This window comes from Dipteris shenzhenensis, chromosome 20 (genome assembly GCF_047967505.1).
Source record: "Dipteris shenzhenensis isolate YYH24624 ecotype China chromosome 20, Dip_SZ_1.0, whole genome shotgun sequence".
Taxonomy (NCBI): domain Eukaryota; kingdom Viridiplantae; phylum Streptophyta; class Polypodiopsida; order Gleicheniales; family Dipteridaceae; genus Dipteris; species Dipteris shenzhenensis.
Window position 1 is genome coordinate 11,370,675 of NC_141615.1, and position 72,089 is coordinate 11,442,763.

The window sequence follows — 72,089 nt, forward strand, 5'->3', positions numbered from 1 at the left end:
CTCTCCTCCCTCCCATCCCTTGCCCTCCCCTCCCCCTCCCTTCCCCTCTCCTCCCCCTTCTTCTCTTGCTTCCTCTTTCCCCCTCCCTTCCCCTCTCCTCCCGCTTCTCCCCTCCCTCCTCCGGCTTCCTCTCCTCCCCTCCCCCTCTCCCTCCCCGCCGGCCCTTCCCCCTCCCTTCCTCTCCCTCTGCCTCCCCCTCCCCGCAGGCCCCTCCCTCCCCACCATCCCTCCCTTCCCCTCCCCCTCCCCGCGGCCCCTCGCTCCCCTTCCCCACCGTCCCTCCCTTCCCCCCCCTCCCCCACCCCTGCCCCGCCCCCTCCCCCTCCCCCATGCCCCCCCTCCCCCTCCCCGGCCTCGCCCCCTTCCCCTCCCCCGCACCTCTCTCCCCTCCCTTCCCCTCTCCTCCCTCCCCTCCCTTGCCCTCCCCTCCCCCTCCCTTCCCCTCTCCTCCCCCTTCTCCTGCTTCCTCTCTCCCCCTCCCTTCCCCTCTCCTCCCGCTTCTCCCCTCCCTCCTCTGGCTTCCTCTCCTCCCCTCCCTCCCCCTCTCCCTCCCCACCAGCCCTTCCCCCTCCCTTCCTCTCCCTCCGCCTCCCCCTCCCTGCAGGCCCCTCCCTCCCCGCCGTCCCTCCCTTCCCCTCCCCCTCCCCGTGGCCCCTCGCTCCCCTTCCCCACCGTCCCTCCCTCCCCCCCTCCCCCGCCCCCGCCCCCGCCCCGCCCCCTCCCCCTCCCCGCACCCCCTCCCCCTCCCCCACCCCGCCCCCTCCCCCTCCCCCGCCCCCCCCCCCTCCCCTCCTCTGCGCCCCCCCTCCCCTGCGCCCCTCCCCTCCCCCCCTCCCCATCGGCTCCCCCGTGCCCCTCCCCTCCCCCCCCCTCCCCGTCGAGCCGACGGGGAGGGGGGGGGAGGGGAGGGGCAGGCTCGACGGGGAGGGGGGGGGAGGGGAGGGGCATGGGGAGGGGCAGGGGCAGGGGAAGGGGAGGGGGCGGGGGCAGGGGCAGGGCGGGGGCGAGGGGCGTGGGGAGGGGGAGGGGGCAGGGCAGGGCGGGGGAGGGGAGGGGGAGGGGGAGGGGGGGGCCCCCCTGTTGCGTATGCAACAGGGGGGAGGGAGGGGAGGACGAGGGGCGCGAGGGAGGGGGAGGGAAAGGGGCGGGGGGAGGGGGAGGGCGCAGGGAGCAGGAGGGGGCGGGGCGGGGAGGGGGAGGGCCCCCCCTGTTGCGTGCGCAACCCGCGCCCCTCCCCTTCCCCCCCTCCCTGTCGGCTCCCCCTCCCCCGCGCCCCTCGCCCTCCCCTCCCTCCCCCCTGTTGCTATCCATAGGCTCAACCCACATGTGAATAGAATGTTCACACATTGAACCATAATAGCACATGCAATCCCTATGAACACATTGAACCATAAACACACATTCCCTACAGAAACTTATGCATGCCCTTGCTTCATAGACTCCATTATACAAATACATATCAACCACATGATTGCTATCCATAGGCTCTACCCACATGTGAATAGAATATTCACACATTGAACCATCATAGCACAAACAATCCCTACGGACACATTGAACCATAAACACGCATTCCCTATAAACACATATCAACGTCCTTTCATAGACTCCATTATAGACTTGAATGCATACCTGTAAGTGATACGGCCTCTTGGAAATCCGATTCGATCCTCCATATCAGGTTTTTGCTTCATCGATGCAAGGACTTGCAGCTACAACATAAGAAAGCATTAACATTTTGAGTTGAATACAATTTACTAATTATGATGGAGGTACTATCAAAGAATCATACTATCATCATTCCTTACACTTGAATACATAGAAGAACAATAAGAAGTGAGTTCACACGGAATGAATATATTAGCCTTTGATTTGGCTATTTCTGTTGCATATAATTGATGGCATCACTAGACTATTGTTTGCACTTCAAAAACCTTGGGTATCACCACCTTCATTTGGTGCTTACAAATGTTACTGTTTCTCAACCATGCACATGTGCAACATGCCTACCTAAGGCTTGCATTGTAAACAATATATTCTATGTTTGGATTATTTTGACTTTTCACTCTTGCACATTCTTCTTCATCTAATAGTGCCACATAGTCATTAGGTATCTCTTTTGCATGAGTCAAAGAGTGATCTATCAAGCTATCAATGGAAAAGTTTGAAAGAAAGCTATCATCTTTTCGAATCTCCATGTACCAATAGTTTGGAAAGCATGTAGATGTGAGACAATGCACAAGCCAATTGATGTGACCACCAAAGATAGTTTTCTTTCCACATAAGAATCTTGATTTAAGAGTCGCATGATAAGATTCTATTACTCCTGTTGTGTCTTCATTTGCATGAGGAATAGAGAGTACATATGAGTTTTGAGAGCATCAAATATTCATGGGAACACAACAAAGAACATCAAGAAAAGGTCTCCTTTTAAATAGGCCTGGAATACTAACAGAGTCAACCAGCCAATCTCTCCTCAAAGTATTCCATGCCATGCAATCTCCATGGAAAATCTTTTTTGAATTGTCCAATCAAGACTACTGCTTGCTCTATAACCTGTGCATCAGACATTGGATTGTCTATCCACATATGTATAAAGGCTCCAAGCCTTCTAAACATTTTTGCCTGTCTAGGCCAATTTGCAAGAACTTCTTTTATAAGATGCTTCAACCAGCAACGGCGTACATGCCAAATGCAAATATATATTAGCACATTGAAACACGCCTAGACAAGAGAGAATCTGAACTAGTGACACAAAATCAAAGATACAAGATGATTAGGCAATGTCTCAAGTCTGTGCCTTAGAGAAAGATGCAAAAGTACCTAAGAGCATCAATTTTAGCACTTGCATCATCTACCATAAATGCATTCAACTCCCATGACTTGTTGACATTGAGTATACAATTTCTCAATTCAGTCAACCAATAAATGATTGTGGCTATAGTTGAGCTTGAGGTAATCTCGAGGTACTAATCCAAGCTATTAGGACACCATTGTGATGTCTATAAAACGCCAAAATTGTGTACAATTGAAATTATAAAAAGGAGAAAGCACTAGTATTACAAAGTGTGCATAGAAGATACAACATAGAGTATGACTCGTAATTATTGTACCTTATAAATGTTGGTGCCGAATGTTGAATCCATTGAGACTATCTCTCATTACCAAACAAGTTCACCTTATGTAACTACCATGGTGATTGAACTACTAATAGGAACTCTCTCGACACATCCATGGCTTGTTCTTTGTATGCAAATAAATTTTCCTTGCTTTCCATGACCCACATGTGGATGCTTTGGGCATCATTACAATGCAATTGATAGGTGTCAGAAGCAAGGTACTTGGTAGTATTCAATATATCTCTAATTGATATGAAGTCATCCCTTACAAAGGCACAATCTGAATTAGTTTGTTTGCCTTGAATTTACTGATGCAATATGATTATCAAGGACTTGCAATGGTGTGAATCCTTTGCACAATAGGTTGAGAATCTGGTTTTTTTTTCTCTATAGACAACCATGGAGTGGACATTGCATTTTTGAGTCGCGAGGCAAGTCTAAGGAAAATGTCCATATTAAAGATAACAAAGTTGTGCATAAATATGTAGGTTTTTTGCACATGACAGTTAAAGAGTGTTGATTGACATCCAATCATATAATGTGTTGAAGATACCTTACATTAAAAGGCACATCATTTGAATATGAAAAACTGATTTGCAATGAAAGGAGTGGAGAGAAGGAGTTTGACATATGCATTGGCAGGGAGTGATGATAGCCATGTGCTGAAGATGTTGAACTCCACCCCAATCCAACACAAGCCTAGTGATTCTCGCAAACAAGCCCACAATATATTTTTCATACTCTTAATAAATTACCTCGATGTGCAAAAACGGAACCCAAAGAATAAGAAGAGATTTAACACCTTACTTGAGTCTAAAGAATCTTTTAGAATTAGTAAGCTATAAACACGCTATAAAAACTACGAAATGAAATAATTTAAAACCTCAATTTTATAGATGTACATCCAGCATAACCATATTGACAATGTTCACAGTATAGGCCAATGGTCATATGCCATATTGGCAAAGCAAAATTGATGTCTATAAATATTAGGAGGGTGGAGGTGAAAAAGGATCTGAGTATGGCTAGCTAAGGCATGAATTACAATTTTTCTCACGTAGAAGTGAGCACTCTTGGATGATATTAGCATGCTAATAGAACCACAAGTCTGAATCTCAAATCTAGTTATAGACGTTATGACCAGGACCTAATCTGGTTCTTTAAGAATGTCAAAGTTTTTAGATGCATTGAATTATTACATAGTGTAGTCTACAAGATTTGTCTCACTATACTAATGACAATCAAACACTTTAGTATGAGGTTTTAAAGCTCTGCATAACTTATGCCTTGCTTGAACCTCCTATTTAAGAGTTGTAAAACCCCCTCTTCAAGAGCTATAAATTTCCCTTTCCTCTTTGATTAATTTAAATTTCCAATGTTAAAAAAATTTCTTGCAAAAATAGGAGACAGTCTTAAAAAGTTTATGAAAACTTTAGTTCTAATGTTCCTTCTAAGGGCACTACTATCGGCAGTGCCTCTTGTTTAATCTCGATGCTCCTAGGAGGTAAAGGCACATGTGTGATCAAAGCAATAAAAATGGAACCCTGAAGGCACTAAACAAAGCAAAAAGACATGCTTTTAAGGTCCATATTAAAAGAGTAAATATAATTAGCTATTTTATAAAATATAAACCTTGGACTAAAAATATTATTTATGTTGACTTGGTATCTTAGTCTATAAGATCCCAAAACTTTGCCCTAATTTCTCAAAGTTTATATAACATCCATCTTATTCCCACCATTGGTAGCTTTCCACAACCCACACCTACGACAAAATGGCCTCAAATCCAAAGGAATAAGTAGAATAAAAAGATTTTATTTTGATACTTTTTAGATTAAATGAGAATTCTCTTTAAAAGATTTCTTGCTTTCTTTAGTATTGAAATCTGTATATAAAAAGGAAAAAGAAATCTCCTTAATTTATCAATGAACATCTCATCAAATCCTTGGATTAGATTTGCATGCAAATCTCAAGAGGCTCATAGAAATTTGATGTGGAGGATCGGATTTGCATGAAGGCTTGTAAGAATCAGATCCCAATGATCGGATTTGCGCGAGTCTATAGGATAAACTGATCTCGAGGATCAAATTTGCCTGAAGGCCCAAATTTGCATGGGCCAGCAAGCTAAGAGGGTCGGATTAGTGTGAATTCAATTCTTAAGATCAAATTAGCATGGAGGCTCTTGCTAAATTAGTATGTAGTCAAACTCGTTTGTCAAATTCTTCATAGGTATCACGCTTAATATCTGATTACCCTTAGGGTTCACGCTAATGCGAATCTAGGATGAAAGAATCAAATGCATCCTCTCCTTAGGCATCATGCTAATCATTGGATTATCGATAAAGTTATGAGAGGCACCATGACATGTCGATCCTAGTCAGAGACTATTGAGACTCTAGTTTGTAGGGCACTTCTTGGCAATTAACTGCAAAAAATAAACAAGATGAATTTCATTCATGTGGCCTACCGAGAGAGAGAGAGAGAGAGAGAGAGAGAGAGAGAGAGAGAAGAAGAAGAAGAAGAAGAAGAGAGAGAGAGAGAAGAAGGCAAAGAGAGAGAGAGAGAGAAAGGGGGAGAAAAAGGTGCATAGTATTCAATGGGCCTGAGAGAGAGAGAGAGAAATGGAAGAGGAGAGAGAGCACGTCCAAAAAAATGGAAGAGGAGAGAGAGGGAATGAATGCAGGTCCAAAAAAGCACACCGAAATTTGAAAGAGATGCTCTAAAGTCAACACACCAAATGAATTTGTAAGAAAAACACATATGGAAAATGCTAGAGCCTAGAAATTATTTTTGGCATCTCAAAGTTAAACCTTCACTAAGGCTACCTAACGGGAGGCCAAAAAGCTTTTGGTTGTTCAATTTTGGCCTTCCTGAAAAGAAGCCTTAGGGTGTTTACACACTTGGCCCACTCTGGGCATGCCCAAGGTTCATGGATGGTTGGGCAAGATTGCCCGCCCATTGCTCGCCCACTGTGGACATGCATTGAATGAAGGTTGGGCTGGCTTAGGTGCCCATAGTGTGTAAATATCCTTAGTGATGAAACTCGTTTCAACGTCAATGAATGATTTATGAGCATTCCCCCTGTTTAGCTTGAACGGCCAGGGGAAGAAAGATACATCATGCCATAATTTAACGAAAGCATTCATTATCCGACTGAGGTTTGTCAAACTCTCGTAGCCCAATATTTTGTTCGATTCAGTCGTGGTGTACAGCACGACGTTTTTAAAAAAAAATCAGAGTGGGGGAACTTTTAGTCTGGACTAATCATATTAGCCTGATCGGCCTCTTCTGTGATGGGTTTTTTATTTGCAGGAATCTGGTGTTGTGAGGCTCGTTTTGAAGGAACTGCAGCAACTGCTCAGTCACTAAGTTATGCTCTTTACAACGGGACAATGGCTGAGCCAGGATTTGAGATTCAATGTCCAATAGCCAGCTTGTAAAAATTTAGCATCCGCATACGTTTTCGGAAGGCCAAAATGCTTGGGTAAGATTTTCATTGACAGTTTGTCTTTGTTATCTTCTGTGGAAATAAATCCTGTGTTCAAGAATTTCATCTTGTCATGCTTGCCCAGAACATTGACCGAGGTCTTGCCAACACTGTCCCGATTGGCACCACATGTTTCAATCACGTCACCAAATGAAGCATTTAGCAGTGTGCAGCAGCGGCTGTACTTGAAGCCTTCGATGCAATCTATTGTTTTCAAAAGCCCATTGCAGAGACCAGGACGTAGCGTTAGGGCATTGGTAGTCAAGGCCCTAAAAGATGAGCAACAGGGAAGGAGATTGGTTGATGTTGTCAGATTGATTCCAACATTTGCTAGGGAGTATTTCAAGAGTCCATTTCGGAGGGCACTTTTTGGTGGCATTTCTCTGTTGGGGGGTTTCTACGTAGCACAAACCATCTCTCTTTCATTTGGTGCTTTAGGTGTAAATGATGTTATTGCGGCAGTCCTGTGTGTGCTTTTTACAGAGTATGTCACCCGTTTCTATTATACAAGACGAAGGCCTACCTTCTCTGTAGCCCTTTTAAACAATTTCAAGATGGGCTTCTCCTATGGGCTATTCATTGATGCATTCAAGCTTGCTAGTTGATTAAGGGTGTGCTGATTTCCTTCGGGAGTTTGTATGATGAAAGGTTGAAAGTAATATGTGGCTACTGCTTGCCTGACGAGATGATATTTCTAGTTTTTTCAAACAATTGAGTATCTTTGTTCAGACTGTATTGCTTGGGAAAAGCAATTACTGTTGCAGAATTCAGGCGTAGGTCTCATAACAGTAAGCCTGAATCACCTCTTGCTGCAGTAAGTCTAAGTTGCGACGAGGGTTGAACAGGTTGATCAGCATGAGAGCAGGTTCCTGTGTAACAAGTTCGTACAGCGGAGGAAGAAGCACAGACTGTCAGGAGAAACATTACATCTCTTTTGCTGTTACCATCAGGAGGGATAATGTTATGTTCCCTTGCATTGTGATCATCATTGTATTAGAACTATAACCTTGATTTTTCGAAAAATAAAGGTTACTTTCTGACCAAAATGTGACCTGTGAGATTATTTGCTTTGCTTTTGGAAAACTTTTGTTTTATTGTTCCCTTGGTCTTTTAGGTTTGCTTTTTTCAGTTTTCGCTCATATTGTATTCCTCTACTGTGAAATGTGTTTCCCCACTCAATCATTTTGTATTTTGGTTGTTTCTACGTTGTTTTGTGGATACACATGTAATGGCAGGTGCCCCTTGTAACCAGATGTACTTCGAACCTATGTATAGTTGTAAATTTGTCTCGTGCTGTTTATCATTACTGTGTATGCCTCTCCATTTATGTGAAGCTGCTACTCTTTTCTTTATTAAGGTTACAACTGTTGTTCCGCCTTGAGTTAAACGGAATTTCGAATCATCCAGTTATATGTGACTACTTTAGGACAAGTGGCCTTCAATTATTGAACATCAGTAGAACAGAGCATAAAAAACTATCCATCTTTAGTGACCCTTGTTGTAGTTTCTTTTGTTGAAGGTTCTTTAAGACATGTCATTGCACATACAATCCTTGCTGTTGGTTCTTTATTGGAATTTTTCTTTAAAGGCTTAAAATTTTTGACTTTCTTGAAGGCAAGATTATGGTTTCCATAATTATAAGACACTGACAAAGGATTGAAATTTGCCCTTGAAATTCGAAGAATCCTTGGGAGAAAATATTTTTTTCATTGGAAATTGAGAGCTATCTAGCTGCTTTAAAACTAAGAGAAGCTCCTTTGTTTGTAGCTTTGCTAGTTGCTCTTCAAAAAGAAAAGCCTCTCTTTATAAAATTCAGCAGAAGTCTGTGATTTGTCATGTCTTTTGCAAATGTCAGAAAGGAGGGGTCACTTGTAAGCCCCCAAAGGAAAAGAGCATGGAGGACGAACACCTGCAGACGGAACCACCTTTGTATCGTAAGACTATGCTGCTTGCAATGTGGCTCTTTGATCCATACACTCTTACCTTAAAAGCATGAGTTCATGTTGTCCAAGCTTCTCAGCTCTCCCTATAGAGTTGTGACAGTTTCATGTATCTTCATCTGTCAGTGTGCTTTCCAAGCACTAGATTTCCTAAAAAAGAGCTGCTTTTCATCACAAAATTCTACACTTGCTCTTCCAATGTCCCTCGTGCTCCCACTAATGCATTTTAAGAACATATCTTGTGTCACTGCAACATCCATCCAAGTGCCTTTGTGCATTTGTCACTGTACAATGAGAAGTCTACTTGAAGTCCTTCACAGAGTGTAGAAACATCATCTTTGCAAAATACAAGGGCACATCCCCATGGGGGGATATTTTGCATATACATCAATCAATATGTCACGTGCTCAATCTTAGATCTGTTGAAAGTAACAATCATATGCTGGTTACCACTGCCATATGTTATTTACCACTATCATATTCTAGTTACCACTCCCATATGCTAGCAAGCATCGGAATACTGGTTACCACTATCATATGTTAGCTAGCACATGCAATACTAGCTACCAATGTCACTCAATTTAGCACCTGCAGTGCTAGCTAGCACTTGTATTGCTGGCTACCACTATCATATGCCAGATTGTATAGGCACTATTGGTCACCATTATTATATGCTAGTCAGCACATGTACTGTTTGTGTGGTGGTTGAACTCCAGGCGACCCAGAGATCAACACAGGCATCAATCAAAAGATCTATCAGGAAGGTTTCTTTGTTCCTGACATGTGTGCTTGAAAACAGGTGAAGATGAGCCGGGTGAATTATCTATTAGTTTACCTTTCAGTTTCTTCAAGTTCCTACACGGATGCCGTTACCCAACTTTGGGGACAATGACAAACTAGATGGGACCAAGTAGCCAAACTGGAAGGTGAAGATAAAGGAGCAACATAGTGTAAGGTGGCCACGAGCGCATAGCTGAAACCCAAGGATCAACGGGATTCCATAAATGAGGTATTGACAGCAGTTCACCTACAAAAGGTGGAAGAGGAGGATAGGGAGTTGTTATCATTGAGATCATTGGTTCGATGACAGACGATGTCATTGCAGACATCTAATGGTGGATACTTTAGAGGCGGCCTGGACCATAGTGAAAGACTTGCATTAGATGAACAACACTAGCCGGATTCTTATGCTCTAGAATCAATTGCTCACAATGAAGATGGAGGAAGGAGATCTGGTAAGCATGCATTTGATGAAGGTCAAGTTTATCAGGGATCAGTTAGCAGTTGCAGGTCACAAGGTCGAAACAAATCAGTTAGCATTGTTAGTCTTGAATATGCATCTTATTCAGTAGCTACACTAACTACTACAGAGCTATCTAGGCCACTCACTTTGAGGAGTTGGGGTCTGTGCAAGCCAAGAAGACGACGTACAAGGACAAACAGCACAAAGGACAAGGCCTTCTTGTTTCAAGCAAAGGGAAGGTGAGCAACAAGGGCAAGCCTAGGGTAAGCCTAAGGCTGTTCTCGATTCTTCAAAACAAACAAGGGAATCTTTTGAGGGTGGAGGTAAGAAGAAACAAAGAAAATGCTTCTGTTGTGATAAGCTTGGACACATAGCCAAAGATTGCACAAGGAAGAGCCAATGGCTAATGTAGTAGTGGTAGAGGAGCTGTTCTTGGTGGAATCCCAAGCATCCTCGAGACAAGACTTGCAGACAGTGAGGTGACTGTCAGACTGTCAAACTTGACTATTGGTGCACAGAGTTTGATTCCTTTGTGAAACTGGAGGACAACACATGTTGCTCAGAGTTTGAGGAAGGCTGTCAACAATGAGGAGGAAGTATACAAGGGCACCCGCTGAGTGGAGACTTTAGGAGCAGTGTAGCAGAGAATGGCAATCAGGAGGTGTGCATGGCTTGCTGCAAGATGAGATTCATCCAGGGAAGCTTATTATTTATAGCTGAATTTAGTAAGATACTTTAGAACATATGCTTATTTTGGAGTTCTCAATAGAGAGAAATAAGGTTAAAGCCCTGCTAGACAGCTAGAGGCAGCCACTTCATAGCAGAGGTATGTGATGCCTCTTGCTTGACGACTGAGAGAGTTAGTGTTGCAGACTTCTTGGAGGCTGCGAAGCTGACGAGGTAGTTCTCAAACGACCCATGGCGATGAGATACACTTGGGTGAAGACTTGATGTCATAGATGCGAGAGCCACAGGTAGAGAGCACGGATGGTACCTTGGAAGACTGAGGATCTAACTCATAGGGAGGGTATGTAATCCAGACACAGAACCTTGGTGAAGGGGATCTATGTGGACCAGCCATTAGGATCTCTCTATATAAGGGTCAATATGGAAATTCACGGAGAAATCAATTAGATGGCTGTTACCACTTGGAGGGCAACATGGTGGACGAGTTACCCCGTACAGCTCAGGTGGAGCGTAAACAATGCTGATGCCATGGACTATGCCATCAGAAGTCTGGACTACGGGTGTTAGTAGCTCTTCGAAATCAAGGGAAAACACATATGGATTTGTGGTTAGAAGGAAAAATATATCTAGTAGATCCACAAACTTGTCAGATTCCTCAATTCCATGGATTAACTAGCTTAATAAAGTTCCTATGTAATGGTGAGAATGGTTTGTTAAAATATTGTCAAAGGTTGATTGGTCATGGAGCAAGTAGCCTCCCTTCACAGCCAATATCACTCTTTGCTTAATGAAAGAGACAAAAGGATCGCAATGTTGGAGGTTTGGAATCAACATTTGGTATCATCTATGCAAGCTACAAGTGTTCAAATGTATGCATATGATGGCATAGAGAAGAAAAATCAGGAATTACAAGTGAAGGTTCAAGCATTAGATGCTCAATTGGGAGAGAGCACTATAAATGAAATTCACTTACAGATGCAAAACAAAGCTCTGAAGGATGAGATCAAAAAGTTAGAAAAAGCATTATCATTCATGAAGGATACTCCAATGCGTCCAAGACTACGGAAGAGGAAATTGTGTCCAATGGGATGAAATATCCAAGAAAAGTGGTCACTAGAAGTGTCGAGTGAAAGCTTGAAGGAGTGTTTCAAAACTCATGTCTATCCATGATGAACACTAGGGTGCTATGGGTGAAGTGTTTACAAAAAAAATGTTGGAGTCTGTTATACAACATCCAAAATTCAAGTGTCTAAAATCAGAGATAACATCTGAGTCAATGAGCAAAGTTGTGGAGTATTCACTGCAACTAGTGCATAGGGAGTTTGTGATACTGTAGGGATAAGTACAACGGCATATCGGCTCATATTTAAGAGCTTAAAAACAACATGTCTTTTTGTGGGAGCAAAAGTTAATGCCCTGCTTCCTAAACCGACTGATGTTGATAAGGTCAAGCATGCACTAAATTTGGGCATACTTGATTTAGTTGGTGAGCCCTAGCATGTATGTAGTACACTAACTTTGAAAACAAAGGCTAGAGAGTCTAAAGAATTGGAATTGATAGTCAACAATAACTTTGTGATGGATTTTCGAAGAGTTCTACAAGCCATGGTGAAGTTTTATGATATGCCTATGGAGGAATGCAATGGTACTCTGAAGATTGTACTAAAGCTTGATGAAAGTAAGGTGGTCAAAGGTCAAAAATTAGAAAGAGTTAGCTTGACAATGATGAATAGAATATTGGACCTTGAAGTTGAGCTTAATGATGCAAGACAGTTCTGTGTGTAATCAGAGTAGGAGATTTGGTGGTTGGCTGCCTTTGAGGTATGATGGAAATTTGAATTTTAATGCAATAATGTAAAAAGACTTAGAATATTTTCAAATAACATGTGAGTTTTTTATGCAGGTGCTAAAAGAGTCACATTCAATTTTGAATTGGTTTTTTGACCAAACTGATATCCCAAGTGTGATCAAAGGTCATAATAATGGGTGAGCTACTTGAAGTTGAGGGCTATGGATCCTACCATGTAGAATGGCATCTAGCTGCTGCTAACCTCAAGACTATTAAATGTATGTTTAATGTGGCACATGGAGCAAATACAAGCCATCCTTGTCCACTATGCATGCAAACGAGAGTACCTGCAAAGGGTGGTAAAAAGAATCAAAAGCAATGGTCCTCTAAACTTGCAGAGATAGATCAACTAAGGTACCGGATAGGGATGCTCCAAGGAAAGATCCATCATGAAGCCCAATTCTTGAAATTCCTCTTGAATGACTACACATTTGTGCTCTTCATGCTATTGTGAGAATAATTGAAAAGTTGGTGCATCTGTACATCATTGATGCATATAACTTGAAGCCCCATCAAGAGAGTGACTGGATGATTGCAAGAATTGAAAAAGTTATTTTAGATATGGGACTACATTCTGGGCAAGTAAAGATTACAAAACATGAGAAAAGAGGCAATGTTCCTTGTAATCCAAGATTTGGTGGTGTCAAGGCTTTAGGTTCCTTTCTGCAAAGAAGAAGAATGACAAGCTCAAACATGCTAATGAGTTTGATATATGGAGAAAGTTACACAATGCATGTTGTGAACGAGGGGGGAAGGGACAAAAAATTTTGGAAAAGGCACGTGTGGTTAGTTAGCTCTTGATAGCTTGGTACCTTTACTACAAAATAAAAGATTCAAAGATGATGATGCACAGTGTCTCATCAATGATGTGAATGACTTTAGCCGAAATATGAGATAGCTTGGCGAAAGAATCATTTCACACAGTACATGGTAATCTCTAACTTGGACATTCAGATGTGCATATTGAATGGTCCTATATTTACTAATTTAGTTTTCTATTGTTGGCATCACATTTTATATGCTCATGCATCATACATGGCATGGAATTATGGAAGCATCAGAGTGTGGTCCACTCAGGGCATGGAAAGATCGCATTCGCAAACACGTTGTGCATATAATAGAGCGACCCAACATAAGGGTGGTAGAACTAAGTCAAGCCCAATGGTTCAATTGGTTCAATGGTGGTACAGGCGTATCAAAATAAGAGCAGCAACACTAGCATTCAAAGAGTCCTTAGTGTCCCATGCAGTGCAAGATGTTAACGCGAAACGTCAAAGAAGAATATACAACTCATCAAATGCAAGACAGAATCATGCAAGGTGGCATGCAACCTATCATAGACAAGGGTGCATATGGGTGGAGATAGATGAAAATGATGGTGTAGACTCTTCCAATGTGGATGCCCATGCATAAGTTTTAGAATTTCTTTGTAATATTAGTTATATGATTTGCAGTAAAGCCAATGTATAATGGCTATGAGTTGCAGTACAAATGAGAAATTTTGAGTTATTGGATCGTAATTATAAATATGTAGCTCAAGGTTGCACCAATTTTACTGCTCTAGTATGCTAATTAGGTTCTATCTACATTTAAATACTAAGCAAGGGATTATTAGTATACACTTGTACAACATCCCACAATGTACACATTCAACTTCCCTAAACCCTCTGTCTGCAAATTTGTTGCTCTTAAAATATCCCATCTCTCTAGTTCATTTGGCTTTCTTTGTAGCTCGTTGGTTGTCTCTATCTTTAACATAGAGATTGTAGCATCATTTTGTACTAATGCTTTCAATTTTTCTATGTAGCAAGGTAGATATTAAAAGGACCATGCAATGTTTGATTGTTTTATTCAGCATCAGTCTGTCCTCTCTCTTGAGTTTGCATGTGACCTTTCCCTTTCCTACCATATGAGCTCTACCGCAGGTCGACACTATTACAATTTAATGCACATGCAAGCAACAATCTACAATTGAATTATAGAAATATTACAAATTTAATATTCTCAAATTTTCATTTAAAAAATACTTCATACAAAAAGCACATAAAATTTCCATATAACAAAGCATGCAACCAATGTGTTGTTGTTTTCCTCGTGCATGAATTACTAAAGCAACAATCTGCATTTCAATCAAGCAATATCAAAAAATGAAACTTATTATTGTCAAAGTTTCCCTTTAAAAAAACATCCATATAAAAGCATATAAAAAGTTCCATTTAACAAAATGCAAGCAACCAATGCGCTCTTTTTTTCATCATGCATTATATTTCATGCATATTGTCACCAAGACATAATTTAGTTACGTAACTTCTCATCCAATAAATGAATAAAATAATGTTTATGATGATCACGTGAAAATTTGATGAAATCAATGCAACATGCATGAATGAGAGAGAGTGAGTGAGTGAGAGAGAGAGAGAGAGAGAGAGAGAGAGAGGGAGAGAGTGGTACACGTGTGTGTGTGTGCATGCGTGCGTGCGCATGACGTGTGGATGAGAGGGTGGGAGTGTTGGTGTTGTTGGGTGGCCCCTATGTAAGGAATAGTCAGTTGGCTCATAAATACTCTTGTACCACCTCAACATGGTGTTTCCCAACAAAAGGGAACTCTCTTTAGTACACCCCAAAAGAATTAGGAAAGATCCCAAATTTTCCATAATGAAGATGACATAGGCATTGATAGTACCATGGTGAACAACAAGCCATGGATGCTTACCATACACCAGCTAGGCCTTTGATGAACCTGGAACATGCAAGGTGTAAGGATGGGGTAGTAGGTCAACGAGATCTTCCTACCTCTCTCCAAGGCTAATCTATTTGGTTTCCCTACACTTATCATAACAAAATTTTAAGGCTTCCCTCCTCCTTTGTTGGAAATCATTACATAGCATAAGTGGAGATAGCTTGTCATGTGCTTCTCCCATCGAATGTTTGATCTAAGTAGAGCCCTTAATGCCATAAATTGGCAAAAGGAATTCACTCCAAATTTTATCGGTAACATTTTGCTAACCTTTGCACTACAATCTTGAACATGTAGATAAATCTAACTTGGTTATCTTTTCCATTTCACCTAGGCACTCAATTCTAACTAAGATCAACTCCTTTGGCACAATTATTTACTATAGATTTGGTCCCTTGTGGATTGGTGTTCATATTAGGGTGTACTAGTGTTACTAGCAGGGATATAATCACTTCGCACCTTCAAAGCTCAAACTTACATTGTAATAATTTAAATTTTCTTTAGTCTATAGTTTGGGTACACAAATCTAGTTCTAGTGATATTTGCATTATAACGGTTCAGTGATTATATCTAAAAGTCCTTTGAAACCCTCTTTAAGTTTCTTTGTACATTTTGAATTTTAGAATCTAGCATCATGATCACATTCTTTGACAAAGTTTAAGTATTGTTTATTTCATCCATATTGCCTTTTTAGAATGTAACATTCACATTGATGTATCCATCCTTTGTTTTTAGAGTCATCACTCTTGCCTATTACTAGTCAAGCTTAGCACACTTCATCCTTTTAAAAAACATATCGGATCTATTACATGAACCTCCCACCCTATCAAAACATGCATACCTTAGGATATTGTGGTCATTCTTAACATAGAAGATACCTAAATTTGTCCTCCTCCTAAGTAACAAAGCATGTCTAAAGCTACTTGCTAGTGTTTCCCTTTTGGTTCCTCTAAAATTCTTAATTAGGTCACTACTTTTCTAAGGTTAAATCAAGTCCCACATTGGCCTTATTGTCATCATTTACAGTGTGCAAAAGGCCTGCTTTTCATCTCTTTCAAGATCCCATTGGCTTCATAAACGCCATCTATTGTCATTTCATAGCAATCGTAAAATCATCCCATGCTTTCCATTTCAAATTTTTTTTATAGCCTATACTTTTCTAGCCCACTTGTGTCAAGACTTAATGCATAGAGTGATAACACAACTATAGGTTGATATTCTTTGTACTTGTGCAAAAGCTTGTAATAATATGGTTTCATTGGATCTAACATGTAGGACATTTAGATGCCATCCTTCAATATGATGGCCATTTAAACAATGAGGAAGATGTCATCCTATGATTTTCTCAACCTTGGGAAAGTAGTATGAGCAAATAACAGTCACGCATGGTATCAACAAGACGTATGGTTATCTACTTCAATAGTACCATAAGGTTACGATTTGTAAGAATATAGATGGTGATCTAGAAATATATGCCAACGACCACATGGACCTTAAACGCTTTCATGCAAAACATAAAAATGTACCATATACCTTAGAAATTAAAAGCATTGTTGCTCAATGAATCCCAAAACTTGTTGCTCAAAGAGGTTTGCACCTTGTTTCTCAACCAAATAAGAAACTGAATGCATAATCTATAGATCCAACTTTTATAGCCATAGGATTTTGCATCTAACAAACCTACATGCTCATAGTCGGTTGCTTGTGATTTATTTTTTTTAACAAGTTTTGTGAATCCAATAAAGATGATTGATGTATGAGCTATTACTCATGCTATCACTTGTTTATTTGTGCTCAAAACTATTCAAGACGATTAATCACCAAAATTATAACATGCTAGCACAAAAGCACGCGAGATGCTCCTACTTGTATTAAGGGATTCAATAACCTCCATGTCAACTTTCCCTCTCGTTCTAGAAAATGTATTGCTTAAAAGTTCAAAGAGAGTTTTATTCCTCAATTATCATATTCGTGGATACATAATTGTACCTTAAGTTTATGGTGGTTATCCAAGATTACATGAAGCATCCCATGTTCTAGGAGTCGTTTTTAAAAGCAAACAATTGCTTGTTCTAGTCTATAATCATTGACAATTTATTCCCTTCAGCTTGTCCACACAAGGAGGTACACAAATCATGATGAAATCCCTTACCTGCATATTTTGACAAGCTTACCTACTTATTTCAACAAGAGAAACAACTCCTTCAACCCATCATCTTCCTTTGAACACTCTTAACCCATATCAATTGAGCAACATTCAATACTCAAAATCTCTTCCACTTGAATAAACAATTGTCATCCTTGGAAAGGGCCTTCATCTCATCTACAATCCTAAAAGATATATGATGCAAAACTTGCATTGGCTTGTTTTTTCTCTTAAGACTATAGAAGCATCTTATACAAACACAAAATGCAAATTCACATGTGCCAAAGGCATTGCTTGCCTAGCATGGCTTGATAAAGTTGCATGGTAATATAATCATGGTATATAATTCATGTTATAGAGTTGGTGAATACTCATTTGGTACTATGGTGACTACAATCACAAAAAGAAGAATAGGCTGCAACATACAAACCATTTTATATGCAACTCTTAGTTGGGTTCTCCCAACACACTGTATTCCATCTTTGAGTTTCTAATTTCCCTTTACTTATCATTCTCTTCATCATTCAAGTTGCATCACAATCACAAGAAATACAAACAATGCCCTAGTTGTGCAAATAGGCTTTGACCGCATTAGATCATGAAGTGATGAGAGATCAACAAGGAGTTAGAAGATGGGAGGCATGGAGTGCATTAGAATCTAGTGAGTCTAGAAAAGGAAACCAAACATGTAAAATATTTTTATTAGCCCTCTAAAAAGGCTGCATTATTTTTAAAACAATAGATTTAATATACTCCAATAGCTGTGACCACCTTGAAATATATAATTAAGTGGATTTGCATTGTGTTCACAATGGCATGTATTCCACCTCCAATCAAGTCAACTCATCTTTTGAGCTTGTACAATTGATAATCCCTTGCAGCCGGTCACAATTTTTTAACATCTCAGCATAACACAGACTTGGATCAACCCGGTTGGAACGAGGTACAAGCAAAATTCCCTTCAGCATTACTAGTATCCAACAAATTTCCTAGTGACGGAATATAGTTCATTAAGGGTCCCCATAGGGCATTTGCATTGCCACTTAAAGATGAAACATAAAATCATTCAAATCCCATATTCCAAAATGTAGAAGTATATGGGAAATGAAGTAGCCCAGAGGCAGGCACACAAGTAGGGAGACGCTAATTTCCATAATAACCTCTGCTTGTGATTAGCGTTAATTAGCGTTATTATGGAGGTAATCACAAGCACAAGTAGCCCAGAGGTTTCACAAAATGGACATGAACTGCAATGTGATTAGTCAAAGCTTTGAATATATGAACCACAAATTTGACCATGCATCCTTGCATGTATTAATCTTCTTCTCTTGGGGTCATATTTTCTTTCCATAGTGTACTTTGTGCTTGGTCATAGCACATAACTTGAGCTGCAAATGGTTTTTGCAGAGCAGTTTGAACAACTCCACACCTTTTGTATATCATGTGGAAAATGTAGACCAGCCAAGCAATGAAGGATAACTATTGCTGGCAACTGAGTTTGACTATTCATATTTTAATTGCAAGTTTTCTTGAGCTATAGAACTGTTCTTAAAAGGATGAGGCCTATCTGAATTCCTGGAAAAAAACGGTTTGCTTACAAAACAGAGAGACGTCTCAAGAAGAACAGATGCTTTCTATGTCACTTACCATATTGATGGGGAAAAAACCCACTGCACACTTATCTGACATGTGGTCTTCGCTACCCTCCACGGTACAAAATTCATGTATACTTCATTGCAGTGCCACTGCTCACAGAAGAGTCATGCTTTAAGTACAAAAAATTATCCGCTTTCCTCACAACCCCTTGGCCTGGTTCTCTAGCCCACTTTTCTCATTAGGAGATATAGCCGCTGATCCAACATCAAATGCCCTAAATTACTCGGGTCTCCTTTCAGCAACATCAAAAGGCCTCCAAAGGATACGTAAACCTCTCTACACAAGAACAGACAGCTTTTAGCTGGTATATACAGCTAGGTTTTAAAGAAGAAAATCCCGTAAATTCCATGCATAAATCATTCACAATAGCTCCATACTATATAGTCAATATAGGGATACAGGTACGTAAAGCTGCTTGACTATGTGCAAAGATTAAGCAGATAGATAACTAGCACACGAGTGGATGAGATGACAGTAAGGCACGTGAATGTATACACACACTTGCACATGCATATGGATTACTGTGTACACTGCGACTCTTATAAGAATGAACCAAAGGAAAGGTGCACACATGACGGGAGAAACAAAGGATTGACTATGTGAGTTGAGAGAATACATTTTCACAGAACCACCAGACTCGTTATCTGAAAACTTGTATAGCTTTCCATACATGACGTACTCGTATTTATCAGCAAGAGATTTCCTTCCACTCTGTCCAAACAAGATCAAAATATACATCTCTCCAAATTAGTGAATATTGCCTGCTGTCAACGACACATCAGACAGCATCATCGGCTTAAAACAGTGTAACAATAAAGAAGGGAACAGTCTAAACAAGGACGCAACTGTTTATTCACAAAGATTGGACAGAGTTTTTATCAGATATAAAGAAGGGAACAGTCTAAACAAGGACGCAACTGTTTATTCACAAAGATTGGACAGAGGCAGCACAATGTATGATATCATGAGGACTTCAAAACCTTTTATAAAACAAACCTGATCAAAAGTGGCATCATCAGGAGTACCATCCAGGCTAAGAGTGCTTGACAAGGCCATGGTAAATTTGTCATCAACCGCCAGGGGATAGATATCTGTATTCACATCTAATAGCATATGCATATCGAACTGTTCACTCCGTGCCTCAATCCTTGACACTACCATACATTGTACAAATTATATCACATAACCAGTTAGTCCTTTCTACCATGACTCAGTATCATGAAATTTATCACTTAACCAATCAAAACGCATTGAGTCAAAACAGCGCCTTTCCTGTGGATAATTGTTTCCACACAACTCTTAGATAATGTGGAGCCCTGCATCTACCGAAATCATTCCACCATCCACATACCAATTATTTTGTTGCAAAGGTTAAAGCCACTAAAAATATTCATGAAAACATACCTTTGTCAAATTTTTTCCCGTCTGGATCCATTCTGACAATAGTGAAAATGTCTTCAAAGAGCAACTCCACCATGGTTATATTCAGCAATGCAGCAAATAGCCAAACACTCACGCAAACAAACACCTGCATCGAAATCAGCAGTAACAATGTCAAACAAAATATTTGCATGATAATTAATAAGTTAACACTACCGACCAGGTAGACACTTCACAATAACCAATCCAAACCCTCAGCAATGATCCGTGAGTTCATCCTCAGCCTTATGGATGTGCTTGGATCCGAGAAGGCAACCCCATAGCGCAAGCATAGGCCTCGTGTAAAAAGGGGTAAAAAATAGTATCAGCATTGCCAACCTGGCCCCATCAAACCCAGGGACAGCGACCACGCCACCATTTTCCACACCATCTTATAAGAGCATGCCGTGCCTTCCACAAGGCTAGTGCTTGCATCATAGGCATGAGGATGGAAACAGATTGTGACTTGGGCTATCATAAACCACTGTTGGTCAGATTAAGGCTAAGTCATCGACAAAAGATGAACACACAAAGAATCAATGACAGTTAGGTCATGGGGTGGAAGTAAATAAGTTCTTAATTCTGAGATACATGCATCTACGGTCAGCACCAGCAGTTATGTGAGAAGCCACTAAGCTAAAAGCAGAAAAATAGCCTGAATTTACAAGACTGAATCTGAACAGATGAACTGCCAAAGTAGGGCAAAAACCCTGCAAGTATAAGAAGAATGGCTGCTCCAGCATGCTGTCTAGAAGGGCAATCTGTGACAGAATGGAGAGAGGGAGGTATCCTATAGACGGGGGACGCTGGAGCATAGTTACCACGGAACGGTAATGTTCCGAGAACTCCGGTGCCGAAACGGGGCTGGGAAGGCCGCCAACCAGCCGACCATCTGGTCGGTTGGTTAGGGCTGCAACCAACCAGGCCAGTTGGCCCATTTAGGGCTGGCTGATCAGTCAGTTTGAAGGGGGGATTTGCCCCTATAAAAGGAGGTCCTTGTGGCCTCATTTTGCATCTAGCAGGACAGCAAGAAGCTGAGCAGAAAGGAGCAGCAGGAGCCCCTTGGGCCTACATCCAGAAGGTGAAGGAGGGACCAAAGGTGCTGCGGACTTAGTTCACAAGGCTGTCTACCAGGGCAGCAAGGTGCTGAGATCTTTGGACAGAGAGTCTACATACGCTCGAGGTGGAGCACGCAGGCTCGGAGATCTAGAGGTACCAGGGAAATAGTTAGGAAGATCAATGGACCACAATTTGGTGGAACTCTGTATCTGTCTTTTGTATTGTGTCCATAGCTTTGGATGAAGATATATCGTTTTGGTGGATTCTATAGCTTGGATCACTATCTCTTTGCTAGTCTGCACGACACATGTATATATGTGAAGCACATTAAGTAAGGAAGTTTGTGATTCCACACACTGTGTGAGCTCCTGAGCTATTCTATCAATCTTCCACTGTGCATACCCTCTGTTGGTTGATTTCTAACAGGCACTGCTGCAGAGGTTGCAACAACAACAATATGTTCCAATGAACAAGGCAAAGCATAAAGAGTGATCAGGATAGAGCTCAGTTGTATGCTTAAAAAGCAGTCACCTCGAGTTCTCTCAAAACGCCAATGGGTTTACTTGAACATCTCTAAAGGTTCTCAAGTGGGGCAAACAGGTCTCGTGATCCTTAACTAAATCAATGAAGTGGCTACAAGTTGTATTTACCTTATGGTGTTCAGGTACACTAGTCTTGTACCTATCTTTCATGTCAATAGATTGAAAGAGAAGTTGAGCTTGGGGACACTTTAGTCTTTGAGGATGAGCTTAAACCATGTATGTGCCTCGTGAACCAAAATACCTCCTTTATTATAACATCCAACAGCTTAAGAACAAGATTGTCTTAGAGTTGAAGGTTAAGTGGAGGGGTTGCTCACAAGATAGATGAATTCAAGAACATGCCCATGTTAAGCCAGGCAATCTCCAATTCTAGAGGACCGGATAATCAAAGGCCAAACTGGCGCAAAGGCCCGATAAATTACAGGTAAAAACACCACGGGTGAATCTCCGTAAGGACAAAAATCAACAACCAAAGCCCTGTCAAAAACAGGCCCCTGAAGAGACCTGGATCGGAGGCCACAACTGGCCCCATTCTGGCCAACCAAAACTGGCCGACCAGACTGACCTGGTCGGTCAATATCTGGCCGACCAGACTGACCAGGTCGGTCAGATCTGGGCCGACCAGCTGGTTGACCGACTGGCCCTTCCCTATTTAAAGGGGGGGGGCCTAGGTGCTTCTCATCATCTTATGCTCCTGAGGTCCCTGCACACCCTGAGCTTCTGCCTCCACTTCTGCCTCCTGGCTGCCTCTTCTGCTGCCTCCACTTCTGCCTCTTGGCTGCCTCCTTTTCAGTTCCAGATCTGTCTTCTTCCTGCACCAGATCTGTCTCTCCTTTCAGCTCCAAATCTGCCTCCTTCCAGCTCCAGATCTGTCACTCCTTCCAGCTCCAGATCTGCCCCCAACTTCTGCTCCAGATAATGTTCTTTTTATTCCAGATCTGCAGCAACCCTTGCATCAGTTTGCTGTCTCAGATTTGGTTCAGTTCCAACTTGTGGAGCTAGTGCAAAAGTCCACTACAGTTGCCTTCCCTGGAGGATTGATGTTTGCTCCCTCCAGAGCTTCTCTCTCATATCTTCTCTTGTATTGAGTTCCGTTTGTGATATATATTTCTTCTTCAGCTATCATTAGTCTTCGGTATTGTTTTATTTGTCTCCAAGCACTTTCTTTATATGGTATCAGAGCCAGGTGTGCCAATCGACACCTGAGCCTTGATCTGGAAAGCTTGGAAGATAAATCATCACCTGAAGATGTCTTCTCCCTCTTCCCCGAAGCAATCTCAGCCTGAATCGACCTCTATTCAACCACCACCCTCGTCATATGTCGAGAGAGAGTCTGCAAGGATTGAAGGTGATGAATACCTCTCCAAACTCTTTAAAGAATTTGCTGAATTCCAGAAATGGAAGGAACTTGAAGCAGGTACCCGCACACCTCGTGCTTCTACTTCTCCACGTTTTTCTCCGATACGTCAACAAGGACCTCTATTCAACTCAGAAGAAGCTGAGCAACATCTCAAGTTCGGTGCCGACGAAGAACAAGTATACCCGGTCAATCTTCTTTCCGTCCATCAACTTTGCCTTCTTAGTCGCACGGTGCTATTTACAAAGATGCATGTTGACATCATAGATGAGACCTCGGGACTCCTTTTAGCTCGAGGCGAAGCCCAACCTCATGGTCTGTACTTCATAACTCAATTTCTTGAGACTCCCTCCCATACCGGCTCTGAGTTTCATCGGCTTTATGGTATTGCTACCCTGAAAGATCCAACTGACACAGAACGATTATGGCATTATCGTCTGGGACATTTGTCCTATGGCTCTTTATATGAAATGTCTCGGGATCATCTAGTTGATGGCCTACCTAAATTATCGCGAGCCAAAGATATTTGTCATCCATGCCAATTAGGCAAACAAAGCCGAACTCCTTTTCCTTCTCATTCCACTTCTCGAGCCAGTGAGATATTGCGTCTAATCCACCTCGATATTAGTGGCAAATCTCATGTTCCTTCACTGAATGGCTCACAATATTTCTTCTTAATTGTGGATGATTACTCTCGATATCAATGGGTGTTCTTCATGAAAGAGAAATCTGACACTTTTTCCTTCTTTGCTACTTGGGCTCGCTTGGTTATGAACCAAACAGGAAAGTCTATTGGGATTGCTCGTAGTGATAATGGTGGTGAATTCATTTCCCATGAATTCACTCAATTCTTTCACGAGCATGGTATCCAACGCCATCTTACATCTCCAAATTTGCCCTCTCAAAATGCTCGTGTCGAACGAAGACAACGCACAGTCATGAACATGGCCCGTTCCATGCTTTTTGCAACCGAGTTGCCTGAACATCTCTGGCCAAAAGCTGTGAATACTTCTGTCTATATCCTTAATCGTTGCCCTACTCAACCCATCCCGAACATGACGCCTTTTGAGGCCTTCTATGGCTACCGACCCTCTATTTCTCATATTCGCATCTTTGGATGCCGCGCACTCATACTCCCAATGATACTCGCGGTAAACTAGAACCTCGTGCAGAAGCCAAAGCTTATCACTTATTTGATCCTCGCACAAACAAAGTTTTGGTTCACCGAGATGTGGTCTTCGATGAAAGAGATGTTTTAAAAAATTTCTCTATTCTCTCTACTGATGACGTATCTACTCCTGTCCCCTCCGACAATTCTCCACCCGAAATTTCTTTCTCTCCTCCCGAAACTTCTTTCTCAACACCCATTGCTTCTCCTCCCAACCCGCTGCCACACTGGTATCGACAGACTATGAAGGATTCCGGGATTATTCCCTTAGAACTTCCTCCTTCCGGTCCTCGACGCTCTACTCGAACAACTTCTTCCACTACCACCGCCTCCATTTTTACCGCAGCCTATATCATACATTCTGAACCTGCCACTTGGCAGGAAGCAGTTCAACATCCTGCGTGGCATCGTGCCATGGAACAGGAGCTTGAGAGCATTGATCGCAATGAGACCTGGATTTTGGTCGATCGACCCACTCACAAAAAGGTCATAGGAACCAAGTGGATCTTCCGAACAAAACTCAAAGCCGATGGAACACTGGACAAGTACAAAGCTCGCTTAGTAGTGCAAGGATTTCGCCAAAAACATGGTATCGATTATGAGGAAACCTTTGCCCCTACTGCTCGATTAACTTCCTTTCGCCTTCTTCTCGCCCTAGCCGCTCATCACCGCTGGTCTATCTATCAGATGGATTCAAGAGTGCCTTTCTCAATGGCTACCTTGATGAGGAAGTCTATGTGACTCCTCCACCTGGTTTTTCTCCTCCTCGCCATGAAAATAAGGTATTCTGTCTCCGCAAAGCTCTTTATGGGCTTAAACAAGCACCTCGATCGTGGTTCCACAGAATAGACACCTTCCTCAAAACTAATGGGTTTCATTCCACTCCTTTTGATCCGAATTTATATATCCATCAATCTTCAGAGGGGGTCTGCTTTATCTTACTCTACGTAGATGATCTTTTGCTTTTAGGCTCTACTCTCACTACACTTCAATTCATTAAAACTCAACTCAACACCACATTCGAAATGACCGATCTCGGGCTTCTCTCCTATTTCTTAGGCATGGAAGTTGTTCAGCATTCTGGTGGCGTTTTTGTTTCTCAACAGAAATATGCTCTTCAACTCCTTGATCAGATCATTCCCCACGAGCCTAAGCTCGCTGCCACTCCCTTAGATCCCACAGTCAAGCTCTCAAAAGACTTGGAGTCTCCTCCCTTTGATGAACATCTCTATCGTCAGGTTGTTGGCAAGCTGCTCTGGCTCATTCACACTCGTCCGGATCTTGCTTACTCAGTTTCCTTTCTCAATCAGTACTTTAATAAACCCAAGCTCACTCATTGGCATGCATTTATTCGTATCTTGCGGTTCATACGTGGTACTTACTCTTATGGTTTACATTTCAGACCAGGACTAACACTACAGGGATACACTGATTCCGACTGGGCTGGCGACCCGAACAATCGCCGTTCTCATGGCGGCTACATTTTCTCGTTTGGCTCGCCACCTGTTTCTTGGTCTAGCCGTAAACAAGAAACGATTGCTGGCTCTTCTACTGAGGCTAAATACTGGGCCTTGTATGATTGTACCACAGAGGCCATACATCTCCGACAGTTTCTGGCAGAGCTACACTTTCCTTGTACTGAACCAACGATCCTCTACGTCGACAACAAAAGTGCCATTGCTCTCGCCGGCAATCCCATTTTTTCCAACCGCACCAAACATGTCGGTGTACACTTTCATTTTACTTGCGAGCAAGTGGAATTAGGTACTATTCCATTGATCTATGTTCCAGCTGCCGATAATCATGCTGACATTCTTACCAAGCCGGTTAATCGCCCTACTCTTGAGCATCTCAGCCCACGGTTGGGGATTGGTATACCGCCTCCTTCTTCTTAGCAGTTTTTTTTTCTTCTTCTTCTTTTGTATTCTTAAGGAAGTGAACAAATCCCCTGCGAGGGCACCCCTTCAAGTACTTCTTTTTGTACCATCATCTGGGCATTTAGTGAAGATGAAAACCTACTTTGTAGGCATCTTCATCTAAATGAAAACCCTTTTATTTTATTTTTTAAAAAAAGGGCTGATGAAGAAGATAGATCACTCCTGGAACACCTCTTTGCTTCTCCCTTCTACATTGAGAGGGGGTGTTAAGCCAGGCAATCTCCAATTCTAGAGGACCGGATAATCAAAGGCCAAACTGGCGCAAAGGTCCGATAAATTACAGGTAAAAACACCACAGGTGAATCTCCGTCAGGACAAAAATCAACAACCAAAGCCCTATCAAAAACAGGTCCCTGAAGAGCCCAGGATCGGAGGCCACAGCTGGCCCCATTCTAGCCGACCAAAACTGGCCGACCAGACTGACCTGGTCGGTCAATATCTGGCCGACCAGACTGACCAGGTCGGTCAGATTTGGGCCGACAGCTGGCCGACCAGCTGGTTGACCGACTGGCCCTTCCCTATTTAAAGGGGGGGGGGGCCTAGGTGCTTCTCATCATCTTATGCTCCTAAGGTCCCTGCATACCCTGAGCTTCTGCCTCCACTTCTGCCTCCTGGCTGCCTCCTCTGCTGCCTCCACTTCTGCCTCTTGGCTGCCTCCTCTTCTGCCTCCTTTTCAGTTCCAGATCTGTCTTCTTCCTGCACCAGATCTGTCTCTCCTTCCAGCTCCAAATCTGCCTCCTTCCTGCTCCAGATCTGTCACTCCTTCCAGCTCCAGATCTGCCCCCAACTTCTGCTCCAGATAATGTTCTTTTTATTCCAGATCTGCAACAACCCTTGCATCAGTTTGCTGTCTCAGATTTGGTTCAGTTCCAACTTGTGGAGCTAGTGCAGAAGTCCACTACAGGTTGCCTTCCCTGGAGGATTGATGTTTGCTCCCTCCAGAGCTTCTCTCTCATATCTTCTCTTGTATTGAGTTCCGTCTATGATATATATTTCTTCTTCAGCTATCATTAGTCTTCAGTATTGTTTTATTTGTCTCCAAGTACTTTCTTTACAGCCCAAAATCAAATAGTGCAGTTTCAATCTCATGACAATCATTTATAAGGTTGAAAACCATAATCTCCGTCATGCATAGCAAGACTAGCTATTGTAACATCCCCACCGACATCATCATTGACCAAACGCTCTGTAGACCATCAATATAAACATATGCTCTCACAAACACATATCCACACAACCATTGAAGTATTGATTCTCTCCAATGCTAATTCCCAAAATTATGTCTTAGTCCTTCTCTAGATAAGGAGGGAAGAATGTTATGTCCACAATTGGACATAACATATCCAAATGTTAATAGGCTAACCTAGTGTCATGTAAGCTAACCTTGGGATAGTTAGGACATCACGTATCGTGACAACATTTTCTTTTAGAATCTTGCACAATAGGGTGCCTATAATTATTGAAAAGCTTAACATGACTATCAAAAAGCTTAAAATCAAATCATTTGGTTGCATACTGTGAAGTCCAGGTTGAAAGTCATTGATTGAGGAACCTCTATTCAACGCAAGGTTAAGAGTCGTCTGGCTAGCATTAACACAATTAGCATGGACATATGGTTTTCCAAGATTTCTACCGCAAGACCTAGGACATTGCAGTCGATGAGGCTACATATAAGGGGAGCAACGTGAGATCATTGTCAATGTGAAAGAGAACCAATTTCTCAGTGCAACGAATGCCAACAATTTGTTAATTACTCGTGTTCCTTCAACAATTGCACTCTTTTGGAATGCTTGATTCAACTTTTTAGTTCATGTTTGAATGGTGGAAACGTTTGACCACTGTCGAGAGATGTCCTATATATGTTGCATATGTACATACATACGTGCATGCATGCATATATACAAACATTCATGCATATGTACTTTATACACACACACACACACACCCCTTTGTAAGACTAATCATATAAATACAGATTTTTGTTATTCTATGAAAATTTTTTATGCATCCACGTAAGATATTTTGATGTAGTTAAACAATTGATCACCCCTTCGACAAAATTCAAAGAATTTGTATGTCCGCTAAGGTGATAGATAATTATACCTTTGTAAGACTAGAACATACATATATGTGCGTTTGGGGGGGTATCTGTGTGTGTATGTAAAGTTTATACATCTTTCTCTCGACTCCACCCCTCGATTCTGAGTATATGGATCGGGCATTTTCGCATCTCATCACCCTGACTACCCCAATTTGGCTCTTGTCTGTGCTCTAGAGTGGTTATGCTAAGCTTCAAGAGAGAGCATTTTGTTGGGATCATGAGTATTTTGCCAAAAAAGCGATGGACGACGGTAATACACGTTCCTCCTCGGTTTCCTGAATCATTTTCAGAAGACCATTTGGCTTGGTCTACATCCCCATTCTCTTTACAACTTATTAAGCCTGTAAAAAATGTAAAAACACCTCTGAATCCTGCTTGATTGTATCGAAGTACCCTAAATCTAATGAACTGGGCTCGACACGACCATACGTCCTCATATTCACTACATTACACGGAAGTCTAATGTTGCTATTGTAGTTCTTTTGGTATCGTCATCCCTCCGACAATGTCCGTAAAATGCTGCCAAGGCCATAATCGCAAGCTCAAACTCGATGTTGACCATGCAGCAGTGGAGTATAGAATATATCAGAGTAACAGCAACGTCACCGCGATTGCAAAACGATGCTAGGTCTAATCCGTACGATAGTCTGATTTACAAGTCGAATTCTATAAAGAAGACCACAATCAGTCTTTTGACACGCGAACGCCTAAAAAAGTAAGCAAGAAAACGCCATGCATTCGCTGTCACTCGCATGGGCTGCAAAGAAACGAAAAGAAACTGTGAAAGAAATTAAAGGGTTGCATCTGCAGACAGGAAACTGTGAAAGAGGAGAGCGACGTACCAGGGCAAAAATGTCAGGATCGCTTGCCTGTTGCTTCTTTTGTTGCAAAGCCTGGGTGGAGCAATGGCAAGGCAGCAGGGAGCCCTAAAAAGAGCTGGGGACAAAAGAGAAGAGGAAGGTCGTATATGGTGCACTAGCAAGGGAGGGCTGGCTAGTGCAGGGTTTAGATAGGGGTTTTGCATTCAGTTATTGGGCCCATAGGGGTTTGCATTTGCATTTAGCAACCTCACTCTAGTATCAATAAGTAGACTCTTTCATATAAGCTAGCTTTTTCATTTTTGGCATGCCCCCCTTAGTGAAGATGTGTGGTAAGAAAGGTATTTTTCTAGACATTTCTTTTTATTTTAAGGTGATTCGTCCACGTATGCTTCATTGAATTGTTTATAGGCTGCCTACAACCCCCCGCCTCTCTCTCTCTCTCTCTCTCTCTCTCTCTCTCTCATGGGTAGGCCACATGAATTAAATTCTTCTTTTTTTAACTAGAGCCCCACGCGCTAGCGGACCCTCGCATCGTGCCAACATGAGTATGTGCTCAGCTCGCTAATTGCAAACTAGCATGAGGATTAGCAATTGAGTAAATGCTCACGTCAGTGTGACCATCTCTACTCGGCTGCTAAATACAAATCTCTCCTTAGACCCTCACGCTAACATGAGGGTCTACTCATCTATTAAATTCAAACCTCTCCTCCTTAAAAATTTATCTTAGATTTTTAAAATATGTTTTAAAAAGTCGAAGGACTCGTTTTTTCCCCCCCGAGGGGGCTAGAGGGTAGGGATGCAAACCTCTTTAAAAAAAAGGGGGGGGGGGGCATTTAGTAGCCTCACATCATATGAGGGTCTACTCGGCTACAAAATGTAAACAACCCAAAATCCTTTTTTAAAAATTTTGGGGGGGGTGGGGTAAATTATTAATCTATTTATTTATTTTAGGATTGCATTTAGCAGGCCGAGTAGAACCTCATACTTTTTTCGGGGAGGGTGCGAAGGAGAAAGCATAGATGAGGGGGGATGGGGTTGAGAGGTAACGGTGAGGGGGCATAGGGCTAGCACAAGGGGAGTGCTATGAAAGGGAGGGCCTGCCGAGCGATGAGGAGGATTGACAAGGTAGTGCCGTATGGTGAGGAGAGAGAGAGAGAGAGAGAGAGATGTTAGAACCTCAAAGCAGAGCAACAAACTGAGAATTAAACCAAAGTAGATTTGCACTAGTGAAGAAGGAGCAACCAAAACTTTAAAAGACATAGTACGTGCATGTGTGAGCCAAATGACTATGCAGTGGAAGTCTGTACAATGAGTACAAGCTAGTAGATCCTTTGACTCTAGGAACAAAATCGATAAAATTAGTCCCGAAAGGCTGGGAAAGAATGCCTAAAAGAATGAGGTGTGCTTGGATCAAAGATTGGTCTATTAAAATTTTAATTGCATATATAATTGTATGTATGATTGTGTGCTAAACTTGTCATAAATCTTTAAGGACCATGCAATTAATTTGTATAAGATGCATCCAAATGTGAAGCTAATTAGTGCAACTTAGAGTACATGATCCAAAAGGTTGTGACATACAAGAATGTTGCCGACCCAAAAGAGCTCAGAGGTATGCTGTAGTAGAGTAGTCTCTGTAATAGGATGTAGGTGTTGAGATTTGTACACTAGGATGACTAGAGAGGTTTAAATCCACATCCACGTGATTGGTGATGAGGATAATGGATGGGATTTAAAGTAGGAGATGCTGGCTTAATTTCCTATTTAATGGGTGGTCACCCCCCTTGTATGGTGTGGATCATTCTTAGCCTTCCATGTTACGAAGGTGATAGTTAATCTCATATCTATCGGATTGGCTCTACTTCTTGTGGTTGTCCATGTTCTTCGTGTGGATTGGCTCTACTTCTTATTGTCCTCCATCTTCTTCTCTCCTCTCTCCTATCTTGTGAGCATCTCCTCCTTCTTGAGCACTCTCCCTTCTTTCATAACATGGTATTAGAGCCTTGCAAGTTCCTCCCCTTTTCAACCTTGCCATTCCTAGCTCTTTTTCTTTAGCTACTCTGGTCTCCTTCCTTAATCAGATGGTCTTTGTTTTGCTGATGGAGTTGGTTCCCTGGCTCCTTTGAGAGGTGTTGGAGCTACTTGGAGGTGGTTCATTCTCTCTTATCAAACATGTTGTTTTTAGCTTTAAGAAGTGGTGGTTTAAATCAGAATGCTATAAGGCTCTTTTCTTCAATGTTAATGGCTAGGAGACTCTAATTCTTAGCGTGAGTTCTTAGTGCTAGCAACGCATGTATCCATGCATCAGAGTCTCTATCTAAGTAGCTTTATTTGATGAAGGTCTAGCTGTACTAGTACAAGCTTATACTCTGGTGTTCATCACCTCTTCTTATACTGATGCTTTGTTGTGCTTCCTTTTCTCATAGAAATCTCTCTGGTGCTCTATCACCAAGAGGTTCCAATGGTGGTTATTGAAGGTTCAAGTGCTACACGTCTACAAAGAAACTCTGATGTTGGTCATCATTCATGAATGGATCCTTGTCTTCTACAATAATTACCCATTGTTCCATATTATTCAAAAGGGCTTTACTGTTGTTTTCCTATTTATCGCCATTCTAAGCCTTGTCTATTTCATCACTATATCTAAACTAGCATCATGTACCCTTAGCACCACATGCAGGTTAGACTCGCCTAGATTCCAAGAGAGAGACTTTTCTAGTCTAGCCATCAACAATCTCTCTCTCTCCACACACACACACCCACCTACATATTATATATATACATATACATAATATATATATATATATACATACACACACACACACACACACACCTACATATTATATATATACATATACATAATATATATATATACATAATATGTATATATATTATGTATATGTATATATATAATATGTAGGGGGGTGTGTGTGTGTGGAGAGAGAGAGAGAGAGAGAGAGAGAGAGAGAGGGAGGGAGGGAGGGAGGGAGGGAGGGAGATAAATGGGGCTATTAATAGAGTATCGAAGAGACAACAAGAAGCGAGCGAGTTGAGGTTTGAAGTGTAAAGTGCTAGTCCATAGAGCTCTTTTGGATGGATTTCTTAAAAGAGCATAATTGAAAATCAAAAGATATTATCTTGCAAGACAAGTAGTCCTAAAGCCCTTATGACATTGTGGCAATTTTATGGGAAATGGAAAATTAATGCCAAGGTAAGGCTCACATTCTATTCCATTTAAATGGGCAAGGAGAAATGAGGAAAAGGTGGGTTGGCCTCCTATGATTTGACAACAAAACAAGCTTGGGCACAAACTAATAAGGGCTATACTTACCGGGAGAGGAAAGAGTATCTGGAAGCAGCCAATGCCAACCTTGTTTTCTTGGGTTTTCTCACAAAACCATTAGCTCTTGAGGTCAATGGTTTGTGGAAATATGAAGCATTTGAGGATTGAAAATGACATTTTCATCAAACATTATGATATTTAATTTGAGGAATTAGTTTTTCCCATAACCATTATGATATATAATATGAGTAATTAGTTTTTTCACCAAACATTATGATATTTAATGTGAGGAATTACTTTTTCCATAAAACCATTCTGCCTCCCTTCTCAACTTTTTCTCAGTGAGATTAACCAAAGTTAAATGCCCTCGCCCCCCTGAATCAAAAAGTTAAGGTAGGTTAAGCCTCTCCAAAAATTAATCCCCGCTCCCTTGCACCTCATTGCCCCTTGCCTCCCGCCTCCTCTAGCATCCCCTTTCCCCTTAGTGCTTTTCGCCTTGCCTCTCATCCTCTTCCTCTTGTCCCCTCCCCTCTCACGTCCCCTCCTCTCGCCTCTCTACGCATGTCCCTCACCCCTCCCTCACTCTTTTGACCTCCCTCTCCCCTTCGCTCTCCTCCCCTCTCCCATTTGTCGCTTCCCCTTCCCTCTCTCTGTCTCGCCTCTCCTGCCCTCCCCACTTGCCATACTTCCTCCCTTCCCCTCTTGCCTAGCTCCCTCCCTTCACCTTATGTTTCCACTTGCCCTCCCTTGTGTCTTCCCTTCCCTTTCCCTCATTCCCTCCCTTCGTCTTCTGCTCATCCTTTCCCACTCACCCTTCTTCTCCCTGTTCTTTGTAGCATTAGCTCACGTGCATATGTCAGCATTATGTTAGGGTGTTTAGCTTGGGTTAGGTCTAGGTAGGATTATGTTAGGTTGGGCTAGGTTGGATTGGGTAAAGGTCTAGTTGAATTAATGTGATTTACAAAATGCAATGTGAATAGGGGTTTTGGCATGGCATCTTTAAAGATGAAAATAGAAAAATGAATCATAGATTGCAATTATACATTTCCCCACCATGTAACACCTTTTACATAAAGATGCTTGGGTTTTTCTTTTAGGTAGTTTTATTCCTTGTATTCTTGAAAGGAAGGTTTGAGCTTTTGCTTTTGAGAGCCTTTGATTTCCCCACCATGTAACACTTTTTACATAAAGATGCTTGGGTTTTTCTTTTCGATAGTTTTATTCCTTGTGTTCTTGAAAAAGAAAGGTACAAAGGTTTGAGCTTTTGCTTTTTAGAGCCTTTCATATTTTATTAGAGCCATACACGAAGCTACAAGGTATTATAATATAAATGCCCCTTCCCTCTTTTGTAAATTTCCAATTGTAATTTTAAGAGTTTCAAATAAGGAGATCATCCTACATGAAATGCTTTTTAATAGTCCAACTCGCTTTAAAAAATCGTTTACTACATCCAAAAGCCCTTGCTACTAGGAGGTATTTAATTGGCAAGCCCTTTATTCCACCTCCCCTTAGTTTAATCATAGCCATCATAGCCCCCCTATTCAGTTCGCTTTGCTTTGCTTTTGGAGCTTTGCTTTGAGGACTCATCAAGCAAGTCGTCTGGAGTAGATCGAGAGCACTGCTCGCCGAGTTGGACAACTTCCATCTTAAGCAACGGTTAGATTCTTGTCTTTTAAAAACATTCGGGTGTTTGTTATGTTCTGCATGCAGCCGCTCGCCGAGTTGCACAACTTCCATCTTCAGCTATGGTTAGAGCTATGGTTAGATTCTTGTCTTTTAAAAACATTCGGCTGTTTGTTATGTCCTGCATGCAGCCGTTGTCTCACTGCTTGGAGCTTGTATTCGTATACATCCCAAGACTCTTCTCCTAAGATGCAGAAGTCGGGCAACCACATAGCTCATCAACGATGCTGGCCTTGGTGTTTGCAAGCTTGCGTACTTCAATTATCACTGAATCTGTTGCCGTTAGCTTTTGGAAGCTTATATGCGCAGTAGCACTGTAAAACAATCTTAATTCTTAGAAAGCATGATATACTCGCAGTCTAGATATGATGGAGAGTGTCTTTCGTGGGCAGTTTTGGCGAGTGTCAAACGGGGGCTTCCCTAATATCCTCACTTCCATTGTTCTGTTGTTCCCATGTTTTTGCATGCTGCTTTATACCTCCGCTTAGTCAGCAGGATTGGTTGGTAAGTGTATTTCTTTTGTGGATTGACCAACCGTTATTCAAACAGATCGACTACTGATCAAGTGATCAATTTCTTGACCAGATTGAGAGATGGAACCCCTCGCCCAATTGAAGCAAGACTTCGGATATCAGCAGAATGGATTCTTAGCTCTCATCAGAAAAATGGAAACCTGTTCCCGCAGCTTAGCAACTTTGCAATGTGATTGCGCCAGACTTCAACGCACCATTGGTGCGATGATTAAACGCAGTTTTGATGAGATGATTCACAACGAAACCATCATGAATCAATTACAACCGGTTGAGAGTCAAGGAGCGAATTCTCCTAGTGAGCAATCCTGGATTGAGAATTCGGCATCCCAGAAGGAAGCACCTGCACCCGAGAAAGAAGCATCTGTTGGAGCACAGCTTCCACAAAAGCGGGTTGCAATCACTAATCAATCAAGCAACAAGAGGAAGTGGCCTCGCACGTCAGTAATACGAGACTACCCGGATTTCTGCGGTCCTATTCGAGAGAAGGAAATAGTTGAAGAACATCTAACGGAAATATTCGACCATAAGTCATCACAGTCTTGGAAGTTAAGTGAGGAGGACATGTAACTATTGGCTCTCAATAGACATGTACATTGGTTTCTTTTCCAAAAGCTTAAGCAACTAGAATGCTTGGCGGGATGCTTGGCCAGCTAAGTAGCTAATAATAGGCCAATTCATCTAAACTTTTAGAATGGGCCACATGGCTTCGTAGGATTTTAGAGTTTCATAAAACCCTCTAGTGCTGGCCAAGTAAAGATTCACTACCACAAAGCTTTTCTTTGCACCTAGCAGGATGTATTATACGTCAAATTTCCCCGAAGATGGATGTAATGTATATTTGTAGTTCCCTTACGCTTAAATTGGTGAAGAGAACTCTTCTTTGGTTTTTCTTCTCTCTCTCTCTCTCTCTCTCTTTATCCCCCCTTCCTCCATAAATGCTTTATTTCTGGTTTGGAACATATTCCTAGCCTTTCAAAGGGATCTAGAAAGGGTATGAGATAGCCATCATTCAAACTAAAAGCCATATAAAGAATTAAGTGAGCCTAATCATTTGGAGAAAGTGTGATTAGCAAGCCCGAAAGGGTGTTCAAGTTAGAAGAGAGAGTAAGGGCACCCTTGCGGCCTAGAACCTAATCTGCAATGCCCACATGAATGAGAAACACACATAACTTTATGAGAGTCGAATCAAACCATCAAGAGAAGCAAGAATGAAAATTTTAGTTATCATAAATTAATGAGAAAGAATCTAAAACATTTGTTGTGATTGACCAAAGTATCATTAAGATACTGGGAACATTTGCCATTAATTAAAATCTCTTATGGGATAAAGAGCACACTATACACATACTCTCACCACAAAAGAATAAATCCTTTTAGGTAGATGATTGATAGAATTGACAAAAAGAATGCACATTTAACTACACTCATAATGCCTTTGTCTATTCCATGTACTTAGCACTAACCTTTATCATTTTATGGGCTCCCATAAGAATCATTAATACCCCATTTGTTTTATATACTCTTTTTATCTCAAAATACTAGAGTTTTTCTCCCTATTTTAGAAATTCCTCATGGCCTTGAATACATATTGGCCTTTTCACCTTGCGATTGCAAATGCGATGGATAAGCTCATCAAAAACATCAATTTTGCATTCTTCTCTCTATCATTTTAGTAATCTAACCAAGATCTTCACTACTATCAGTTTTGCATCCTTCTCCACAATTAGCACAAGGCATGATCAAGCATAGCTAACTACAAAACTATTTGGGGGCACCGTTTGACACGTCAACCATAATCTCAAAACCGTCTGGTGTGGTTATGGTGAAGTAAGAAACTAAAGGGCGCGGCAGTTCTTGCATTAATGGGAGTGTAGAGGGTCGGGGACTAGGGATTAGGCCTAGGAAACAATGTGGAGTGCATAAGTAAGGCCTAAAAGGGAATATATGTTCTAAGGGTCCATATGGACACGTGGCACTCAAGAGAACACCATGTGGCAAGCACTGGGCTACAAGGGAGGATTCTAGAGGGAGCTCAGGAAAGGAGGTTTGGAGATGAACCTCATAAGAGAAGGGAGTCGATGAGCTCATGCAAAAAATCCAAGGCTGGGTGGAAAACTAGGACAGAGCCCTCTATCTTGGCGTGTTTGTATTATTGGTATCAGATTTAATAGATCATTATAGTTTGCGAATGACGAGAAATATTTTGGAGGGTTGATCCATTTCGTGCAAGCTGCAACAACATATACTAATTTGCTTGTCTTTGCACGAATACTTTTGAAGTCACCCATTGGAAATGTGAAGCGTTGCCATCGAAAAACAAACTCAATGCAATGCACACTGTGCATTCAACCTTATTTGGAGAGAGATGACAGCAGTGAGCTTGCAACAGTCCTTACCATCTCGTCTTTGCGGATGCTTGCTCTTGGGTTCAGACGGCTATAAATGAAGCAAAGAGAGACACAATCACACACAATAGCAGCATCATAGCATGATAGCTTGTCTTTAGCCTTTCGTCATGTTCTACTCTTAATTTATCTTGGTCAAAAAAGGCCCCTCGGTACAATCTGGATCGCCGCCCATCTCGAATGTAAGCTGCAAAAAAATAATCGAATCACAGAGACTAATATATTAAGTGATTTTTTTGATTCGATACTATTTTCAAAGGCGCCCGAGCAGACAGATTCATAGAGAGAGAAGCTTTAAGAGCTCCCACCATAGCCGACTTGCTTGCCCAGAAGAAGCCATGAAGATAAGAGCATGGGAGTACAGAGAAGAAACGCAACAATTTACAGAGAAGAAGGTCGCCACATCATACAAAGGTTGAAAAACCTTTGGGAAAAGCCATGTCATCTTTTCCTTTATACCCCTCTCTAATCTAAAAGCCTTAAAGCCTTTTCTTCCTTTCTTTCCAAAGGTTTGAGGGCCCTTTTTCACCCTTTTCCTTCTCCAAGATTTTTATATGCCTACAACTTATTAGCCTTGCTGGTTTCAAGTGGAAGATCGAGGAGTTAGAGATTAAAGAAAGCATGGGATCGAAAGAGAAGTTCATGAAACAAAGAAATTGTGCCAACCTCAACGATGAATTCAAGGCCATCGAACAAATACCAAGGAAGTGGGCATCATATTTTTTTCTCTGGCATAAAGCACTTGGCTTTATAATTTTTGGAAAATGCGCATCTTTAAAAATGATAACTCCAGAAAGGGACAATATGGTTAGGGAGGCCAAGGAAAGGGCTAGGAAAAGAAAAGCTGTAGTTGGAGAGGAAATACATGAGGAGGTACAAATTGAAACTCAAGAGGTAACGTGGAAATGGAGGACATAGATTACAGTGATTATGGAATTTCGTACACAAAATTCACTAAACTTGAAACTCGAATGCAAAATATAGAAACACAACTAGGAACTATTAGTGATACATGGAAAACCCTAGCTAAAGCCATAACCAAGTTAGCTGATTCTCAATCGGTAACTTCTACAAAAAAATCACCGACTCCTCCTTATATCAAGTTGAGAGGTCCACTTCTCGACTTAGAGAAACCTCTAACATCCTTATAAACTTGAAATCGCCAATTTTCAATGGAAAAGAAAAGGTGTGCAATAAAGATGCGATTAATACATTCTTGCAAAAGTGGCAAGACTTCCATTGACTAAGGAATATCCCTCCTGAAAATCAAGTCGTGGAAGCAAGACTTTCCCTTGGAAATAAGGCCTATAAATGGTGGATGACCCTCAGAGAAAATGATATAATTCCTAGGTAAACTCCAACCTTCTACGGTGGGGGTTTGCATAACTTCGTGCTCTATCTTGATCCCTTCTTATGCTATTTTTAGCTAAATTAAGCATTTGATTCATATCTTCAAGAAAGTATTTGGCCGCTTGAACCTTCTCTTTTTCAAGTCCCACTGCCATTGGGGCTCTTGGTTGAAATCCATACATCATCATGAATGGACTAAGACATGTAGCTGAATGTTTGGCATAGTTATATGCAAATTCTAATATGGGCAAATATTGCTCCCAATCAATTTGCCGTTTACTTACATATGCTCAAAGCATATCCTCAATGATGTGATTGACTCTTTCAGTTTGACCATCACTCTTTCCTAGTTGGCCCTTTCATAATCCTCTTTCTTCAAGAGAGGATAATTTTGTGTTTGAGGTTTCTTAGGTGGTGCTTAAGGAACTTCCTTCTTAAAGTGCCCCTTCCTTTTCAAATTGGGAAAATTTGTTGAACTTAAGAAGAAAACATGTTTACTCTGAAGTTCCAACTTTGGATTTCGTCGTCATATCGTTGTATATTTAAGCATACTTAATTGCTTTCTCAAAGGTTTTGAAAGAATTTCTTTTCACCTCAACCTTATAAGTATCTTTGAGACCTCTCACAAAACCCTTTATCTTTTGGAATTATGAGAAAGTCTACCTCAAGGTACCTGAATCTTTAGAATCTCTAAAGATAGGTAAATGTTCGAAGTTGTCTCCTAGGTATTGTGGACCATTTACAATACTTAAGAGGATTGGAGAACTTGCTTACAAATTAGCCTTACTTGAGGGATGTACAGTACATCTAATTTTTCATGTTAGTAGGCTAAAAAGAAAATCAGGAGATGATGATAATCTCATTGGAAATGAATTCCTAGTTGAACTCATTGAGCCTACATCTTTATCACATGAACCAAAAAGAATTTTAGATAGATAAGAAAAAAGAATACGACACAATATGGCAAGAATGTCTAGTTAAGTTGAGCCTACATCTTTATCACATGAACCAAAAAGAATTTTAGATAGATAAGAAAAAAGAATACGACACAATATGGCAAGAATGTCTAGTTAAGTGGAAAGATAGACCTGAAGAGAGTTCAACATGGAAAAGGTAAGCAATCTCCAGAGGAGGTTTCCCAATTTTGTTTTTGAGGACATAAACCATTCTTAAGGGGAACCGAATGTTACTTCAGCCATAATCCCAGAGCCATCTGGTGTGGCTATGGTGAAGCGAGAAATAAGAGGGCTCGATAGAGCTTGCATTAATGGGAGTCTAGAGGGTCAAGGACTAGGGATTACCCTAGGCCTAGGCAACATAGAGTGCATAAGTAAGGCCTAAAAGGGCATAGATGTTCTGAGGGTCCATATGGACACATGGAAATCAACAAAACACCATGTGGCAAGCACTAGGCTAGGAGGGAGGATTCTAGAGGGAGGATTCATGCAAAAAATTTGAGACTGGGTGGAAAACTAGGACATAGCACTCTATCTTGGGATGTTTGTATCAAACTGGTGCCATCTATATACTGAGCATGTCAACCACTGTACGTGGAGACTATCTCCATGTTGGCACATGCCAACTAGGCTGATGCCCCACATCAACCACCATGATGGGTGCCTAGTAGACCACATTGGCCATGTCAACCAAAATAAATGGTGATTTTACTACCACGATGGCACTCGTCATCCAGCCCGACAACCTAAGTTAACATTGCGGTGGTCCTATTGCAACATGCAAATTTTCATGTAGGCCAAGATGGCACATATAGACTAGCCTGATGGCTTAGGCCCCAAGTCAACCAATGTAGTGGCCCTATTACATGACATGTGTTTGCAAGTGCCATGTCAACCACCATAGGTGGTGACTATTGCCATGGTGGCACACATCAATTATCATGGGTAGCCCAAGTCAACTATCATGGTAGTCCTATTGCAAGTCACATGTTTTCATGCTAGCCATGATGGCAAACATCAACTAGCCCAATGTCCTAAGCACAAGGATTACATATTCACATAATCACATGCATTTTTTGCAAAATGTATATATTCATGGATATGTGTTTCACAAAATGATGCATTTCTAGTCTTGCTGATACTAGCGATAAATGGTAAATTTATCACTAGCAACTAAGCATTTACCAATTGATAGAATGAGTACTATGGACAACAAAGGTGCTAGTACTTATATGGTAAAGACAGTAGGATACTAAATTACCACTAGTATCATTATTACTGGTGGTACATGGTCTAGTACCCTTGTTAACATTACCTTTATCATCCGCAATAGATTACCACTGGTGGTACATGGTCTAGTACCTTTACCATCCACAATAGATTGCCACCGGTAATGGCTATAACGCTTTTATTGCCATGCCTATATAAGAAGCCAACCATACCATTTTTGCTACTTTGGATTTGAGAGGCAATTTTACTCTCTTTCTTAAGCCCCACCCAAGGAGTAACCTAGGGAGTAGTTCCTTGTCCCTAGGGTGCTAGATTGGACTACTCCAAAGGTCAGGTGCTTGGGCTCTCTTAAAGGGGGAGGTGGTTTTTGTCTCTCCTTTCTTTTTTGGATGCATTTTTTGTCACCTACTATATGTTGTACACCACAAGTTGCACTAAGATATGGTGTAGATATGGTATGCAAACTTTTGCACATTTTTTTTTAAAATATGAAGGTTATGATGGCTCTATGTGCAAGCATGCTATCACTTGCACTAACAACTTGGCGCAAGACAAGCTAGTTAATCAGGTGCTTTGAGAGCAATCTCTAGAGCAGATGAATAGCATGTCTAAGAGAGAGATGGAGGCCTCTAGGCAACAACATCTAGCTTTTTAGACACAATTGAGTAAAATACTTCATGATGTGAACTTGTGGATTGTTGAGCAATTTCAATAACCCAAAGTTTGCAAAAACAAGCACGGCGCAGCCTCTTTTTGGAGACATAAAAGAGAGATTAGATATAGATACAGCCTAAGAACTAGTTAGCTATGTCCCTCCCTCTCTGCTTATTACTCCATTGGCTCCTTATCCCTTTCCCTCTCTAGAGCCACTAGATGGGATAGGATACATGCAACCTGAATGGAAAAGTCATTACATAAACATTATATAAATTAAAAGAATCTACTTACAAAAGTAAGAGTGACTAGAGCCTTACCTTTGCCAAACTATTGTAGACCAATCAAGATATACTTCATTTGACTCAAGCTTTTGATGCTCAAGCTTGCCTCATCTAGCTAGCATACGATGAACGAGAAGAGTCTATACCAATAAGAGTTTTCCATGAGAAAAAAGAAGGTCAAGAGAAGCTATGAAAATCTAAAATGAAATGCATCGATTAACAAGACGTTAAGTAATAAAGATATGCACACTATGTAGGGAAAGAACCTTGGCCATTGCTCCTAAGGTGAGAAGGTATGACATTTTGTTGTTCAACTTGTGTTGCTTCTTCACTATTGATTGTACTTTTAGGGTCTCACCTATACTCATCCTCGTTTTGGCACTAATGCTCATGAGATACATGATGTGGGGGTGCTAATCCTAATCTTATTGCATCTCAGGTCTCTAGTTTATGGTGGGTCATCACTTCTTATATGTGCTCTAGCATCCTCTTTGTATCAAACTCCAACTCAACTCCAAGTGCTTAGGAATAGACCATCTATCACACGTTCTTATCAAGAGATTGATGATACCAGCCTTTCAACATGTCATTGTCAAAGCATAGTCAATTCAGCATTCATGACTGTCACTTTTCATCCAAAATAACCATATAACATTGGTAACTTGGGAAAATAACCAGTAAACTAGGTAGTTTGCTTTATTGGTGGTATTAATCAAACAATTGGTGGTAATAGGCTAGTTTGTAGACTTTATTTTGATCTAGGAGCATATGTTTGGCAACAAATGTCAGATGCTGGTGGTGACATCTCCTCATAGGGAGAGGCCTTGAGGTGTGGTCCCCCATACTTGGCATAAGAAGAGGTTTGCAGGTGGTGGCTTCAGATGTATATGATTAGGGGGAACTTCTCATAGGGAGGGTAGTATGGATGGGTGACTCCATCCATATCTTGAATGAGGCAACAACATTTTAGCTTTTTGGAGGTGGTTGACTAAGAGCCTTCCTGAAGTGGACTTGGGGATTCTTGGAGGTGACTTCAAAAACCCAATTGCAAAGAACAAGCAAGGTGGAGCCTCTTTTTCAGAGAGGTAAATGATTTAGAGGAGCACGTGGGAGCAACTCATCTTTGTGATTTGTGGCAAGGGTTCTGGATGGAAGGCAAAGTTTTCAAGGCCTATTGGTAGCCTTTGCTTTTCCATTAGACAATGTTGGCTTGATGGAATCCTAGAGAGATTGGATAGATTTTTTGTGCATTGTTGGGCAATGCATAAGGAGGGACCACCAATATTTTGGCAAGTACGACAATGTTGAGGACTTCCCTAGAGAGGGGTTCACATACTTTATGCCTTATTACTTCTAGGGCTTTAATTCTCTCTTTGAGCAATGTATTTTTGATCTACTGCTCTATGTTTTCTGTTGAAAGTCTCTCGAGTTGAAGAAAGAACCCGTCCTTCATTTCATCTAGCCACTTTCTAATTATTGGGAGACATTTCTTTTGAATTTTCACTTGAGCATGTAGCTTGGACACATGTTGTTCTTGAGATTCCTTGTATTCTAAATATTCCTCCTTGAGTCGCTCCAACTCATCTTGGCTTTTCTCTAATTTCTTTTGTTGTTCCTATTGCATGTTGAGCTGTTGCTTGATTGCATCCCTTTCCTTTTGAAGATCTTGAATTTGTCTTGTTAAGTTGAGATAAACACTGTGCTATTGGTCATGGAATGACTTGAGAATGGTCATTGCATGCTCGACCTCCGAACTAGAGACTTTGCTCAATGTACCAAAACATGGTTCTTTTCTTCACAGTGGTGGTGTAGATTTGTTTGCAAAATCGAACAGAGCAGTAATGAAAGGAGCTACCTTGGAGTGCTTGTTAGTGCTCCTCAGGTCCTTCTTGGACACCTCAGCCATGAGTCTAGAGTGGAGCACATTTGCCCAAGAAATTTTCATGCCCTTGTCCATGGCTCAGATGATTGCACAGCTCTCGCAACTCATGGTGTTTGTCTTTACAAGCAATTGAACCTGTTCCAAGTACCATTCGAGCTACTATCATCATCGAGCAAGGTCTTGAACTTTGTTGACAAGTTTCTAGAGGTACGAATTCCTTTTGCATGTTGGCCTCCACATTCTTGTCGTAAGTGTCCTCTTCTTGTGTGAGGGGAAGGTTGCACACATGCGAGATGACAATTGGAGTTGCCATTAGAGTAGGTTCGATCATACCTCCATTCTTTTGGAAGTGCTCATATAGCTTCATAGCATCAGTCTGGGATTTCCATGTGTTCCAAGGCAAATTTGCATAATCCAGGAGAGCGACTTTCTGCAGCCACTTGCAATGTTATGTGGGGTTGAGTGACATGAAACACCTTGAAACTTGTCTAGATCATCTGCTTCTTTGCTGGGCATGTGATCTATTCATCATCCAACTCATCTTCATTTGGAAGAGCCATAGGAAACAGTTCAGGGTCCTCTATGCCCTTCTTTCGAGGGCTTTTTTGAATGGGCATTTGTCCTTTCTTCTTCGCATCACATCTTCTTGTATAGCTATGTCACTGAGCAATGTCAAGTGCAAGCTGACTACTATGTTTACTGATGCATGGGTGAGAGTGAGTGAGTGTTTTGGGATCATATAGATGGGGAAGAAACCTTCAGAGTGCGAGTAGGGTGTCAGTGGGGACTCGAGATCATAGAATGTGATATGGGCTAAAGTGTGCATGCTGCTTGTAGTTGATGGTTGGCACTTGTGAAATTGGAAGTAGCCAATGAATGTCGATGAAAGTGAATGATTACTGTGCGTGATGAGTCCAGATGCAATGGAATGTTGGATTTTTGTGCCCAGAATATGTGAGACTTGTTGACGGCAAGTGCAATGGGATCTCGTACATTTAGCTTGTTGGCTGATAGATGTTGTTGGGTGCTCGTGGTTGGGGCTGTGGAGGAATTTGGGCATAGGTATGGTAGAGTATCTTTGCTTATCTTTATTGGTCAAATTGGTGTCAGATGTGCCATTGGCCTCCCAATAGTGTCGGTGCGGGTCAGGCCGATGCTAAAAAGCCTTTTTCTTTGATTGCCTTGTGGAGTCGGGATCTTGGTCGGACCGTATTTGAGTGGAGTTCAATTAGATCCCGTATTTTTTATTGTACTTGTTGGCGAAAGCTGCTTCTGAGAACTCTGTGGGCAATCAGACTATGGTCTAACTCCATGTCATCACACTTGGTGTTGTATTGTGATGGAATTACAAGTGGTTAGGCTTATGGCAATTTTGTCATGTGGATGGGATGGTACCTTTGTCCAAATGGGTGTGCATGGTCACGGATATATTTTTGCCTTGCCTCTGGAGTGCGCTTGCCAATCTGACTTTGTGCATGTATTGATCTTTGCAGATCGATTGTCATGTGCTATTGCTCCATGTTAAGTGCATGAGGCTATGCTCCCACTTGTCTTGGTTGGGTTTTGGAGGTGTCGGGGTCACTGGCAAAGTTTAGTTGTCTTTGAGGATGATCTGGGTATTGGTCAGAAATTTTTGCTCTTCCTCCCTATCATGTCAAATCAAGATTTGGATAGCTATCATGTAGTGGTCTGCAAGAGTCAACTGTCATTGTCTTTTCCAAATTTTCACTATTCTCATTGTCATCATGAGTCTCCATTGCTAGAGCTGCTTCTCTTAATCTAGTTATCATTCTCTCTTTTTGCTCCTTATACTTTGGGTCTGTCAGGGAATCACATATAAGATGTCATTGCATTGAATGGTATCAACTGACTAGTGATAGTTGGCATCACAAAGCCAGTGATATCGTGAAATTCAGCAATTGGCTTGCACTCAATTGGAGTAAACTAGGAATTCAGTGTGGCTGTTTGCTCTTTGGCCGTGTTGTGGATCGTTGTCGGATGTAGGTCCAGTGTTCTTTCTGTACCTATGTCATATTGATAGCAATCGCAACTTGATATATATTAGTATAGGCTTAGATACATACCATATTAGTCTTAGTTTCTGATGGATCAAGACCCACATATGGTTTGAGCCAAAATCCATTGACAGGCTTGTCAAAAAGATTGCCATGAAGATCAGCTAGTTTGAATGTTCCTTGATAAAAAATTTCCATTACCTTGAAAGGTCCATCATATCTTAGCTTGAACTTTCTTGGTTGCTTTCCAAGCTTTGTGTTAAACATTAAAACTAGATCACCTTTTTGGACTAATTTGAATTTGATATTTCTGTTGATCCAAGCAGCTCTTCTTTTTTGAATGATGTCTCTAATGTAGGAGCTCTGAAGCTTGTCTTCATCTAAGTGCAATAATTGTTGTAGTTTGAAATTAATTGATTCTTCTGGTGAAAGCTTGTGCTCTACAACTACTCTTAGGCTTCCTACAACAAACTCCATCGAAACTATAGCCTCACAACCATAGACCACCTGAATGGTCTGCCACATGGCATGGAGGAAATATCCCACATGTGAGCAAGCAAATGGATGTAAGTACCCTCACCTACAAAAGGGAGGTTCATTTGAAGTAATATCAATCAAGCACTTTGCACTATCTCAAGATTCTCTTTATGAGTCCAAGCTAATCTATCTTGGAACCTAATTGACTTGAGATACATGTCATGAGCACTCTCTTCATCATGTTTCCACATAGGTTCCATCCACCTTAGAGTGCTCCATAGATCCTGAGGCACGCATGTTTTGTCATGGTATCAGAGCATAGGTTTAGCTCTCCTAGTTTAGCTCATTAGTAGTTCACTAGGATTGCTTCCATTCCTAGATTAGTTGTAGGCATGTCTTAGGAGCTCATGTTTTTCTCCTAGGTTAGTTTTTAGTTTTCAGATTGAAAGAATTCCGTCCATGAAAGTTGAAGATTTCCATTCAATTGTTTTGTGAGAGTTCCATTGTGAAAAAGAGAGAGCTCTTGTGAGTTCACTCTTTGTGCTGAGAGAGAGAGATCAATTTTTTGTTCTAAGGAGAAAGACTCGCATGGCAAAAGCAACCACCGCAACTTCTGCTTGTAGTCCTCCATAGCTTGAAAAACTGCTTTAATGGCAGACAACTCCTTCATCGAGGACTCGTTCTAAGCAACATTTGCGTTTGTTGCATTCTCTGCGAGAGACTGGGCACCTTTACGGGCCTTCTTGAGATAAGCCTCTCCAAAACAGGCAAAACCATCACCCTCGAGGTCAAGAGCAGCGATACTATCAACGTCGTCTCATATTTGCGGGCAAGCAATTGGAGGATGGCTGCACTCTGGCAGACTATAACATTCAGAAAGAGTCTACGCTCCATCTGGTGCTGAGGCTGCGGGGTGGAATTATCGAGCCTTCCCTGATGGTGCTAGCAAGAAAAGATGATCTGCCGCAAGTGTTAGGAACGTCTGCATCCACGAGCTGCAAATTGCCGGAAGAAGAAATGTGGACATAGCAACCAGCATCGGCCCTTCAGCTGCATCAAGCGACGCAGCAGCCCCGAATGTCTCCAATCTGCAACAACGATGTCCAACGCCTACTACGAGCTCGCCAACCCTGCAGCACTCTCAAAGCCATGAAACATTGTGCCATCTACGATTACTAGCTGCCACAACCGCAAAGAAGACTCTCGCATCAAACGGCTCCTACGACGACTCGCTGAGCTCCAGCCTCCCGCAGCGCCATCGTCATCACAGCGCAGAGAAGCTTCAAGCTTCCTCTTTCTTCTCCAAGGTCTCCACACAAAAAGACACATGGCAGATAGGACCCGTGGTTCAGTTTAGCTAACTCCAAGTTTGGTTTAGTGGTCTTTGGTTAGCAGAGTGCCAGTTGGCAGATAAGACTTAACTCTAGTAAGGTCAAACATAGCCATGGTTAAGTTATGTGGTTAGTTAAAAGTTCCACCTAAGCACACAGAGTCCCTTGCTAAGCACAATATGGAATTCAGCATGTGAATCCCTTTGCCACATCATCAAAGGCCCTTCTTCTTCACAAAAACTTCGACAAGCCATAACTTGCAATCCAGGAAGAATTTGCACACGCTCCAAAAAGGAAAAGTGATCGTCTTTTCGAGCTCCACGCGCCTGTTATGTCAAAATCATTGTATGCAATTAGACACTGCCAATATTGAAAGAATTCAATTGGTAAGACCTTTGCAACAAATGGAAAAGCAAAGCATGAATGCACACATCATTGTCATAAGCATGCCAAAAGCACAAGTGTATGAGATGACCATAGCCCGAAACATGGCATCCACACCGAAAGCATTAAGGCACATGGAAGAACAAAGCATCATGCATGAAGCTACCCCAAGCAAAGAAGCAAATGCCATCGCCATCAAGCCATGAGCCAAAAGGTGACATCAATGAAATGTATTGAGAAACCAAAACCTTGCCAACCTTGCCTATATTTTGTAATCAAGCCTGACCACCTGAGAGTAGCTATGAAAGCACCCAGGGGAGGTATTGACATGTAAAAACCACACTTGACCACCTTAAGTAGTAATGCATGCACTAAGGGGAGGTGATGGATTTGTAACTCACATCTGACCACCTTGCAGTAGCCAAAGGATTATGGCACCAAGGGGAGGTGTTGAGAGTTATGGTGCCATGAGCACATGTAGAGCAAAGGTATGAGTAAAGGGTAAGCTGCCACATGGCATGGAGGAAATATCCCACATGTGAGCAAGCAAATGGATGTAAGTACCCTCACCTACAAAAGGGAGGTTCATTTGAAGTAATATCAATCAAGCACTTTGCACTATCTCAAGATTCTCTTTATGAGTCCAAGCTAATCTATCTTGGAACCTAATTGACTTGAGATACATGTCATGAGCACTCTCTTCATCATGTTTCCACATAGGTTCCATCCACCTTAGAGTGCTCCATAGATCCTGAGGCACACATGTTTTGTCGTTCAATTGGATTATGAATGGAATTTTGCTATATGCTTTAGGAGGATATGTTATGGTGGTCGGGCTCTGGCTTTCTTTTTGTGCATCAAATGTGCCTTGTGATTGATCATTTTTACATATCTATCATCATTGCCATCATTTTGTGTTTTTGTAATTCTTTGCCACACATCTTTCTGCTTGTAGTCCAAATGCTTTTGTGTTGTAGTTAGAACTGAATTGGCTTTGCCTTTTCTGTGTAATTGTGCCTCTTTTGCCTCTTTTGTTGCATTGATTTCTAGGATTTGATCTAGAGCTTTGTTTCTTACTTTTTCTTGCTCAATCCAATCAATAGGCTTGATTATATTTTTTGGGGTTTCTTCCATTCCTACTGGGGGTTTTTCTTCCTTTGACCTTGTTATTACCATTGTCTCTACATCTTCCTTAGGCTCTTTTATCCCGGTTGTGTTTGTGCTCGATGTACAATTACTTTGTACTCCAAGAAATGATATGTTCTGAGTAGTAATATGGATTGCTTTTTCCATCTGAACATCTTATTGATGTAAATTCTCTTTGGAATCTTCAATAATTGGTCATAGACTTGCCATGTTTACACCTGCTGGTGGTTGTTATGAAGGATTTGGGTTTCCCCTTGCATTGTATTGGATAATTGGGATCCCTCTTTCTTCTCTATGTTTGCACCATAGCTCACATTGTGGACCTTGTCTGTGGCCATCTTCCCCATAGTAATTGCATGCAATTTGATTAGCTGTTGCTGCTGGTGGAGTTGTGTTATGGGCTACTTAACTGTGAGTTGGCACTCTTCCCATGAAATTCGGGTTATACCAACATTTTTCTTTATCATGGTTATCTTTTCCACATAATTGCCATGTAATCTTTTCCTGATTTGGCGACAACCTTAAATTCTGCAACTATTCTTTCATCATTTGTTCTAGCTTGGAGTCTGATTTTGAGCTCTTTTCTTCTTTCTTTTTGGTTCTTGCCTTATCTGTGGCTTTTGCCTTCTTGTCCTTTCTCTTCTTCTTTTCTTTTTTGGTTTCTTCCTCTTTAGATTCATCATCCAATCTGTCAGAGTTTGATTCGTCATGTCACCTTCCTCTGCATTGAAGTCATCTTCTATGTCTAAATCTGTGACAGAATTAGATGCTCTTTTCTTCTTTCCTTTCGTTGACTTTGATTTACAACCAAGCCTTCTCTCTACTCTTTGAGCTACTTCAACCATGTTATTGAAGTCATTTGCTCCTCCCAATTGATCTCTTCTTCCTACTGTAGTTCTCAATTGCTTGGTTCATCCCTTGCAAAAGTAGTCACCAAGTTGTTCATATGTAGGCCTTTGTGGGGCAGCTAGCCTCTGATTCAGATTCCAAATTTTTGTGGATAGTCCTCCACTAATAGGTCTTTTTGTTTTATATTCCAAAGCTTCTTTAGAACTACTTCTGGTGTTTTTTCTTTTCTAAATCTACTTAGAAATGAGACTTTCAAGGAATCATATTCTGTAAAATTTGCAAGACCATATTCCATAAACCAAGTCATTGCCTTACCTGTAAAAGTAGCTGCAAATTACTCTTTCTTTACTGCTCAGGTAGAGCTCCAAATTCGCTAGCCATCCAATGGGTCTCAAACTATCCGATATGACTATCTAGATCTTGTCCTTTCTTCCCTTTGGACTTTGTTGCTTTGACTAAGGGGTTGTGCATCCTGACCATATTCCATAAACCAAGTCATTGCCTTACCTGCAAAAGTAGCTGCAAATTACTCTTTCTTTACTGCTTAGGTAGAGCTCCAAATTTCGCTAGCCAACCAATGGGTCTCAAACTATCCGATATGACTATCTAGATCTTGTCCTTTCTTCCCTTTGGACTTTGTTGCTTTGACTAAGGGGTTGTGCATCCTGACAGCTTGGAGTATAGGTGCCTTCTTTTTTGGTTGAGGTGGCAAGGGATTGAAGTTGATTTGTCTTTGGGCTGCAATGAATAAGCTTGCAGCTAGATGTGTGCCTGTTGTAGTTCTGATGAATGTCTCACTAGGTGTTGAAACAGGGAACACCTCAAGTTTAGCTACAACTTCTTGAATTTCTGAGCTGTGAATTGAATTTGTTGAGGAACTCTCCCGACTTTGAATATAGTCAAGATCATGGAAGATGTTGTCAAGATCTTGATCATCTGACTATTAGCCTCAGCTCTAGCTATATTCTTTGTGAAATAGATGCCTCTGATTTGGTTTAGTGATGGTGGGCCTTCAATTGCTTCTGACATTCACTGGCAATGCCTCCATGAACTATATAGAAGAAATCTGATGACTTTGCCTTTTGTCCATTGTTTCGATGCTTGTGCTATTTGCAGATGACAATGGGATTGTTGTTGTATTGCCTTTATAGCGATTGTTGGTGGTGCTGATGTTCACCAATCTTCTTGAATTCACATTTTCTAATTGTTTAGAGCTTGCGCTCTATCATTAGTGACTATTATCTAGTCAGATGTTGTTTTGCCTCTCTGGTTGTAGCTTGTTGCTTGAGATACTTGCTCAATACATTCCTTAACACCTTCGCAGCTGTTTCAACTTGTCCAGAGGATGAAGGTGACGATGTTGAAAGAGAAGAAGAAGAGACGATAGACACACCAAATAGACTCCCAAAGACTGATTCATATTGATTACTAGTTACACATATATATAGGTGAGACCTAGTTCAAGTTAGGGTGAGCTATATATAGCTCTAACACCCCCACTCAAACAAAGGTCTTTATCTACGGATGAAAAAACCCTTGGGGAGCACAAGGGGAAAACCTGAGCTCCTATATACAAGTATACAAGTTGATCATATTTATAAGTATGTAATGCAAATATACATCGATATGTAAATGTTAAAATTCACCCATAGGTGTGTTAATCTTGGAAGAGAGAAGCTATAAGAACTCTAACTTTTGATCATAGCACTGTGAAGTGTGCCTCACTAAGTCCTTTAGTGAGAATATCCGCAAGCATCTGAGAAGTGGGACAATGTTCAATCATTATCATCCCTTTCTTCACTTCATTTTTGACATAATGATAATGAACAAAAATATGCCTAGATTTGTTATGCTGAACATAGTCTTCAGCTAGACTAATGGCACTTTGATTATCATATCTGAGAGGAGTAAGCAATTGGCACAGCCAAACCAATGCTTGAGCTGCTAGAGAGGTTGCTACATACTCAGATTCTGTGGTAGAAATAGCAACACAACGTTGCTTCTTACTTGCCCAAGAGACTAAGCAACCATTGATAAAGAAGTAATTACTGCTTGTAGACCGCATACAGAAGTGAGAGCTTGCCCACCAATCTACATCCGTAAATCCCAAAAGATCAAGAGACATCACAAAAGATGACTCTGTATGACGTCGATAAACTAATCCAAAGTCAGAAGTTCCTTTCAAATACTTTAGAACACGTTTTGCTGTAGACCAATGTTGCATTGAGGGAATAACCATATATTGACCTAGAAAATGGGCAGTAAAAAGAATATCTGGTTGAGTGTTCAACCTGACAAACTGTAGGCAACCAACAAGATTGGCAGAGGGTTGATGTGAAACCACAACATCATGAGTCGATTGAGTATTTTTGATAGAGCTCACAAGACAAGAAGTGGTCTTAGAGTGAGCATTCATCAAGCCAAACTTTTGAACTGCATCTTGAATAAAATTTTTTTGTCGAAGTAGCATAATTCCCATGTGACAAAATTGTTGAACTTGAATACCAAGACATGAATGAATGTCACTAAGATCAACCATATCAAATGCTGAGGATAATATTTTCTTGACATGTTGTCGGAAAATGAGATTCTTGGAAACAAGTATGGTGTCATCCACATAAAGAGCAAGGATGACAAGAACATCACCATCACGTTTGACATATAAGTTGGGGTCAAAGAAACAAGAGTTGAAACCTTGAGATGTGAGAAACTGATCAATTTTCATGTGCCAAGAACGGGAAGCTTGTTTTAGACAATAAAGAGCACGATGAAGGTGACAAACAAGATGGTCCTACCCAGAAACTATGAACCCTTTTGGCTGCATATAAATCTCCTCTTTGAGATCTCCATTAAGAAAAGAAGTTTTCACATCCATTTGATGAATCTCCAAATCAAATTGAGTAGCAAAAGCCAAGAGTACCCGAATGCTTGTACTACGAATAATAGGTGAAAATGTATCATGATAATCAACTCCTGTAATTTGTGAGTATCCTTTTGCAACTAGATGAGCTTTAAACTTGTCAAAAGAACCATTGGCTTTGGTTTTGATTTTATAAACCCACTTACATTTGATAGGAGTATGACCAGTATAACAACACAAAGCACCCATAGACGTGCACATAGATGCATTTCCTTAACTTAAAAAAAACTTACGGGTGCATCTATTTATGCATCTATAGACCTACGTCTATAGGTGCATCTATATAACAGACAGATGCACGTATAGACGTACCTATAGACGCGCTTTTAGATGCTCTATAAAAATTTAAAAAAACAGAAAGACGCATACATAGACATGCTTATAGATGCTCTATAGAATCTTTTTTTAATAAAAGCACAATTTTGTGTGGTTGACTAGAATGCTATGTATGTTGTGTACATGCTATGTGGTTACAAGAATCCCATTTCCACATTGTGCAATTCAATTCTTACAGCCAACCACATTTTAACTATCATGATTCCAAGCACATCTATAGCCAACGATTACAATTTCGAATAAAACATTATAACTCCAAAACATTTAGTTCACAAGGCATTCATTGATAGAACATTGCACAAGGAAATTGAAAGCCAAAAAAATAAAGGAGTGTATATTAATTCATAGCCCAAAAAGTGCTTGTATGTACATATAGCATGAAGCCAAGCCACGTCCTGTGGCTTCAAGTATAAAAAATAAGAGGAGTGTATATACAAGAGAGGCACGAAGCCAAGCCAATGGCTTCAAGTACAAAAAAGAGTAGCTAGCACTACTTTTATGACTAATCTAAGTTCTCCGCATCTTCGCTCCCTTCTTCTTCCTTCTTTGCTCCCTTCTTCCTCATCTTCTTCCTCCTGATCAGCCCTAGGGCCCTGTAAACAAGGGACAACATGTATCAATGTATGAAAAATCAAATCTTTATTTACAATATTGACATTATTCAATTACTTTTAAATACCTGGGGAGTCACTCCAGTAGCTCGAATATACTACTCCTCAGTAATTAACCCGTTATCATAGAAGTGCCTCCATGTATCTCCTCTGTGATGGTGGCGGTGGTAGGCTGTCTCGACAGGAGTAGGGTACTTGCCCACAATATCAGGCTACAAGATGACATAATTTATGGAGGGGTTAGTACAAAGAAACAACCTCCTAATAAACCACATAAACACAATATAATTTGAGATCGATACTTACAAATTGGGCCTCCCATGATTCAACACCCCCTGCTCTAAAATGCACATTTCCATATTGCTTCATTTGGATCCTTCGTGCCTCCATGTCTTGCAGACTGGGGTTCGCCTTTGCTACCTTCATTGCTTTCTTCCACTCACGCTTGTGAGCGGTGTGGGGCTGGCCCCTTGGTGGTTGACCTCCCTCTCTCGTAGAAATCTCGGCTAGTGCTTGCCTCTTAAGTGAAGATCTTTTATTGGCAAGTATCATAACAATTGTCCCATTTATTTGTGAGATGAACATTGGGGGGATTGGGATACCTAGAGTGAACAGCAGTGAGGGTCCCATCAGCCAACTTTTTTGGTTGGTCTTTGTAGTGAATAAAGTAATCTTTGTAGTTGTTAGCAATTACAAAGAGAGAAAAAGAGAGAAAGAAAGAGATGACAAAAGAAAGGAAAAGAGAGGAAAAGAGAGGAGAAAAAAGAGAGGGGATAAGAGAGAAAAAGAGAGGAGAAAAGAGGTGTAAAGAGAGGAGAAAAGAGGAAAAGAGATGAGAAAAAAGTGACAAAAAGAGAGGAGATAAGAGGAGAAAAGAGAGGAGAAAAAAGAGAGAAAAAGAAAGGAGACAAGAGAGAAATAGAGAGCAAAAAAGAGGAGGAAAGAGAGGTGAAAATAGAGGAAAGGAGAGGGGAAAAGAGAGGAACAAAGTGGAGAAAAAAGACTGAAAAAGAATGCCCCATCATGCATGCCCTCTTTCTTTATCGCGCCCTCATGCAATCACTTATTTCCATCATTCATGCAATCCCTTATTTCCTCATGATGTTTTAAGGGAAAGAGAAGCGGAAGGGAAAGGGGAAGGGGAAGGGAAAGAGAAGGAAAAGAAAGGGGAAGGGGAAGGGGAAGGGGAAAGGGAAGAACACACAGGAAAAACTATCGTATCATGTCTATAGACGCATCTAATAGCGCGGCTATCTGTTTTTCCAAAAATTAAATGCATTGTTTGACGCGTCTATAGACGCGCTTTGATAGATGCCTTTTTAAAAGAAGCTTAAAAGAACCTGTGCTTGACCCCAAAAAGAACAAAACTAGTACCAAAAACATCCCTTCCCTGCACACAACAAAGGATGAATCCAAAGAAAGTAACTTCCAAAGAAGACCAACCACCAAGAGACTTACCTTGGATAGAGGTATGGAAGCTTCTTGTCCTTCTTCAAAGTTGCTTCTCTTTCTTCTCTTCCTTGTTCACCCTCTTCTCTTGTATGCTTGGGGATGACTGTGTAAACCTCAAGATGAGTGTGGATGCTTGGAGATAAGTGTGGATGCCTGGAGCTATGTCTGTTAATAGGAAAGCAAGTCGCACAATGCTAAAAGTATGTGAAGGAAAGCAAGCATGCTAAAAGTAGGTTCAAAAATCAGCTCGCAGTCTGCACGTCTAAAAGCACATCTAAACATGCATCTAAAAGCACATCTAAACATGCATCTATCAGTGCGACTAGACATGCTTTTAGATGCTACACAGAGTTTTGACATTTACAACTCATGCAAGAACACATTTTTTCAGTTGTTTATCTCTAGGATGTCTTCATCTTCAACAAGTAGCTCCAGTGAGGATGAATCCCTCCATATCCACCATTGCGAAATGTGGTTGGAGCAAAAAATCAAATGTATGTGTGATTGATGTCGAGGAAACATGTATTGTGCACGCAGAATTACACTCAATCACATCTCAAAGTATGGAGAATGGGATGTGACTGTAAACATGGTAAGTGTTAAAGAGTTAAGGTTGATTGAGATACCTATGGGTATTCATGTGTTTAATATATGATCCTTTTTTAATTTGATACAGGATGCAGTGCCACACCCGCATATGTTGCCCTATGCTCATCGTGAGGAGGCGAAGCGCCGGCAATTTGAGGTGAGATCTTCAAGAGGGACCATTACGGATGCATGGAGTGATGGTGATAGTATCCCTCCACCATTACCTCATGAGGCTGTGGAGGAGGAGGTGTTTGATGATATGGTGCAGGATTTATATATCCATAAGTCCTTAGGTACGGATGATAGCATGAAGCAAGATGGTCTTTTTACTATAGCATCGATTCCACTATTTGAGGGGTGCACATTCTCTGTTCTATGTGCCTCCCTTGAGTTACTAAACTTGCACACCATTTATGGATGGAGCAATGCAAGTTTGAATGCATTACTCAAGTAAGCTTTAAAGTCTATTTTGCAAACATGGTGGATTATGCTAGTGGGTCAGTTACTCAAATGCTTTTTTTCATTTATGGTCTTCATGTGCAGGCTATTGTGTAAAATGCTTCCAAGGCAGAATAAATTACTGACCTTAAGAGATATGGTAAGGCAACATGTGACCTCTCTTGGAGGATTAGATTACAAGCACATCCATGCATGCGTCAATGATTGTGTTCTGTTTCGTGGACCACATAAGGATGCAAGAGAGTATCCTACTTGTGGAGAGGCAAGATATAGAGCAGATCTCCAAACTTTGGATGTGCCTCATAAGCTTCTACGACATTTTCCCATAATCCCTCGCATCCAACATATGTTCAAGTGCAAATCCATTGCAAAGCTCATGTCATGGCATTCCTCCCATCGATCAACCGATGGCAAGTGGAGAACTCTCATAGACACTCCTGCATGGAAGCATATTGAAGACACATGGCCAAGCTTTAAGGAAGAACCTAGGAACTTGAGACTTGGATTGGGTATGGATGGTGTGAACCCATTTGGTCTCAAACCCTTCTAATTCGAGAGAAACATAAAGTAAAAAATCCTGATGTTTATTTGGAGTTGAGCACTTCATGAAGACCTTGAAGGGTTTTGTAAGACAAAATGCAAGGCCCGAAGGTAGCATGGCCGAGGGTTGGTTGGTACAAGAGTCACTTGTATATATTTTTGAGTTTCTTGTTGATGTGGATAGCTCTCTCCCGCGACTTATATGGAGAGATGATGAAGACCTAAGGATGACCTCTATTGTGCCTCAAGGGAAAGGATGGAGCAAAGTAATAGACACGGAGTTGCGTAATAATATCAACCTTTATTGCATGCTTAATAGTGATGTGATGAAAAGATGGGTGACAAGATACGAGGATGCAAAGGCAAGAAGACAAGGAGAAAGGGCCCTCTTTCGTACACACCACGGATCTCGTGTGCCATACCCTGAGCATCTAAGAGCACTTCCAAAGGATATTCATGTGGATTGGCTACTTGACAAAATGGAGAGAGCAGAGAGAGACAAGGGGATGCATATCACAATGGAAGAATGGGAGTATGCTAGGGGATGCATGAGCAAGGTCGGTATATAGAATGTTATGCATAAGTTAGGAGCTTTCAATAATTTAGATTGCTTATTTAATTGATTTTTTCTTGGTATAGTATACTATGTTCAATGCTATATGGTGTGAGGGCAAGCATTTTCAAACACAATCGATTGATGATAAGAGAAACACACAAGATTGCGGCGTCATTGCTAGCTTTGAGGGAGCCAATGGAGCCATGGTATTGTGGCATAATCCAAGATATTATTAAGCTTGGCTTTCAATGCTTCTTTATGTATGTTTTGGATGTAAAGTGGTTTAAGGACGTGGTGGAAAGAGGCCCTAATGCAACAATCAAATGCCATGCAAGTGGCTTTGTAAAACTATTGACTCCACAAAGTTTTGGCAAAGTAAGAAGGACACACTAGTACTACCAAAACAATGTGAATAGGTATTGTACACACATATAAAAATACTCACTTTTAAATATTTGATACCTTCGATGCAAGGAAAATAACATGATTGTATTTGTGTTTGAACTAGGTTGTCTATCAACCAATGGTGGATAATAATAGGTGGTGGCATGTTATACCTATTATGCCATGTTCCAAAGTGATGTATAGTACATTTACTAATACGGAGCATATGGAGGATGATCATGGCCATGGAGGTGATGATGACCATGATACGAGAGAGGAGGATGATCATGAAATAGGAGCTATAGATATTGAGGCCATTACGCATGAGGATGAGCCTACCATTGGTGATGCTGATTTCGATGAGCACATGAGTAGCACAAGTAGTAGTGGGCTGAATGTATTTATAGATCTCAACACTAGTTTGGATTTTGAAGTAGATAGTTTGGCAAGGGTTGATCTCATTGAGAATGAGATTGAACCATAGCCCATCATTGATATTGGCAAAACTATTTTAAATATTGTCTCATTCTCCTCACCTCACTTAATTTTTGTATATGTAGGTTTGCCAAAAAGCATTGATATTTTATAAAAATTATGTGCTTTGCTAATCATGGGCAATGTTTGGAAAGCAGTAATGTATATTTATCAGCCTCCACCAAAATCTCACTTTCTGTATTCTTTGCTTTGCATTTATAAAGGCGTCTAATGTGCTATTAGATGTGCCCGTATTTTCACTATCCTAGCAGTGCCTATAGACGTGCCCGCTATTTTGTGCGTCTATCAAGTGCGTCTATAGTTGCTTTGTCTTGTTGTGCAAGAGGTAGTTCAATAAGAATCCATGTACCTTTAGAGATTAAAGAACCATATTCAGCTTCCATAGCCTCTTGCCATTGACTCTTTTGCATAGAGAGATAGCTTCCATATAAGTAGTAGTGTCTTCATGAGCAACCATTGCATGATCAATAATTTCAAAGTCATCAACACAATCATGAGAACCATCTTGAAAATCAATAGGCAGATCAACACAAATATCAACACTATCATCAGAGGCCTGTGCACGTGCAGGATGCAAATCAAGATTGTCAACATGGCTTTGCAGATGGAGTAGCAGTGATGCCATTAGATGAAGGATTAGTAATGACATCAGAAGTAGAATCACTATTAAATAGAAAAGGAAAGGCAGTAAGCAAGGACTTAGTGTCCTCTACATCCTCTGTAGACCGTGTCCCTCCCATTAACTACTCATTGAATATGGCATCACGACTGATTATCACCTTCTTAGAAAAGGGATCATAGAATTTATAACCTTTAGAATTAGGAGAATATCCAATGAAGATGACCTTCAAGCTAGGAAGATCTAGCTTTCTGTGTCTCTTTTGGTACATGAATATAAGCAATGTAGCTAAAAGTTCAAAAATGTGATATAAAAGTAGTCTGCCCTGTCCAAGCTATGATTGGTATCTTACCAAAAGGTGCAGTTGTAGGAAGGTGATTTTGCACAAAGATGGCTATCAAAATTACTTCTGCCCAAAAGCTTCGAGATAATCCAAAATGAAGGAGCATACATCGCATAGCATCAAGAGAAGTGGGATTCTTACGCTCTGCATAGCCATTTTGAGTATAGAATAGTATATTCATGATGAATATCACACTTAATGCAATAATCATAAAAAAAATTAGAAATATATTCTCCATCATTGTCACTGCGAAGGGGTCTTGATGCGAAAACCAGTATGAAGTTCCATAGTAACAGTTTTATTTTTAAGCTTGAATACTAATATGGCCTCTGACTTCTGTCGCAAGAGATATGCAATTGTATATCTTGAAAAATCGTCAATAAAGTGATGAAATATCTCATGGAAAGACTTAGATAGAGGAGAAGATCGACATATATCAGTGTGAACGAGATCCAATAAAGCATATGAATGAGTTGAAGTAGATATATGAAAGGGTTTTCAATGATGCTTGCCAAGAGCACAATATTCACAGAGGCCCATGTGAGGATGAGCTGGGAGATTCATACCATCCAAAAGATCATGATGATTGATAGCAAATAGCTTGGCAAAACCCGAATGAACAAAACCATGATGCCATGGCTTGTAGTCCACATCACCAGGGACTTTAACCACATTGGCAATATCATTATTTAAGGAAAGTTGAAAGAGGTTGCCATGGTCGAGGCTCTAAGTTCGGTCCAAACCCTTGTGTTGAGTAAATAATCAACCACGTAGCTTGCTTAATGAGTGACCTCTTTGACAACCCGGCCCAAACATTTTTAAAAGCCCTTAAATTAAAGGAAACCCTGAATCTTAACTGGGATTGTATCTTATAATTATTTTCCAAAAAAACATATAAGCCAAAAAATTTACACTACAATCTTAGGTCTTCATGTTGCTCTCAAGCAGGGAGCTCCTCTATTTAAGAGCTTCACTGTCATAAGCAAGTGATTCGACCAAGAGCGAAAGTACTTGTAGAGCTCATAAATCTCGTATTGCACCTGTTGTGCTAAATACTCATAAGGAACTTTACAGTGAGTGTCTTGGATCTTCATGTTGCTGATCTCAAGCACGGAGCTGATCTTCATGTTGCTGCTCAAGCAGGGAGCTGATCATGAGAAGCTGTGGCGTTGACGGTTCCAGAGAGCACATGGGCAGTAGGCACCAGACACAGACCATTGCTTTTAAGAAATTTTGCAGCTTCGTTAAGATCTCTATCCAGCAGCCTTGCCAGTCGACGTTCTGTTTCCGCTACACTATCCTGCAGAGGATCCAGCACCCTCTCCAACAACCTCCCGCCACCCTGAATAAATCCAAAAAACCCATCACACAATGACATGTATCTATCTCCCCATGCAAGCATCCGGGAGTTCGATCTTTCCTCCTCAATTTATAGCTAGCGACTTCATTTTGTTGGGTTTTCTTGTATCAGCGCAAGCTGGCGACAGACGTTCTGATACTTACCTCTAGAGTGGAGAACGGAAGCTCCCCGCTTTCAAGGTTGCGCAGGCAAGCACTCTGCTATCAACATATAACAGTAATCAGACACCATAGCAAAACAAAATAGTGCGAAACATCTTTGAGTTTTATATCAACGCACCTTCAGTCGCAACTGCAATAAGCTGACATACTGAATTATCTCATCCAGCATTGCCGCTTTGTTCGTCTGAGTGAATCAACGATTCCGATTAAAGATCCGCAACAGGAACTGAACATGGAAAACACAATTTAGTGATCCGTCGCGGCACCTACCTTGCTTGAATGCGGCACAAGCTTTTGGAGAGCTTTCATCCTCTCTGTAATCCTGACCCGGCGTCTCTGGTAGAAAAGAAAAGAGGTTTAGAAGCTGGTATATATATCCTATGAGAAATGCAAAACCTTTCTTCATAAGAGTCAAGGCTTGACCCGTTCTGAGATGCTATGTTGGTCGGTCGCTTGCCCGCGACGGGCCCGAATACGAGGCTTCTCCGCAGCCTTATTAGAAGGAACTCGAGGATGGTTACCCCTATAGACTTTTGTCTGGGACATGCCCGAGCGGATCGGGTCGTCCAGGTCAATAGACGGCATACCCTGTGGCATCGACATGACAGCTACATCCTGAACGAAACCAAGACGTCCAACAGAACTGATATTCAGGAAAACGATTACAACAGAAAGAAACCAAGTTTGTCTACTATTAGCGAACACACTATGAACGTAAAACAAGAGAGAAGTACATATCCGAGAATACAATCTTTGCTTGCATTGCGGATAAGGGTTACCGTAGGGTTGTCTTTGAGCGTTGCATCGTGGTTCCAAGGCCTTGAAGAAAATTGAATATCGTCTACTCCTCCCATCTCAAATAGATATGAGCATGGTAGAGGCTGTTCTACACCATCTTGGCATTGACTAGCTGCAGGAAATTGATGTATCAATTACGATCATATCCATCAACGAAGCATAGTAAAGCAATGGCAAACTTTCTGAACATATACCTGCGCACGCAGCATAGTTCGACGCTTGGGCTGCTTGTTGAAACGTCGAAGCTTCTTGTAGGAGCGTTGAATTAGTTAATAGGGAGGATAGATAATATTGCTCCCCTAAACCGACAGATGAATCCAGTGCATTAGCAGTTTGAGACGGTACACTTCCAGGGTCACTGAATGCAGAAGTATCACAAAGGTCTAAACCCTTGGGAAGCTGTATTGGGATCAATCTTTCAGGCGAGTGATCCACTTTCATACTACCCATGGCATTCCACACGTTTTTGTTCGCGCGAATCACATCGTCCCATGAAGATAGGGAAAGCATTTGGCCTCGACTGTTTATCTTTCCAGGTTTCTCACACTTTGGAGAATAATTTTTAATGTCCAAATCTAAAGCTCCTCTAGAATCGCAATCCGACTGAAGTGATACCGGACTGCGTCGAAAAGCTATACGAGGAGTGGAAGACCTCCGTCGCTGTAGGTCGTACGTCAATCTCCGATATCTCTACTCACTGCAGCGAGGCCGGCTACTTAGCAGGCAGCTTCCGTATTTGTTCAAATTTGGACTCGGAACATAGCAAAAGTACTATTAGCAAGCGCTACAGGTTGTGCAAAAAGGTAAAGGCACACACCGTGACGCACGTATAACTTGAACTTTCTTCCCTGTCGCATCCACATGCCATGCAATTTGACTAAGGCTTCTCTAGAGCAAGTATTTTATAAATGTGGAAAGGCAAGTATAATATAGAATAAATATGCGGAGAGCCTTGAAAATTGGTTAAGAGGTAGCTCCGCAGATGCCAAGGGATCTGCAAATACCGGCCTGCAGGCTGCGGTTGCAACATATTCGCTCCAGTTTTCTCCGAAAGTTAAGGATATGCAGTCCCCTCCACTCTGCAGAGAGTGGTGCGCTTGTGGTTTGCTGCTTTTATCTATTGATCACGCCAAAAGATTAAACTTTCAAGCCTGCAATTCAATTGCAGAGTAACGATAGAAAGAATTTGGAAGTTTACGGTCACAAGTTTACATCAAGAAATACAAGGACGTACCAGATCTTCATCTACATCAGGTATTATTTCTTGCAGATCAGAGGAAAAGGCGGTGAGTTCATCCAACCTCAAAATCTAAATTTAATTGCTTCTATATATTGATTGGATGTCGGGGATCGTCTGCAGTTTCAACTTTCCACTGCGGGGCGAGAAAGGGAAAAGCAGATCAAGAATCTACCCAACTCGGTAGCTTGATGGCAATGGGGTCTTTACTTTCGGATCTACACAGGATGAGCCGTGGATTCTGGAAGGCGTGACTACAACAGGCGTCATCTAAGACTGATCAAAATTTACTCAGTCAAAGTGATGAAAGGATGACTTGGACGCAAATCAACGATTTCCAAATTTCAAGTTTCAGCTTTCTACCTTGAGAGCGGTCCAAAGATTGCGCAGGTAGATGAATTTTCAAATTCAATGGTCGACTCCGTAGCTTTGATTCCTTCCCTGCAACACAAACCGACTCGCCATACCACCGTCAGTCTTTATAATATACGTGCTTCTGACCACATATAACAAACTCCTCTCCTCTCCACGTCCTCACCATGATTGTAGTCCGCTAAAGCTTCTGAATATGGCCACAAATCTCGACGTCCCAGTCCCGACGAGGTGCATACTAGCTAGATAGGATGTTGTTGCGTTCCCATTGGGCTCGCTCTCATCCTTTGGAAATATTCAACAGTCAAACCTGGACGTTGCACAATCTATATAATATATCCTAATAACTGCAGGCTGCAAGGTGACTTGCCTTCCCTTGTTTTGCAAACGTTCTACGTTCAAACTTTAAAGTTCAAACTTCACGAATCATAAAGCAAAGAAGTTATCCTAGCCAAGAGTCCAACGGTAGAGGTTACATGTGGCACCTCACAAGCATTGATAACTTGTGAGAGAGCCACGCATGCCACTAGGGCTCTCCTAGCAGCACTTGTGGTTGAATTGCTGCAACACCCAAATTTCTATAGAAACTGCAAAATTGCTACAACACTTAAAGAGAGCATTGCACGGCCCAAAGTTGTTCATGGGCACAAGACTTCGATTCCTATGTGTATTTGGTTAAACTAACGTGCAAAATCTCTTTCAAGGCCGATAGTCACTCCTCTGGAATATGGGAAGTCTTCAAGGGAACATCTTTTTTGCAATGCTAGCTTTCAGCATCCATCGCGAGCACTTCTAGCAGCCATGGGGAGGCCCTCTAAAGTCACCTTGAAACTTGGGGGTCCTCTCACACATTCTTTGGAATCTATCTTATTGTATTTTGATAAAATACAAGACATGACAACTAAAATACAAGACATGTTTTGTGGTTTTATACATGGTGACCACTTCGTGAAGCCTTTGAGAGTAGCACATATGGTAAAATAGTAGCAATAATTGATGGACTCACATAAAGTATTTTTTGATTAATTTCTTGTTCGTGTTTTAGTTTCAAGAGTAGCCTGCTTTTCATTTCCCAAAAATCTTTCCTATGATCTAGAGATATTTATGACTTTGTTCTAATTTGCATTAGCACTCTAAATATTGCTCATATTCACTAGGGATTGTGGAGAGAAACCACGGAGAAACATCAGTTGATTTGGCACCATGTTAGCCCTTCTCGTCTACCTTGACATTGAGGCCCTCATATATATTATTTGGTATGATGGAAATGCAAATATTCCTACAAGGTTGAAAACAACCTCTCTCTCTCTCTCTCAAGCACCCTATGATGCACCATCTCTGTAATGAACACTTTCATCTTCTCAACGATGCAAATATTTACTCGGGGGGGTCACTATGTATAAACCCTCTATATCACGTGCGTTCAAGGCCTATATTTAAATTCCCTTATCTGTAAAAATTTTCATTAATAAAATGTACCCCTTTTCTATACAAATCTGTAAATTTTTTTCAAAACTATTTTAAATAGTCCCTTATGTATATTTATTTCTGTAAATTTTAGAAATAAAAAAAATCCTTCTGTTGAACTCACGTGATAGGGTTACATATGATGAGTGACCCCCCCGATAATATTTAATACCATCCATTTTTTAGAGAAGTGTTTTTTTGAGAAAATAGTTTATTAACTTAATATAATTATGAGTATTACTATTATTATTATAGTAGTGCCCATGTAGCACTATTTTAGATGGCCCTCATTACACAATCATTGTAGAGCTTGTCAGTCCAATGGCCATCACTCATCTTCTCCACCGTAGTAATTGTCCTCCTAAACTCTGCCTCCACCATGTTGGATTAGACAATCCTCACCACAAGATCATTTTAGAGCTGACAAAGTCACACTACAAGACACGGGCCTCTTTCTGACACTATCTTCTAATGCTTCACATGCGCAGGCATGAAGATCATCGGTACAATTGGCGGTCAGGGAAGGTGTCGGTGTAGATGTCAAAATAGCCGTCAGTATGGTCGTCGGTATATCTATCGGTATAGGGATCGGTATACTGACCCCTATACTAACATATATACCCACGACTTCTACCAACCCTTGCACTGATGCTTTTATTAATGCTTTACCAACTTTTGGGTATAATTTTACATACCGACGTTTTTACAAAACATCATTTCCAAGGGTCCCAAATAATTTTGGACCACAAGTTTGGTCATTTGAAAGATAAAAAATATAAAAGTATGTACACCAAAATTACACATAAGAAGTCTCATCGATCTCAAAACTATAAATCAGTACCATTTATGTCGACGGCTTTATTTTGAGCCAAGTCTTGCACACCAAATATGTCTATCTCAAGGTTTACATACAATTGATCACCTACATCATCATCCCCTATTGTATGTCTACCTAAGACTTGATCCTCTAGTTCATCGGCCTCTAGTTCTCCTTCTTCTTCCCTAAAGTCGTGATCTCCACCTTCCTCTATTACAGTGTCATGATTGTCATCTTCTTCATGGTCCATATCATCATCTTCATCCTCTTCCCTACTAGATCCATTGGCATCATTATTTGGATCTTCTGCCAGCATCTCCGTATCTACATTCCTATGTTCAAGATAATGTTTTCTTTGAGGAGCAACTTTGAGCACGTACCACCATCTTGGATCCAAATGATCCGGATGAAAGACCACCTACGTTGAAGATACAAATTAGGTGCTAGTAGTTAATATATTCATTTATGCTCAAGTATAAAATATATATATATATATATGAATATCTACCAACGTTTGTTTGAAAATGAAGATATTAGCTTTTAATCAATTCGTTAGTGTGTATCTATAGATTCACAATGCTCTAAAAGAACAAAGGTATCACTTTCATCGGTCTAGGGTCTGTGGAGTCAATGGCAAAGAAACCACAACTATCTCTCCTGACTATAGCATTGGGACCGTTGTAGATAGTTCTAAACCATTTGACATTAAGAATGAAAATACTAAATTGTCTAAAATTAGCATCATAGATGTCACATATGGTCCCACAATAATCGAACTAGAAGATTGGTATCAGAAGCACTTGCTCAGCTATCTTGTACAAAGTTAGACATGACTCCACAATCATATGTTTCTCTCCTTGAATCGATGCGTTCCACACGAAAATGCCATCCATGTGACTACAATGCACTTTACTTTTTGTACCACAAAAGGACATAATTAAAACAATGAGGATACATTTTGTAGCGAGATTATGATCGTAAATAGTAGAAAGGTTAAAAACTTACATGTGGCATACATCCAAAAATAGGACAATCATGGTACCCTTGTGTTTTAAGTCCTACATATATGCATGGACACATAGGTCAGTAGACATGCATAGATCGCACCACAATAGAATCATAAAGGTATTAATAGGCATGTAGAAGCACATATATGTGCACTCCCCAAATCCTAGATAATCATGCGTGGTCCACATCAAAGTTTCCCTAATGCACATGTTTGCGGCTTGCCTTGGGGCTCTAGAATATCAAAGAGATGTATGCCCCTCCATAGGTTCTGTAGCTCTTCAATCAAGGGTGTCATGTAGACATCCATATTTTTGGCCTTATACTTCCCCGGCACAAGTAGGGCAAGTATGAGGTGTTCCTTCTTTATTGTTAGACATGGCAGGATAATGTAGTTCAATAAGACTATGGGCCATGTCGACCAAGACGAGGAGCGTAACCTGAAAGTGTTCACGCCATCCATTGCAAGCCAAGATGTAAATTGTGTGGCTCCCTTGCAAAGTCCAACCCATTAGGGGAGAAATGGGGTCTCAAAAGGGCCTCCAATTAGTGTTTCCTAATTTCAAGGGATTAGAGAGGGATTTGAGGTGTACCAATGAGAGTGCTTCTTTGTGTGGTATGTTGTGTTGTACAAAAGGAAATGTTGAGCATTTATGGTTGGGGAGACCTCTCACCCGTGGCTTAGACCCATGGTCCTCACTCCTAGCCATTGATTTGATCTCCAATCCAAGGGTCATATTCAAATTTATGGTAGATCACTCCCAACCATTAGATCAATGGGTAGATCCAAGGGAGAGGATGAGCGAAAAATGTGCTTCAATTTGGTCCATGGATCAAGGGGTGGATTGAAGGGAGGAGATGAGAGTAAAATGTGCTCCAATCTGGGCCATAGATCAAGGTGTAGATCCAAGGGAGGGGATGCATGCAAAAGACACTTCAATTTAGTCCATGGATCAAGGTTAGATCCAAGGGAGGAGGTGAGAGCAAATGGCACTTCACTCCGGGGCATCCAAACAGATGCATCAATCCAGGCCCTTGATCTTGCATCTTCATCTCCACCATCCAGAATACGCTTTCATCCTAGCCCTCCAAATAGGCCTCCATCTTGGCCATTGATCTTGGATCTAGATCAAGGGTGCACATGAAAAGGCACCTTTTCCCTCTCAATGAGGCCTCCACAAAGTCAAACCTTGCCCTCCACTTGGAGCCCACCAAAGCCATCCTAGGCCTTTGATCCATCCACCACCCATCTCCATCCAAAGGCCAAGGTTGATCAATTTCAAACCATGTCAGTTGAGTAAATGCTAAGGGGCCCTTAGCCCATGGGTTACAATAGTGGTTTACTTGTAATTAACTTAATTCATTTCTTAATCAATTCCTTATGAGGCCCTTTTGAGACCCCAATTCTCCCCTAATGACATGTTGTCTATGTGCTTCCAAGTAGCACAATCTACTGGGATCCTCAAGGTGTCATTGATGGACTCATGTGTAGCATGCCACATCATCAATTGTGCAATGGACTTGCATTTGAACATGTGTTGTATTCTGGGGATGATGGGAAAATGTCTCAGGACCTTCACTTGGATCATCTCCCCCAACAAGTCCTATCTATAGCACAGTGCTCCACACTTCGGGCAATGAACCAGATCGCCATACTTGTGACTAAACAAAATACGATCATTAAGGCAAGCATGGATGGTGTCATAATCCATCCCAACCATCATCAACATCTTTTTTGCTTTATACTCTAGAATTGGGCATGGTATTTGCGATGACAAGCAACATCTACTAGAGCAACCTATTACAATTTGCATATCCAAGAAACCTTGTGAATGAGATACTTATTAATTAAAACAATTAGGAATGAGATACTAAGATCAAGGTTCCAAACCTCATCAAGGCTAAGACACTTGTGTCTGACCATCCATACTGTGCTTGCAAATTCAATACTGAGAGGCAAGCTCATAGTTTTGACATCCTTGCACCATCATACAATAGTGTTAATGCCAAATGTCACATCACGGTCTCATGCTCAGACATCTCACCCCCATCTCCCGTGCCTCCAGAAAAAAAATCCATCATGTTCGCCATACCCTTGTCCTCCTCTACAGGATCATCCTCAAGATCATCTTGATCGAGATGTTGTGGTGGTCCATCATCACTGCTCTCCTCATCCTGTATAATATAATGATGCAAGGTTAGTAAGTGCAACAAGGACAAGAAATACAAATATCCATGAATTGTTCAAATATCATTGGTTTATTGATGATGCACTAGCATGTTGACCAATATCCTCTTCTGGTGGTGCCTCTCCATACATCTTTAAGTGGCACATGACAATATGGCATTGATCACGAACCCCTCACTTGCAATGTGTGAAAGGACAAGGAAATCTCTCACGAAGCAACTCCAAACTCCCAGGATGTGGGCCCCTATCCGATGAGCTATCACTTCATTGTCATTATGTCACACAATTTTATCATACCTAATGTTTAATCTCTTTAATATAATGAGAGTATGTGCAATCAAGAAAATCCATAAAAGTCATATTATTTTGAAACTGAATACACAAGGCATAAATGAGTAGCTAAAGACCTTGCTCCAAATCTTCCAATGTAATCTTTGGGATAGCTTCAAGATCTGCTTTAGTTAAAGGTCGCAAGTCTTCAATGTGATGCTCACCCTCTTTAATTCCTTCATCGATAGGTGAATCAGCTCTATGTGTCTCAAGAGGCCTCTCAATGCTAGACCAAATCTTAATATGGGGATTTTTTGCTTGTAATGCCACACATCCATTAGTAAAGACGTCAACAACAACTTCATGTTCCCTACTACAATAGCACCTGATGCACTCCTTGATGATGCCATGCTTCACAACCGCCTCTTTTTCATACTCATCATCCTCATCAGAATAAAGAATATTGTCCTCAATTATTGTGTATGGCCTTGTGTTTTCTAACATGTGCTCAAATCCATCAAACCCATCATGTGAGCTGACAAATGACAAAAAACAGAAGGTCTCAGACAAACCCTTTTGTGCACTATCCGATTCATGGATAACACCCACAAACCTTCTATGCCAAAATCAAGCCTCTATCATTGCTTCCTTGAGATTTACCATCTCTATCATTGTCATAAATGATAGCAATACATATTGTGATGGAGTGGCAACGGTCTCCATCAAGCCACAGAGCAACTTCTTGAAGGCATCCTTATCCCAACACATGCCTTTGGCAGATCCCTCTGAGGTGTCAAGCACACACAAGATAATTGGAAGTTGTCCCTTGGAGTGACATGTTAGAAAGCTCTCCCCTCCATCTCCATGTTCACTTGAATAATTGTCAAAGGAAAACAAGACTGTGATGTAGACTTGTTACCCTCTATTGAACTAATCACCCAATCAACATAGATTGACACGGCTTCTAGGAAATCAGGTGTGGACTTGCCAACTTGCAGCTTCTCTTTGACCCATGACTCACATGAACCCTTGAAGCTCTGATAAACAATTGAATCAATTTTGAAGTAAGCTGCAAGGGCATCCCATGTTTGATGTTGGGGCGAAGGGTGATGTGAGTTGAACTCCTTGATGAGCACTTCTTTCAGGGCTCTATCATGCTTAATCTCCATTGCCCGTTGAGACATTTCAATGGAGTCCTTGTCTTTGCTTGACTTGACCAAGACTATTTCTTTAGACTCAATCTCTGCTTGAAGTGCACGTACATCTTCGTCTTCCAATCCTAGCAGACACCTCATATATGTTATTGTGGGATTTTGACCCTCAAGATCACCCTGCTTCACCAATGTCAAAATCCTAATCCATTGTTCATAGATGTCATCATCATATGTGACCATGTGTGTGTCCTTGGTAGCAAAGTTTGCGCCCATCGATACGCTTACAACTCCTACAAAATTCTATATAAAAAAATCAAAATCATCTTAGACATTCTTCTAATCCGAATCATGTAATAGAGATAATAATGACACTAGTGCGATTCTCCCATTACCATGTCAAAAGCATGACTTGGTAACTAGAAGAATGGCACTAGTGCCATTCTCACATTAGGGAATTAACACTACTATCATTTCTTTTACAAAGCCATAAACATTCTTGAAATAAAAAATGCATACAAAACAAAGTTTATTACTCACATCCCAACTTTGTCAATCTTTATGCCCTTTGACAAGGCCTTGGGCTGGTTTCTTTGGTCGTTCGAATGCAATCCACTGTGCCCTTAGGTGTTGTAAGATATCGATATATGGTTGATTTTTCAAAACGGTCTGTGCCTCCATGTTGGCCATTGATAATATCTTACAACTTGCTTCAACTGGTGCATTGACAACAATTCTCGCCTTCCTCCATGTATTGAAACCTTTTCGTTGATTGAAGGCTTCTCCATGTGCTTTAGTTATAAACATCCTTGTAGCATAAATTGAATGCTGCCCTGCGAGAATCCAATAATTATACTCCTTTAACTTTTCCACCTTTATCTCTTCCTTGCACATCGGAGTATTTGTGCCTGTGTGGTAAGGCATAAGATATGCACATGTTGCAGGAGGTCGTGCATTCATTGCAAAACTCTTGACCAAGTCATTGACATAGCTGAGGGTCAATGTCCTGTACACATATTGGCTTGGTGCTCTAAAGCAATTCATCACTAGGATCAACACCTTAAACTCCAAACCAAATGGGAAGTACTCTACGTACTCCATCAAGCCTGTCATACTTGTGTCCTTCCTTTCCAATTTCTTTTGTAGTGCCTTAAAGTCAACATCTGGCTGGATTTTCTTATACAAGATGATAGTTGCTTTAGATGATTTCTCATCATGTCCTATTATATGTGTCTCACCACTCCCTGTTGCATCACCTCCACTTCCAGTTCCATCAGTGACTATTCCCGTACCTCCCTCTTTTCCTCCTAAAGTTGTCTCTTTGTCTTTAGCCTCTAATTTATCCCCAATGCTTGTTTTTCCATCTGACCTTATTTCCTTCTCACTTGTTGTTTCCTCCTCATCAGTCTCTCTAGCCTTCTCTTTCAATGTGTTCTGAGACACTTGAGAGCTTGATCCCTCAACATCACTTTTCTTGGTTCTTTTCGAAACTTTTCTACTCTTTTTTATATCTTGCTTTATCCCTTTTGTTACCAAATCAAAGCTTTCTAATATCTGTTGGTTGGTATAATTTTTCTGGCTCATTAATCCAACCCTTAAATATCATCATGTCCTCCCCAGTAGCATTCATCCTCGCATGATCAAAACAAGCAGGATCCAATTGATACACATTGCCTCCCAATGTATGAATTTTGAGACAAGGAACGTTGTCTTTCTTAGTATCCTCCATCTCTTTAACTTGTCCAACATTTTCAAAAGTTATTCCTTGGATGTTCACAAAACAATGCACTTTATGGAGTTTTTGGAGTTCGTTATTGTATATATCCAAAAACCATCCTTTTCCAGAACTAACTCCATCATAAACTGACACCTCTCGAACCTTTCTCTTTCCCTTGCTAGCAATTCTTGCAATGTTCTATTAACAAAAGAACCAAGGACACAATGAAATGTATAATAGAAAATCATAACTATAGTAGGAAATATTACAACCACAATGCAACTTCTATTAACAAAATAACCAAGGCGAAGCAACTTATATATGCATTATGAAAAACTACACCAACACAGTAAGCAAATATACACAATATCAAAGTTAAGATGGTTATAATAAAGAATGGTATTCGTGCCATTCTCCAACATAATATGATGTTAGAAGAGTGTCATAAATGCCATTGAACACATGGATTGTGAGTTTGTTCAGAATGGCTCAAGTGCCATCCTCCGTGAGAGT

General features: G+C 41.0%; 3 protein-coding genes and 2 pseudogenes across 4 annotated transcripts; 4 read left to right on the plus strand and 1 right to left on the minus strand.

The window, feature by feature from the left end:
- Nucleotides 1–6,157: 6,157 nt before the first annotated feature.
- Nucleotides 6,158–7,639, plus strand: NPQ6 (YCF20-like protein (DUF565)). Its single transcript, XM_087391756.1, has 3 exons — nucleotides 6,158–6,277; nucleotides 6,432–6,603; nucleotides 6,692–7,639. The coding sequence occupies exons 2-3, from the start codon at nucleotides 6,596–6,598 to the stop codon at nucleotides 7,209–7,211; spliced, it is 528 nt and encodes a 175-aa protein (XP_087247882.1). The 5' UTR covers nucleotides 6,158–6,277; nucleotides 6,432–6,595; the 3' UTR covers nucleotides 7,212–7,639.
- Nucleotides 7,640–18,438: 10,799 nt separating this feature from the next.
- LOC147889276 (DNA-directed RNA polymerases II, IV and V subunit 8B-like) lies at nucleotides 18,439–29,309 on the minus strand. The gene is made up of 5 exons (XM_087391554.1): nucleotides 29,290–29,309; nucleotides 20,269–20,392; nucleotides 19,861–20,018; nucleotides 19,481–19,575; nucleotides 18,439–19,140 (listed from the first exon to the last, which is right to left on the minus strand). The coding sequence occupies exons 2-5, from the start codon at nucleotides 20,339–20,341 to the stop codon at nucleotides 19,026–19,028; spliced, it is 441 nt and encodes a 146-aa protein (XP_087247680.1). The 5' UTR covers nucleotides 20,342–20,392; nucleotides 29,290–29,309; the 3' UTR covers nucleotides 18,439–19,025.
- Nucleotides 29,310–34,264: 4,955 nt separating this feature from the next.
- LOC147889277 (uncharacterized) lies at nucleotides 34,265–35,507 on the plus strand. 2 transcript variants are annotated; one of them, XM_087391161.1, is made up of 2 exons: nucleotides 34,265–34,299; nucleotides 34,820–35,507. In XM_087391161.1, exon 2 carries the CDS (start codon nucleotides 34,828–34,830, stop codon nucleotides 35,332–35,334), a length of 507 nt encoding a protein of 168 aa, XP_087247287.1. In that variant the 5' UTR covers nucleotides 34,265–34,299; nucleotides 34,820–34,827; the 3' UTR covers nucleotides 35,335–35,507. The 2 variants fall into 2 exon arrangements, with proteins under 2 accessions (XP_087247287.1, XP_087247286.1); XM_087391160.1 differs by lacking the exon at nucleotides 34,265–34,299 and adding an exon at nucleotides 34,655–34,738.
- Nucleotides 35,508–40,256: 4,749 nt separating this feature from the next.
- LOC147889278 (ubiquitin-ribosomal protein eL40 fusion protein pseudogene) lies at nucleotides 40,257–47,173 on the plus strand (annotated as a pseudogene).
- An 8,282-nt stretch (nucleotides 47,174–55,455) lies between these two features.
- On the plus strand, nucleotides 55,456–56,091 carry LOC147889279 (uncharacterized; annotated as a pseudogene).
- The last annotated feature ends 15,998 nt before the right edge of the window (nucleotides 56,092–72,089 follow it).

Bases quoted from the DNA above. Each gene is read 5' to 3' on its own strand.
- LOC147889276 (XM_087391554.1), bottom strand. From the start codon at position 20,341: ATGGTGGAGTTGCTCTTTGAAGACATTTTCACTATTGTCAGAATGGAT. The intron at 19,576-19,860 runs GTTTGTTTTATA...TTGTTTGGACAG, and splicing joins ATGATGCCACTTTTGATCAG to AGTGGAAGGAAATCTCTTGC. The intron at 19,141-19,480 runs GTATTCTCTCAA...GTTCTTGTGTAG, and splicing joins TCTGGTGGTTCTGTGAAAAT to AGAGGTTTACGTATCCTTTG.
- LOC147889277 (XM_087391161.1), top strand. From the start codon at position 34,828: ATGGAACCCCTCGCCCAATTGAAGCAAGACTTCGGATATCAGCAGAAT.